The 72,089-nt window shown below is 36.1% G+C and overlaps 3 protein-coding genes and 1 long non-coding RNA gene across 9 annotated transcripts; 3 read left to right on the forward strand and 1 right to left on the reverse strand.

Annotated features, from left to right (window-relative positions):
- Positions 1-24,236: 24,236 nt before the first annotated feature.
- On the reverse strand, positions 24,237-32,201 carry LOC122052049. Of its 4 annotated transcripts, XR_006131743.1 has the most exons (5): positions 31,859-32,201; positions 28,228-28,361; positions 28,065-28,141; positions 27,828-27,958; positions 24,237-24,670 (listed from the first exon to the last, which is right to left on the reverse strand). It is a non-coding gene; the product is annotated as an uncharacterized LOC122052049 (long non-coding RNA). The 4 variants fall into 4 exon arrangements; XR_006131741.1 differs by having other exon boundaries at positions 27,828-28,141; XR_006131742.1 differs by having other exon boundaries at positions 24,237-24,505; positions 24,615-24,670; positions 27,828-28,361.
- Positions 25,172-29,725, forward strand: LOC122052047 (protein NEGATIVE GRAVITROPIC RESPONSE OF ROOTS-like). 3 transcript variants are annotated; one of them, XR_006131739.1, is made up of 4 exons: positions 25,172-25,430; positions 27,909-28,381; positions 28,456-28,615; positions 29,467-29,724. XR_006131739.1 is itself a non-coding variant. In XM_042613437.1 (3 exons), the coding sequence occupies exons 1-3, from the start codon at positions 27,884-27,886 to the stop codon at positions 29,502-29,504; spliced, it is 696 nt and encodes a 231-aa protein (XP_042469371.1). In that variant the 3' UTR covers positions 29,505-29,725. The 3 variants fall into 3 exon arrangements, 2 of the variants coding, with proteins under 2 accessions (XP_042469371.1, XP_042469370.1); XM_042613437.1 differs by lacking the exon at positions 25,172-25,430 and having other exon boundaries at positions 27,884-28,381; positions 29,467-29,725; XM_042613436.1 differs by lacking the exons at positions 25,172-25,430; positions 29,467-29,724 and having other exon boundaries at positions 27,884-28,381; positions 28,456-29,458.
- A 2,486-nt stretch (positions 32,202-34,687) lies between the features above and the next one.
- Positions 34,688-36,188, forward strand: LOC122053890 (probable anion transporter 7). The gene has a single exon (XM_042615803.1). The coding sequence runs from the start codon at positions 34,703-34,705 to the stop codon at positions 36,032-36,034; it is 1,332 nt and encodes a 443-aa protein (XP_042471737.1). The 5' UTR covers positions 34,688-34,702; the 3' UTR covers positions 36,035-36,188.
- Positions 36,189-40,146: 3,958 nt separating this feature from the next.
- LOC122050522 (pentatricopeptide repeat-containing protein At4g33170-like) lies at positions 40,147-41,868 on the forward strand. The gene has a single exon (XM_042611415.1). The coding sequence runs from the start codon at positions 40,147-40,149 to the stop codon at positions 41,866-41,868; it is 1,722 nt and encodes a 573-aa protein (XP_042467349.1).
- The last annotated feature ends 30,221 nt before the right edge of the window (positions 41,869-72,089 follow it).

A 72,089-nucleotide genomic window follows, 5' to 3' on the forward strand; every position in this document is an offset into this window, starting at 1 on the left:
GGAACTAGGAGCAAGATGGATGCGACAGCTAGACCCGGTGGCAGTGGCCAAATATGGCAGCAGCTTGGGATGACAACACACGGAGGACAATTAGAGATAAAAGCCATAATAGTTGAAAAATAGATTTTCTATTTATTGCTTTTATATTGTGTTGTGTGTGCATGTTAGTTTACATATTTAGTAGGCTAGCATAGTTAAAATTCCTCATTTATAAATAACTAAGTGGGAGAGGAATTTTTAAGTAAATCCCATGGTCTCCATTACTGGTTTGTAAGTGATGCAAACAAGCTTGCGCGTTGGTTCTGAGTGCCTTCCTCCATAACGGATGAGCTTGTTTGTGGATCACTAGAACAGACTTCCATTTTTGGATGACTATAGGAAGTTAATTAAGAGCGTGTGATCTTCCCCAACGGAAGGGACATAATCTTATTAATGGACTTAGTGTCAAGTAATGGTATACACTTAGACACATCTAACAGTATCCTCCCCATCGGAGTCACTGCTATTATTTGTGTGACCAAATGATACCAACTATTAATTTTATTTGTCAAAAAGTTAGGTTGACAAGATAATAAAATTAATGGGTTAAAACCCTCCTTTTACAAATGTTGAATTTGTATACGTCCACACTAACGTGGCATGCAAAATTCACGGTGTTTGAGGTGTTGGTGAATTTAAATAATATTGTTTGGGGAATCAATATTTTTTTAAAATTCAAAAGTTTTTGACCAAATATTTGATTAAAGACAGATCAACTATTAATTTTATTCGTCATAAAGTAAAGTTGACGAGATAATAAAATTAATGAATAAAATCTCCTCTTCGATTTTGTATACACAAAATTCATGGAAATTTTAAGGAGTTGATCTTGACCAAATATTTTTGTGATTCTTAGGATTTAAAATGTTTGTTAATCCATAATAGTCATACTATAGAAAAGACTTAGTAGTCCCAATTGTAATGATTGGAAATAAGACTTGGACATTAAGGTAGACTGTCTTCTTAGAACTAAGAACAATATAGGTGTATTTAATTCATTAGTTGAAACATGTTTAGTGGTGTTATCTACCAGAACCTGGAGTGTAGATACAGATGCCATCAATCATGTCCGCAATTCATTGCAGGGTTCCAGGAAACCCAGCAACTAAATGAAATTAAAACACCGTCCACATGGGCACTACTGTAAAAATGGTAGTTGTTGCAGTGGGAGATGTTTATCTTTTGATAAGAATAAAACATGGATTTTTGAGTAATTGTCTTTACGCACCAAGTTTAGAAAGAACTAGTTTTCAGTTTCTACACTATTCAAAGAACTTGATATTCTGCCTCTTTTAATAACAAAGTTGTTATTAAGAAAAAGAGGGAAGTTATCTATTCTGGTACGTTGGTTGGCAATTTATAAATCCAATAACTCTCATGATACAACAAATGAAAATTAGTAACACATCTTTTAATTTTAAGAGAAAGCAACCTTCGAAAATGAACCATTAATATCTTTGGCATCTAAGGCTAGGTTATATTAACTTGAGTAGGATTCATTGGTAGCTGATGAACTTTTGGGTTCATTAGTAGTGGAAATCTTTCGAACCTACGAGTCTTACTTGGAAGGAAAAATAACCAAGAAGCTTTTAAGTCTAAGGGGTATGGAGCCAAAGATATATTGGAATTGATTCATTCTGATTTGTGTGATCCTATGAGCATCCAAGCAAGAGGTTGTTTCAAATATTTCATCTATTTTATAGACAACTATTTGAGATACAGATATATTTACTTGATGTGCCGCAAGTCTAAGTGCTTTGATTAGTTCAAAGAGTACGAGGCTGATGTGGAGAAACGACAAAGTAAAAGTATCAAGACACTACGGTGGCAAGTACCTCTTGGGAGAATTTAGGAGTCATTTATCAGAAGTAGGGATTCAATCCCAACTAACTGCACCTGGTACACCCCAACAGAATGGTGTAGAAAAAGGAAGGTATAGGACTCTTATGGAAATAAGTAGATTGATGAGTTATTAAGAATATTACCAAAATCATTTTAAGGATATACTCTGGAAACGGGAGTGAATATAGTACCTTCCAAAGTCAGAACTCTCTACTCATATAGAATTGCTGAATAGGCGTAAGCCTATTTCGAAGCATATTCGGATTCGAGTAGTCCATCACATATGCAGAAGAGAGACAATGATAAGTTGGACAGGAATTCACTTGTTTGTGGGTTATCCTAGTGAAATGAAAGTAGGTTTATAGTCTTAAAAATCAGAAGGTCATTGTTAGCATCAATGACCGATTTTTAGAAAAGGACTATGTAATAAACCATGTGCCCATAAGAAAATTTGTTCTTAAGGAAATAATAAAAGACATGTCTAATCTAGTACCAACTGTACAAGATGAGATACCACAAGGAAACTGCAACACGTATCACAAATGATACACAATTGCAGAAAGTGCCTTGTCGTAGTGGGAGGGTTGTTAGGCAACCTAAAAAGATTCATGTTTTGGGAGAGTTTTTGGACTCGATCCCTGGAGGACATGAACCTGATCTCCAGAAATATGACGAAACACTCCAAGATAAAGATGCAACATCTTGGCAAAGAGTAATGAATAAAAGAATTAGAATATATGTATTCTAATAAAATCTGGAAGCTTGTAAAACCACCAAATGGTGTAAAAGCATTTGGGTATAAAAAGGTCTATAATAAGAAAAGAGGGATAGACAGGAAGGTAGAAACTTTCAAAGCAAGGCTAGATGAAAAAGGAAACTTTTTCACTGGTAGTCATGCTTAAGTCTATCCGGTTTCTTTTATCTATTTGGTAAGTGGATGTCAAGACAACATTCCTTAATGGAAGTCTTGAAGAAAGCATCCATATAAAGCAACCAGAAGGGTTCATTGCAAAGGGCTAAGAGCATCTTGTGTGCAAGCTCAATCAATCTATGGACTGATACAAAGCTTCAAGGTCTTGGAACATCCAGTTTATCAAAGTAATCCAGACCTATGGATTTATTGAGTAAACGGATAAGTCTTGTGTATACAAAAGATGTGATGGAAACATGGTGGTATTTCTTGTACTATACGTAGATAACATTTTTGGTAGTTGGAAACAATATCAAAATGTTGTCAGAAGTAAGGGTATGGTTGTCCAAATAATTCGATATAAAGGACTTGGGAGAATGTATATATTTTTAAGATCAAAGTAATAAGGGATCGCAAGAAAAAATATATTTTACTTATCCCAAGCTTGATACATCGGAAAAATCCTTGCTCGTTTTAAGCATACAAAACTCCAAGAAAGGTTTATTACCTTTTAAGGATGGAATAACTTTATCTAAAGATATGTCTCTGTAGACATCAAAGGAGATAAAGGAAGTTCTTTATACTACGGCTGTTGGAAGCCTAATGTATGCTATGCACGAGATCAGAAATCTGTTTTGTCAAGGGCATAGTTAGCAGATATCAAAGTAACCCTGGACAAGGACAGTGGACTGTAGTAAAGCATATATTGTAGTACCTTAGAGGCACTAGAGATTATATGCTAGCTTACAAGGCAGTTAATTTAGTCCTTGTGTGTTGCACGGATTTTGACTTCCAATCGGATAGGGACAATAATAAGTCAACCTCGGGGTTTTGTGTTTACTTTAGGAGGTAAAGTCATAACTATGGAAGAGTGATAAGCATAGGTGTTTTTCTGGACTCCACCATAGAAGCTTAGTATATGGCAAGCCTTTGAGGTAGCCATAAAAGCTGAATGACTTAATAACCTCAAGATAGACTTAGATATGATTTCTGGTTTGTCCAAAGATTATTACAATTTATTGTAATAATATTGGTGCAGTAGCAAACTCGAAGAAACCATAAGTCTATAAAGACAAGTAAACACAATAGAGCGCAAGTACTACCCAATACGAGAAATTGTATAACGAAGAGAAGTTGTTGCCGCCTAGATTGCATCAGATGATAACCTAAGGTCCTTAAGGCAAGAGCTTTTTGAAATGCATGGGAATCAGATGTATGGCAGCAGATATGGCAGCTTAGTCTTTTAGTATAAGTGGGAGATTGTTAGAATGTATATTAAAAGCCTAGTTTTTGGTATAAAACATTTATCTAGAAATAAGAATCACATTGGTCAAATGTCTAGATTTGTGATAAATGTAGTTGTTCAATTAATTTATATTGTAGATAACATGGTGTGTGGTGTCACACACAGAAGATCATGTTATCAGTACCTTATAAATTATAAACAGTAGCTCACGACCATGATGGAAAGGAACAAACCATTGGAAGGTCGTAGTGTAATTAGGTGTTAGTTTATCTTAACTATATAATTACACTAGTACACTAAGAGTGTATTGAGTAGGACCATTAGAGGTCATTTCTTTTATACTGACTTTATAAAGGAACCAAGACCACAGTTATTATGGAAGTGTGTGCTCTTAATCATAATATAATAACAAGCACATATATTTGATATTTATTTCTTTAATTTATCAATAGGTGAGATTTAGTTCGATGAATCAATAAGCCCGATAAGTTGGGAAATGATATCACTTATAGTGTGTGTTGTTGATTATAGAAGGAAACTGTGTCCTAGTAATCTAGGTTGAGAATGTCCCCAAGAGGAGCTCATAAGGATTGTCATGTTAAACCCTGCAGGTGGACTTAGTCCGACATGATGATGAAGTTGAGTGGTACTACTCTTGGAGCTAGATATTAATTAAGTGAGTTGTCAGTAACTTACTTAATTAGTGGACATTTGTTATCTTAAATACAGGGAGACTAACACACTCATAATAAAAAGGAGCCCAAAATGTAATTTGGGATTGGTGCGGTAGTTCAATAATAGTTCTTTAGTGGAATGAATTATTATTGATGAAATTAAGTTGTATGTTCGGGGCGAACACGGGATGCTTAATTTCATCGGGAGACCAAAACCAATTCCTCCTCTCGGTCCCTATCGTAGCCTCTAGTATATAGAGATTTATACTCACCGCATACCCACCTTCTTACCCATCCAATGGGGCCGGCCAAGCTAGCTTGGAACCCAAGCTAGGGCCGGCCAAGACCAAGTGGATGAGTCATGTAGGTGGCCGGCCAAAGCTTGGGTCCCAAGCTTAGGTGGCCGGCCACTAGAATATTAAAAAGGATTTTTATTAAAATTATTTCTTATGTGGATATCATGATTTTAAAAGAGAGTTTAAAAATTAAAAATTTCCTTTTATAACTTTCTACAAAAGATTAAGAGAAGAGATTAATCTCTTTCCTTATTTGTAGTTTAAAAAGATGTTTTTTAATTTTTTGTTAAAACTTTCCTTATTTGTAAATCATCTACATGTTTAAAAGAGAGTTTAAAATTTGAAATCTTTACTTATTTGTTGTTTAAAGGAGGATTTTAAATTTTAAGAAAACTTTCCTTTTTAACCATGTTCATGATTTAAAAGAGAGTTTAAAATTAAATATTCTCTTTTATAAGTTTCTACAAAAGATTAAGAAAAGATTTGATATCTTTCCTTATTTGTAGATTAAAAGAGATTTTAATTTTTAGAGATAACTTTCTTTTTATCCACATGTTAAAAGAAATATTTTAATTTATTAAATTTCGTTTTTATAAACCAATCATGAAGGGATAAAAATTATTGGAGAAATTCTATAAATTTCCGGAAGCAAATAAGAAAGTTTTAATTGGTGTTTAAAATTTTATTTGCTTGGAAGTTTATTGTTGTGGCCGGCCAAATAAAATTGAGAAAGAATTTTATTTTTAATTAAATAAATTTTCCTTTTCAATGGCAAAAGAATTAAGGAAGTTTTTATTAAAATTTCCTTATTTGCCAAGATCAAGGATTATAAAAGAGGGGGTAGAGGAGGCTTCAAGGTTAACGACTCTATTCTATTTTCTCCCTCTTTTCTTCCTTGGGTGTGGCCGGCCCTTTGTTTTCTCTCCTCTCCTTTGTGTGGCCGAAACTTTCTCATGGTGGAGATAGCTTTGGTGGCCGGATCTAAGAAGGAGAAGAAGGAGAGAAAAGAAGCCTTTTTTCTAGCATCCCTTGGAGCATGGTGGTGGTGGCCGAACCTCTTCATCCTAGAAGAAGTTTTGATGGCCGAAATTTGCAAGGAAGAAGAAGGTGCTTGGTGGTTCTCATCTCGGAAGATCGTTGCCCACACAACGTCTGAGGTTAGAAGAGGAATACGGTAGAATATCAAGAGGTTTTTTCTAAAAGGTATAACTAGTAATTTTTCTTTCCGCATCATGCTAGTTATTTATGGAAATAATACCAAATACAAGAGGCTTACGATTCTAGTGTTTCGAATATGTTTTTCGAAGTTGTGTTCTTTTATTTTATTTTTCCTTGTGATTTGATTGTTCTTTTCGGTTAACCTAAAGTTATTTTAGGAAATTAAATATTAGATTTCTATAAAAGGTTTTGTCTAGTCGGTGGTGGTTGCTCCCATATCCAAGAAGGTCATGTGCCTCGCCACGTCAGTACTGAGAACCAATTATGGAAATTAATATTTAATGGAATTAATAACTTAAGGTGATTTGAGTCGAACGTATTAAGTTCCGCAGGAGATCCAAGTCAAAACCTAAAAGAACAAATAGATTAAGTTTTGGATCAAACGTGTTAAGTTCCGCAGGCGATCCAAAATTTAATTTAAAAGAACACATGGTAGCTAGGAAAAGGTTCAGACCTTTGTACAAAATTTTTGTACAGTGGAACCTCTAGGTTTTCCGAGTAGCAACCAACATACGGTTCATCTTCATCCTTCTTCCACACTAAGAGAGATCACTGACTTGAGTGTCGGAGGGCCTAGCCAGGGATTCCCACCCCGATCTTAAGTCACTGACAATAGTGTTGGTTGGTCTCTTGTGCGCAGGAAGCTTTGGAAGCTCCAGATCTTGATTTTCTTCATTGAACCCTTCCTTTCGACTTTGGATCTTCGCACAAGGAGGGCATTCTATGACTCTTATTCTCCTAGATCTGTTTTGGGTTTCTCGGATCGATATTCTACAAGTATTATTTTTCATCAGCAGTAGGTTTTTTCCCAACTTTCCATTTTGGCAAGCTTCTCAGACAGGATCAATATATATTATCGTATTCATTATTTTTTAATATCTAGATCAATATTCAATATCTATCTTTATCTCGGAACCTCTTCTAAGACAGGGAAATAAATCATAGGAGCCTAGACTTTGCCCAATAAAATGGCCATAAAGAAAAGCAAATCACTAATATATGATATTTATATGGCAACACCCCATGCCCAATATATGATTTCTATGTACATAGATTAGATGCATATATAAACATTACATTAAAATTATAACCTATTTATAATTTATTTAATGTAATTATGTTTTTTTCCAACCATAATAATTAAATGTTTATCCCACTAAATAGAATTGATTATAATCCTCTATGTCTAAATTCAATCCTTTATTATATTTTTATTTATATTTAAATAAAAATTATTTTATTTTATTATTCCTAATTAAGGTTTTTTTTAATTTTCTTTTTTCATGCTCAACTAACGTATATATTATGATGATCTCATATCATCTGACTAATATATTGTTGGGATTTTCGGACCGTAAAAACCGCTTTATCGCGTTGCGGAAACCCTGAAACCTCGCCTCCGGATCCGCGCGAAGAATAAAAATTCGAAAAACTACAAGTACGAGTTTACCAACCTATAGATCTACACTAGAACTATATGTTAAAGAGTTTTACCCTCGTAGCGTGCCCTTCGCGAGTCCCGCTTATCCAAGGAGATGTCGGATCTCAAGTTGTAAAAGTAGACAACTCTCTATGCGTTTCCACACGAACTAATTAGGTGGAGAAGACCAAACAATGGGTGTGCTAGCACCTAGGTGGTTCGGCCAAGGAGAAGAGGGAGAGGAGAAGGAGAGCTTGAGGAAGAAGATGGAATGAATGAGAATAACTCACAAAATGAAAACCCCTCACCTAGCATTAGTGTGGTCGGCCACAATTGTAACTCATTCTCATTTAATGTGGCTCGCCACAATAAATGGAAGGAGACTTGTAACCTCCATGAGACGGCACACACATATGCTAGCTTTGATGATGTGACACTTCATTATTGGTTCTCCTAATGCCAACTCACAAATGATGTGGCATAAAGTCAAGTCAAACTTGATTTTTCCTCTTCCTCTTAAGTCAAGTCAAACTTGACTTAATCTCTCTCATGGTTGATCTAATCCAACTATTTAATTCAAGCCAATTTAATATAATGAATCTAATTCATTTAATTAAATTGATTCAATGAGTCATAATCTAAATTAGACTCATTGAACACATGAATCAACTTGAGTTCAACTCAATTAGCCCAATTAGGATTACTCTTAATCTAATTTGATTCATCACATGAATCTAATCCTCTTGGTTCATCATATGAACCTAATCTCCATCTAATTGTCCTTAGTGTGTGACCCTATAGATTCTTGTAACGTTGGCAATGCCCCTAAACTCATTTAGGAGCATAAGTAATGAGCGATATCTAGCAACACATCATTACTACCCAAGTTACAAGAATGTTGAGATCCAACATCACCTTGTGAATACTAATTGTGACTCCTCACAATATATGACAAGTGTCCTTCTATCCTAGACATCTAGATTGATCAATGTGAGGCATAGACCGTGTCATCCTCTGACCAATCTAAATCTTGAACTCCAAGTAGACTCACTAAATTAAATGAGCTCAATATCCAATATTGACTCATTTGGGCATGGCCATGCACTTCGTAGTCTCACTCTATCAAGAATATCGATGTCACTCCCGTCATATAGGAGGGATAGATCCCATCTACATCACTCACATCCCTCCGCATAATTTGTTACATACCCAGTAATCGCCTTTATAGTCCACCCAGTTACGGGTGACGTTTGACGAAACCAAAGTACATAACTCCTTATGTAGGGAACCATGGTGACTTCAGGTCTAAGGACTAGTAGTAATACTAATAGCCACATGAGAAAGTATATGACACTCATATAACGATCCATGATACTTTCTCATGGCGGGTCATTCAGTATACATTCTCTAATGCATACCCATGTGTTAGCTTGATATCTCTATATCCATGACTTGTGAGATCAAGTCATCGAGCTGACCTACATGCTAGTCTTATTGTATTAACATTGTCCCTGAATGTTAATACTCGACTAGGAATGATTTAGAGTAGTGTTCCCTATATCATCTCACTATCGATTCAACTAATCGATTGATATAGATATGAACCTTCTACTCAAGGACGCTATTATACTTAGTCTATTTGGCACTAATACAAATAAGTATAATAACCAAACAAATGCCTTTATTAATATACAAGAATATGATACAGCGAGTCCATACAATCATCAAATGATTGGCTCTAGGGCTCTAACTAATAGAAAGGTCATTAGGAAGGTATCTAGAGAAGTTATCCCTAGTGAATACCTTGCACATCCAAGGAGTACCAATAGGTGTTGGGTTCCTAGGAGCATATTCACTACACCCTAGAGGGTTAAAGAGTGTCAACTCAAATTGGAAGAGTAGTTAACCCAACCTTGATAAAGTTGACACTTGGAGAGCATTTTCAAGGTTAGTATTAACCTTTGAAAATATGGTAGATAAAAATGTTTACTCTTTAGAAGAGTAAAATATGTCAAACCTTGAGAAATTACACATAATTTAAATTGAAAAAATTAAGGAAAGGCAAAAGAAATGTCAAATTAAATTTTAACATTTTCTTAAAGAAAATAGGGGCAATCTAGATCTATTTTAGGTTTAGCTAAGGATTAAGGACATTTAGATAGAATATCAAGGTATATTTTATTTATGCTAAATTATCATGCTTTGTTTGTCCATCATATGCCATGACATCATAGTTTACATTCATGCTTATTATGAAAAACATAAAAATATCATGGCATGTCATACATACATCATGTAGCTATAGTATATTTTCTTTTGAAAATTATTTTTATTTTGATGTATGTCATAAAATCATCATGCATTATTTTAATTTCCTTGCAATTAAGGACAATGATATTTACTAGCAAGTGGCATTGTAGGTGGATGTTCATAATTCTTATAATGCCTAGATAGATATACATGATACCTAGTTTAGGGACAACCCAAAAACTACATCTCACAAGGACTATAAGGTGACTTGTATGTGTTTTAGTACACATTAGATACAAGTGAGATGTTAGGATGATGAACAAGACTTAAGATGTTGATTTAGTGCATCTTATTGAGTTTTGAATTCATCAAAACATATAGTTATATGACCTACAATCGTTGGGAAAGTTAATATACAAGTCATGTGCATTGAGCTCAAAGAACATGGTTAGAAATTGGTTTTAAAAAATATTTTAAATATATTTTGGAAAATCTTGGTGAAGATTATATTTTGATAGTAATCATCATTGTAAAATTGGACACAAACTAGAAGAAAATATTGAAGTTTTCAAGAGTTTTCAAGTTTGTGTCAATCTTTGAAAATAAGATGTATTTTCTTAGAAAACTATTTTTCCATGATAGTATATACCCTAAATAATGTCTACAAGAGTTTTCATGATTTTTAGAATTTTGTAAAAATTTTGGGGAGTTTATGAATTTCGGTTGAAATTCATTTTTCAGGAAATCAGACCTTCAATCGATCACCTGATCAATTGAGAGGGGTTTTCCATGAGCAGAAGCTCAATGAATCGATCAACTAATCGATTCACTCAAGCCTGGATCAATCAGTGGATCAATTCAAGTACTTTCTCTGCGAACAGAAGCTCGCGGAATCGATCAGGCGATCGATTGAAATGGTTTTAGTCTATTGAGTCCCAAATTCAATTGATTGAGAAGGTTGTTTTCGACTGTAAATGACTGATTTTAGTACTTTAAATTAGTTTTAGTCTAGGTAACCATTCCTAACCTTTTGAAGCACATTTGTATATATTTAGGGGGAGTTTTCATGATAAAAAGGATGGATTGGTTAAGGAATACTAAGTTGAAGTTTAGGTTGAGGTTTAATTTCATTATTGGATTTTTGAACCTCAAAACTTCTAATTTTGGATTTCCCAAAGGTTTAGGGATTCTAAGTCATTGTTGGTGCAATGACAGAAGTTTGAAGCATATTTTTAGGGGGATCTATTCTTTAAAAACATGAAAATATTTTTTTAAACCATTGAAGGTGGTAAATCCTTCGTTTGGAAAAATGTTCACGGTTGAGCATTGGGGAACAATGGAAGATTGGATATCTTCATTGTGGAAAAGGAGTATGCTCAAGGATGAGCATTAGACACAATGAAGGGTATGAGACCTTCATTGTAGTATTATGACCAACATGTGAGGTTGTGAATAACGTTGAGTAACTTTTCAGGGAGAGAGTTTTTTATATATGCTAATAGAGGGAGAATGTAAGGTTTAAGTTAGGTGTTTGCCCCTCTAGAAAAGTTTGGGGGAGAATGTAATGTCTATATTATGCCTTCATTATCCAAAGGGAGAGTTTGCCCTCTAGGAAGGCAAAGAATGAAGGAGACCCTCATTCATGCCTTGGCATGAAAAGAAGTTGAGGCTATAGGATTAGCCTAACTTAAAGGTATTGTCAAACATCAAAAAGGGGGAGATTGTTGGTGCAATATCCCCTGGGTCAGGTTGACCAGATTGACTAAGCTTGTGTTGAGTCAAGCTTTAGTCTTGATGTTTGAGTTTCGATGTTTGACAATATATGAAGATTGCAAGTGCAATCGTCCGATTGGGGAGATTGTTAGAGCAATTCCCTTCTAGTCAAGTTTTGACTAGTTAGATGTAAAGAAGAGTCAAGTAAGTCAAAGGGTTGACTAAATACTTGACATGAACGAGATATAGACGTTTCTTATCGCACCCGTTTGACAGCAATGTTGGAAGTTACGCGAATTTTTTTTTGAAGCAGGGACAGTCTTTTCGTGGACATGATGAGTCAAGTAGTTCTTTAAATAGAGAAAATTTTCTTGAATCACTTCAATGGTACAGCTAACGAAATGAAGAAGTTTCTAAGGTTGTTAATCAAAATGCTCCTTGAAACAACAATCAAATGATTTCTCCAGCAATTCAAAAAAATGTTACACGTGCTTGTGTCTCTTAAGATCACACTTTCCATAATCAAAGATATTGGAAACAAGGTTTTCTCCTTAATGGTTGATGAGTCTCGAGACATTTCAGTGAAGGAGCAAATGAGAATTGTTTTGAGATATGTGAACAAAAGAGGACAAGTGATTAAACGGTTCCTTGCAATTGTACATATATCTAACACTAGCTCTCATTTTTTTGAAGGATGCTATCAATGTTTTATTTGTGAAACATGGATTATCATTATTTAGACTAAGAGGTTAAGGATATGATGAAGCTTTAAATATGCGAAGTGAATTCAATGGGTTGAAATATCTCATTTTGAAAGAAAATCTCAATACAAGATATATTCATTGTTTTCTTACCAATTACAGTTAGTTATTGTTGCTATTGTCAAGAGTAATTTCAATGCGAGTGATTTTTTTAACTACAACTATGATTATGAATATGTCTAAAGCATCATGTAAAAAGAGATATCAACTTAGGCAAGTTGTCTTAGTTAGAGCCATAGAGCCAATCATTTGATGATTGTATAGACTCATTGTATCATATTCTTGTATATTAATAAAGGCATTTGTTTGGTTATTATACTTATTTGTATTAGCGTCAAATAGACTAAGTATAATAGCGTCCTTGAGTAGAAGGTTCATACCTATATCAATCGATTAGTTGAATCGATAGTAAGATGATATAGGGAACACTACTCTAAATCATTCCTAATCGTGTATTAACATTCAGGGACAATGTTAATGCAATAAGACTAGCATGTAGGTCAGCTCGATGACTTGATCTCACAAGTCATGGATATAGAGATATCAAGCTGACACATGGGTATACATTGGAGAATTTATACTGAATGACCCGCCATGAGAAAGTATCATGGATCGTTATATGAGTGTCATATACTTTCTCATGTGGCTATTAGTATGATTATTAGTCCTTAGACCTGAAGTCACCATGGATCCCTACATAAGGAGTTATGTACTTTGGTTTCGTCAAACGTCACCCGTAACTGGGTGGACTATAAAGGCGATTACTGGGTATATAACGAATTATGCAGAGGGATGTGAGTGATGTAGATGGGATCTATCCCTCCCATATGACGGGAGCGACATCGGTATTCTTGATAGAGTGAGACCACTAAGTGCATGGCCATGCCCAAATGAGTCAACATGAGATGTTGAGCTCATTTGATCGAGTGAGTCTACTTGGAGTTCAAATTTAGATTGATTAGATGATGACACGGTATATGCCTCACATTGATCAATCTAGATGTCTAGGATAGAAGGACAATGTCACATTTTGTGAGGAGTCACAATTAGTAGTCACAAGGTGATATCGGATCTCGACATTCTTGTAACTTAGGTAGTAATGATGTGTTGCTAGATACCGCTCATTACTTATGCACCTAAATGGGTTTAGGGCATTGCCAACGTTACAAGAACCTATAGGATCACGCACTTAGGACAATTGCACTTAGGACAATTAGATGGAGATTAGGTTCATATGATGAACCAAGAGGACTTGATTCATTTGATGGATCCAATTGGATTAGGAGTAATCCAAATTGGGCTAATTGAGTTAGACTCAAGTTGATTCATGTATTCAATGAGTCTAATTTAGATTATGACTCATTAAATCAACTTAATTTAATGAATTAGATTCATTATATTAAGTTGACTTGAATCAAATGGTTAGATTAGATCAACCATGGAAGAGATTTGGTCAAGTTTGACTTGACTTGAGAGGAAGATTAAAAGTCAAGTTTGACTTGACTTTATGCCACCTCATTGGTGAGTTGGCATTGATGTGGACCAATGATGATGCACCACATCATCATGGGTGCCACCTCATGGAAGTTACAAAGTCATTCTCTTTAATGGCTTCATATTAATTGCAATTAATGCAATTAATTTGGGAGTTTCACCATTGAGAGTGGCCGGCCACTTTTGGTTTGGATGGGAATTTCATTTTTCATTCAAGTGGGTATCTTCTTCCTTCTTCCTCTCAAGCTCTCCCTCTCCCTCTCCTCCTTGCTTGGCCGAATCTTCCCAAGGTGCTAGCACACCTTTGTGTAAGGTTTTCTCCACCTACGTGTCCGTGTGGATACTTCTAGAGGACCGACGCTTGACGGTCTTGAGATCCGGCAACTCCTTGGACGAGCGGGAACGCGAAAGGGCATGCTTCAAGGTATACTTCTCAACACATAGATCTAGGAGTAGATCTAAAGGTTTTTTTTGAAACTCGTACTCGTAATTTCCGTTCGGTTTTCCTTGCACGGATCTACGGCTTTGGGTGATTCGGGGTTTCCGCGACACGAAAAAGCGGTTTTCGCGGCCCGAAAAACCCAATAGTGGTATCAGAGCCACGTGCAAGGCTTGTACGAGTTTAATTTTTTGGTTTTATGAAAACTAAATTTTCTGTAATTTTCTGTAAAATTATGATTTTTGGGTTTTTATGAGTATTTTTCTCGAGTAATCGAAGCACAAGTGTTTAGACGCTTGTAGGCTTCGACTACCGGGAAGATTTTTCCAAAACGGTGATGTTTCGACCCAAATCCGTTTGGGACAGCGAGCGAAGGCGCTGTAGGATCACTTAGGAGAAACTCACGATGGTTAGGGGCACTCCCCCTAACCCCGCAAGGGGATTTGCTTCGCGATTGCGCCCGAAATCGCTAATCGGGACCGCCGGGAAAATTCTTCTCAAAGGTTTCGTCCCAAATTGTTTTGGGACAGCGGGCTAAGGCGCTGTAGGATCGCAAAGGAACCCTCGCGATGGTTAGATCGCGGGTAGGGGCGCTGCCCCTGGCCCCGCAAGGGGATCCGTTCCGCGATTGCGCCCGAAACCGCTAAACGGGACCGCCGGGAAATTTTACTCGTAAAAATTGTAAAAATTAATTTTAAAATTATAGAAAATTATGAAAATATATAATTTTGAATTATATATTAATTTTGTGATAGTCATGGCCCAAAAACCCAATATGATTGGATTGTGTTGTAATTCATAATACGGCCTGCGTGCCGTTATGTGTTTGCGCGTGTTGTATGTTTTTATTTTTCCGCGACCTGCGCGTCGTGCCTTTCTCATATATTCTGGTTGTAAATTAGATTTAGACTCGAATGTAACTCGAGTTTCAAATTGTAATGTACAAATTGGAGCGGTGGAGGGTCCACACGAGACGGAGTTCCGAAGCGGGCACGAGCAACACAAGGTGGTCAAAGGGAGGAGCTTGGAGAAGCTGTTGACCCTAGGTTGACCATTCGATCTTCTCATTGGCTTGAGAAGATCGTAGTAGGACCATGACTAAATCACAAATAGATTAATTAGTTAATTTCTTATGTATATGATGCATGTTTAATAAGTAATTAATTAATTAGTGCCTTACGATTAGATTAGATCTAAGTCGTGCACATGATGCACCCTTGCGATTAGATTAGATCTAAGTCGTGCACAAGATGCATCCTTTTCGATTAGATTAGATCTGGATCGAACCAACTCTAAATGCCTAACCGTGCCGTGATACCTATCACTACCTCGATCACATGTATTGTTGAATCTGCCAAAGCAGAGCAATACATATTATCTTGGTAGGGTACGGAGGGGCAATCTTTGTCCCGTCTATCAACGCATGGGTGAATACAAACTCAATTAGATTGAGTATTCATAGTTGCTCGGTTAGATCGAGTCAACTATAGGCATTCCTCCAACGGTTGGAAAAGATAGGTCAGAATCACATCTATATTAACTCTCGGGTGTATTAGTCAAAGCTAACTCGAGTTTTAATATAAATGTGGATATTGATTTTATAAACAAGAGTTGCATAGAGATGTAATTGGTAATCGTTACCTACCGATCATACTAAGCCTTGAGCGTATTAGCCAAAGCTAACTCAAGGGTTAGTATGATGTGGATCTTGTCCCACAAGAATTATAAAATTCAGTGGGAGCATCATTTAATTAAAGGCCTAATTAAATGATTTTAAAAGAATATGATATTTATTTCTGCAAATTTTCTGTTGTAGATGACCATGACGTCGAATACGAACTCTTTCTCCCTACGTTCTGTCCTTAAGAAGGACAAGCTCAACGGAGCAAATTTCCTGGACTGGTACAGGAACCTGAGAATAGTTCTCACTCAGAAACGTAAACTGTACGTTCTGGAGCAGCCCATTCCGGAGGCTCCTCCTGCCACTGCCACGCGAGCTAACCGGGATGCTTACAAGAAGCATCAAGATGACGCATTAGATGTGTCCTGTCTAATGCTCGCAACCATGAACTCTGATCTTCAGAAGCAACATGAGTTGATGTGTGCTTACGATATGGTTGAACATCTTCGTCAACTATATCAAGGACAAGCAGGGCACTGGAAGAGGAACTTCACAGGATACCTGGAAGATCTTAACAAGAAGAGAAATAAGATTTCTACTTCAGGTATAAATGTTATAGAAGTTAACCTCTCTATTTCTTCGTCGTGGGTATTAGATACCGGATGTGCTTCGCACATTTGTACTAATGTACAAGCACTGAGAAATAGCAGAGCATTGACAAAGGGCGAGATAGACCTACGAGTAGGCAATGGAGCACGGGTTGCTGTTGTTGCTGTAGGGACTTATTTTCTATCTCTGCCCTCTGGACTTATACTAGAGTTAGACGATTGTTGTTATGTGCCTGCATTGACTAAGAACATTATATCAGTTTCTTGTTTGGACAAGAAAGGATTCTCGTTTATAATAAAGAACAAATGTTGTTCTGTATATTTAAACGATATGTTCTATTGTAGTGCACCTCTAATGAACGGACTCTATATTCTAGACCTTGAGAGCTCTATCTATAACGTTAGTACCAAGAGGTTCAAATCGAACGATATGAACCACACCTATCTCTGGCACTGTCGCTTAGGTCATATAAATGACAAGTGCTTATCCCAGCTCCATAAGGATGGTTTGCTGGACTCATTTGATTTTGAATCATATGAGATATGTGAGTCATGCCTACGAGGCAAGATGACCAAGACTCCCTTTAGTGGGTACAGTGAGAGAGCGACTGATTTGTTAGGACTCATACATAGTGATGTATGTGACCCTTTCAATGTCGCTGCTAGAGGCGGTTATAGATACTTCATCACATTTACTGATGACTTCAGTAGATATGGTTATGTGTACTTGATGACACATAAGTCCGAATCCTTTGAAAAGTTCAAAGAATTCAAGAATGAAGTACAGAACCAGCTTGGCAAGAGTATTAAAATACTTCGATCAGATCGAGGTGGTGAATACTTAAGCCATGAGTTTCGTGACTATTTAGCTGAGTGTGGGATTCTATCTCAACTCACTCCTCCTGGAACACCACAGTGGAATGGTGTATCCGAAAGGAGGAATCGTACCTTATTAGATATGGTACGATCTATGATGAGTCACACAGATCTTCCGACATATCTATGGGGATATGCTCTAGACACGGCAGCTTTCATTCTCAACCGAGTTCCATCCAAGGCCGTGATAAAGACACCATATAGGATATGGACTAGGAGAGATGCCCAGGTGTCTTTCATGAGGATTTGGAGCTGTGAGGCTTACGTTCGACGTCAAGTCTCAGACAAGTTAGGACCCAAATCCGACAAGTGCTACTTTATTAGATATCCCAAGGAAACTAAGGGATATTATTTCTACATTCCCAGTCAGCACAAGGTAGTTGTGGCAAAGACTGGGGTCTTTCTAGAAAGGGACTTTGTTTCTAGAAAGACTAGTGAGAGCACGTTCGATCTTGAAGAAGTTCAAGATGCGAACAATAGCACTGATGCCTCGATGGAAATTGAACTGGAACCACAAAGTGTTGTGGATGATGTTGTTCCACAAGGAGTTGAGGAACAACAACCGGTTCAAGTAGACATACCTCTTCGCAGGTCTGATAGGGTACGTCGTCAGCCTGAGAGATACTCATTTCTCTTGTCTGACCATGATGACATTGTGCTCATAGAGGATGAGCCTACCACCTATCAGGAAGCTGTGATGAGACCAGATTCCGAGAAATGGCTAGAGGTTATGAGATTCGAGATGGAATCCATGTACACCAACCAAGTATGGACTTTGGTTGATCCACCTGAAGGGGTAAAACCCATTGGGTGTAAGTGGGTCTTTAAGAGAAAGACTGACATGGATGGACTTATCTATAAGGGTCGCTTGGTAGCTAAAGGTTTCAAGCAGATTCATGGTATTGACTATGATGAAACCTTTTCTCCAGTAGCGATGTTTAAGTCCATTCGGATCATGCTTGCTATTGCAGCATATCATGACTATGAGATATGGCAGATGGATGTCAAAACCGCGTTTCTGAATGGAAACCTGCTCGTGGATGTGTACATGACACAACCTGAGGTTTTTGTAGATCCACAGCATACTAGCAGAGTATGCAAGCTGCATAGGTCCATTTATGGACTAAAGCAAGCTTCTTGGAGCTGGAATCTTCGATTCGATGATGCAATCAAACAGTTTGGTTTCATCAAGAACGAAGATGAGCCTTGTGTCTACAAGAACGTTGTAGGGGATATAGTTGTCTTCCTCATATTGTATGTGGATGACATACTACTCATTGAGAAGGGCATCCCTATGCTTCTGTCAAGACCTGGCTAGGAGTTGCTTCTCAATGAAGGACTTAGGTGAGGCATCTCGCATTCTAGGGATACAGATCTATAGAGATAGATCTAAGAGATTGCTTGGCCTAAGTCAGAGTACATACATTGACAAGGTACTCCTTCGGTTTGCCATGCAGAACTCCAAGAAGGGATTTCTGCCGATGTCACATGGCGTGAGTCTTTCGAAGACTCAAGGTCCCTCTTCTAGAGAGGAGAGAGACCGCATGGATCAGATCCCTTATGCCTCAGCCATAGGATCGATCATATACGCCATGCTATGTACTCGACCTGATGTCTCGTATGCTTTGAGCATGACGAGCAGATACCAGTCAGATCCAGGTGAAAGTCACTGGATAGCGGTCAAGAATATTCTTAAGTACTTAAGAAGGACTAAAGAATATTTCTTGATATATGGAGACAATGATGAGCTAGCTGTAAAGGGTTACAGTGATGCTAGCTTCCAGACCAACCAGGATGACTATAGATCGCAGTCAGGGTTCGTGTTTTGCATTAATGGTGGTGCTGTGAGCTAGAAGAGTTCGAAGCAGGACACAGTAGCTGATTCTACGACAGAGGCCGAGTATATTGCTGCATCAGAGGCAGCAAAGGAGGCAGTTTGGATTCGCAAGTTTATCACTGAACTTGGGGTGGTTCCTAGCATTGCTGACCCTATTGAGCTCTATTGTGACAACAATGGAGCTATAGCACAGGCGAAGGAACCTCGCTCACACCAGTGGACCAAGCATATACTACGGTGCTTCCATCTCATTCGAGAGATTATCGATAGAGGAGATGTGAAGATTTGCAGAGTACCTACAGAGGCTAACATCACAGATCCCTTGACCAAGGCTTTGGCACAGAGGAAGCATGATGGTCACACTAGGTCATTGGGGCTTAGAGCCTACACTGATTGGCACTAGTGCTAGTGGGAGATTGTTAGTTAGAGCCCTAGAGCCAATCATTTGATGATTGTATGGACTCATTGTATCATATTCTTGTATATTAATAAAGGCATTTGTTTGGTTATTATACTTATTTGTATTAGTGCCAAATAGACTAAGTATAATAGCGTCCTTGAGTAGAAGGTTCATACCTATATCAATCGATTAGTTGAATCGATAGTGAGATGATATAGGGAACACTACTCTAAATCATTCCTAGTCGTGTATTAACATTCAGAGACAATGTTAATGCAATAAGACTAGCATGTAGGTCAGCTCGATGACTTGATCTCACAAGTCATGGATATAGAGATATCAAGCTGACACATGGATATACATTGGAGAATATATACTGAATGACCCGCCATGAGAAAGTATCATGGATCGTTATATGAGTGTCATATACTTTCTCATGTGGCTATTAGTATGACTATTAGTCCTTAGACCTGAAGTTACCATGGATCCCTACATAAGGAGTTATGTACTTTGGTTTCGTCAAACGTCACCCGTAACTGGGTGGACTATAAAGGCGGGTATATAACGAATTATACAGAGGGATGTGAATGATGTAGATAGGATCTATCCCTCCCATATGACGGGAGCGACATCGGTATTCTTGATAGAGTGAGACCACTAAGTGCATGGCCATGCCCAAATGAGTCAACATGAGATGTTGAGCTCATTTGATCGAGTGAGTCTACTTGGAGTTCAAGATTTAGATTGATTAGAGGATGACACGGTCTATGCCTCACATTGATCAATCTAGATGTCTAGGATAGAAGGACAATGTCACATTTTGTGAGGAGTCACAATTAGTAGTCACAAGGTGATATCGGATCTCGACATTCTTGTAACTTGGGTAGTAATGATGTGTTGCTAGATACCGCTCATTACTTATGCACCTAAATGGGTTTAGGGCATTGCCAACGTTACAAGAACCTATAGGGTCACGCACTTAGGACAATTAGATGGAGATTAGGTTCATATGATGAACCAAGAGGACTTGATTCATTTGATGGATCCAATTGGATTCGGAGTAATCCAAATTGGGCTAATTGAGTTAGACTCAAGTTGATTCATGTATTCAATGAGTCTAATTTAGATTATGACTCATTAAATCAACTTAATTTAATGAATTAGATTCATTATATTAAGTTGACTTGAATCAAATGGTTAGATTAGATCAACCATGGAAGAGATTTGGTCAAGTTTGACTTGACTTGAGAGAAAGATTAAAAGTCAAGTTTGACTTGACTTTATGCCACCTCATTGGTGAGTTGGCATTGATGTGGACCAATGATGATGCACCACATCATCATGGGTGCCACCTCATGAAAGTTACAAAGTCATTTTCTTTAATGGCTTCATATTAATTGCAATTAATGCAATTAATTTGGGAGTTTCACCATTGAGAGTGGCCGGCCACTTTTGGTTTGGATGGGAATTTCATTTTTCATTCAAGTGGGTATCTTCTTCCTCTCAAGCTCTCCCTCTCCCTCTCCTCCTTGCTTGGCCGAATCTTACCAAGGTGCTAGCACACCTTTGTGTAAGGTTTTCTCCACCTACGTGTTCGTGTGGATACTTCTAGAGGACCGACGCTTGACGGTCTTGAGATCCGGCAACTCCTTGGACGAGCGGGAACGCGAAAGGGCACGCTTCAAGGTATACTTCTCAACACATAGATCTAGGAGTAGATCTAAAGGTTTTTTTTGAAACTCGTACTCGTAATTTCCGTTCGGTTTTCCTTGCACGAATCTACGGCTTTGGGTGATTCGGGGTTTCCGCGACGCGAAAAAGCGGTTTCCGCGACGCGAAAACCCAACAAGTTGAACATAATAGAATTGTTGCAATGTTAGAGGATGGAGAGATTAGTACAGGCAATGGTAAAAATCAAGAAATTAATTTAGTAAAGTCGGAGATACTCGTTGGGGATCACACTACTTGACATTAGCTCGTCTATTATCTATGTGGCCTTCAATGATACAAGTGTTGGAGAATATTTATGATGATTCTAATTCTTTTGTTAGTAGAAGGGTTGTCAAAAGTTTGATTCAGAAAATGAAAATTTATAAGTTTATTTTCATGTTGCACGTGATGAAGATGATATTGCGAATTAATGATACATGAGTTGTCCCTTGTCTTACAACAAAATAAGCAAAATATTGTTCAAGCCATAAGTTTGATTGATAGTGTGATAGATCAATTTCAAATATTTAGGAAGAATGATGGTATACAATTACAGATAAAGTCAATACATTTTGTGAGTTGAATGAAATCCTAGTGCTGAATATGAAAGACAATTGTTTGATTGGTGGTCATAGTAGGCATAGAAGGCAAATCATCACCAATTTGTATTATTATCGTGTAAACATTTTCTATCCGGTAGTATTTTAAAAAAATTATTTTATTATTATTATATTCATCAATAAGATTTTCTTTACTTATTAATTATTAATGTTGTAATGAGAATGTTAGGTTGTTGATTTAGTTATACAAGAGATGAATACTCGTTTTGCAGAAATTAACACAGAATTACTTAGTTGTATAACATGTCTTCATCCAAGAAATTCTCTTTCTGAATTTAATATTCAAAAACTAATTTGATTTTGTGATTTATATTTTGAGGATTCCTCAACAAATGATTATATAGTTATTGAGCAACAACTTCAGATTTCATTCATAATATACGACATGATCTAAATTTTTCTAAAATTGAAGATTTGGGAAGTCCTGCTCATAAAATTGTTGAAACTCTAAAAAAATCAAGTTTATCGATTGGTTTATCGTCTGATTGAGATGATATTAATTTTATCAGTTGCAACTGCGGTTGAAAGAGTATTTCTGTGATGAAGACGATAAAGATTGATTTACATAATAAAATGGGAGACATGTGAATGAATGACAGTTTAGTCATATATATCGAGAATGATATCTTTTTAATAATTGAAAATGAGCAAATATTGTAGTGTTTTCAAAAAATAAAAAGTCGCAGGATGCAATTACCTCCTCTTTCTTATTCGACGGCCACCTAATATGTCACCAAGTGTTAACTAATACTTTAATAAGCAATAGTCTAATAGTAATTTTATAATTTAGTATTTTATCCTTGTTATGATATCGAATTGAATTTTTTGTTATTAAATATATTTATTGTTGCAAAAAAAAATCTGTTAACCCTCGTTAAAAATTATCTTGAGATCTGTGTCTCTTAACATATTCATTTTAATATCATCATTCTCGTCTCATGACTCCCATCTTTTACTTATGTACTACTAACTACTACTATATCTTGTCCTAAATATAATAAATTATAATTTAGACGAAACGAACTTTAAAATTCACATATGAATCCATTTTAAAATTCTATATAAAAAATCTATTTTATTTTTATCTAGCCCCAAACATGGCAGGTTTGAAGTGTTACCTTATAAAATTATATCTTTATCTAATCAAATTTCTCTTTCTATAACATGATCTAGATGTTGCCATCAAGAGGGCATCATGTCCCCTCGGGGTGGTGCGATGGTTAAGACATGAGGTGTTGTCATATGAGATCTTGGGGTCGAAACTCGACATAGGACGAATTAACGGGGGCGCTGAATCACCTTTTACCACACCAAGAGGAAATCATAAAAGGTAAATGCATTGGAATAAGAGATAAAGTCATCATCTTAACAACTCCTCCATTAAAAAGAAAATAAATCATGAGGAACATTTACCTTAATATAACAATTCTTAGATGGGAAAGATGACACCCAATAAAATATTTTTTATCCATTAAAAATTAATCATAAGACCTAAAAATAACCACCTAAATACATATCAGCTGCACTAAACCAGGAGCGGATAAAAAGTAAATGCATTGCATCTATGAGAAGATGTTAGACTTTAATTTATTTTTCCTTGTTTTTGACCCATCATCGAAATCCCTTGTCTTCTACTCAACTTGGGTAAGTTTAATGGCAAATATTTATAAATAATTAGAGTCAACATATTGGTTTTGCACCCCTCTTATCGATCTCGAGAAAGCTTGATCATTAGAGTTAGATAATAGTCCTCTCATTCTCGGTAGGAGGTGAAGTAAAGATTTAAATTCATATAATAATATTATTTAAGGATATCAATTTCTTAACTCACTTCCAATATGATACGAAGATGCTAAAAAAAATATTTTTTTAAAAAAATAATCTAATGGATAAGAAGAAATTAGAATTGTCTTAAAAAAAAACTTCATCAAGGTCAGTGTTATCGTGTCAAAATTCTATATTTAAAATAATAACACTTTAATCCTTAAGCTTAATCCTGACTGTAATAGTTTTTAATTAAGCAAATCTTACATCTCACCAGATTATTTTTAAATTTGGATCCAAAAATATATGTAGAAGAAATCTGTATAAATTTCCCTCAAAGGGTGTGTTACCTTGGGCATACCACAGCTAGCTAGCTAAAAAATAATAAACCAAAGATATTATTTCTTATAATTAAGGTACCTAAATTTTAGACTAATTGTTCATTGCTCCTCCAAATGGTTTACAATTGTAACTCAAATGACACAATTAACTTAGAGATGATGGGGTGTCTTTTTATTCTCAATTTAATCTGAATAAATTATCATCATCATCATCATCAGGAAAAAAAATTAACTGTGAATTTTTCTTTAATAAAAATCATATATTAGTTTACCCATATGAACAAAAGGAAAGAAAATGATACTCACGACAGGCTTGAGAGTAGGCGACGAGCTAGCAGCCACAATGAGCTCGTGAGCAAGGCGTGAGCTTGCGTTAGGCTCACGACAAATAACAAAAGGTGTTCTCGAGACAATCAAGTCGAAATTCTATAGAGAAAGAAAATATTATTCCGCCCAATTTTGTGTAAATCAAAATCTGACCAAAAATCAATTCACAAATAGATTGTGCATCTATACATACTTCTGTTGATTTTACCTCTAATAAATAAAGGAAAGTGTCTCAGCTTTAGTAGAGTCCACTCTTTTAGTGATCTGTCATCAATAATATTCAAACATAATATATTATTAAAAATTAGAGATATCATGTTAATAATTTCCCAAAAAAAAGAAATATTTCTGATTTTTGCCAATAGATTACAACTGCAAAATTACTGTAGATAGACGGATGTGAAAAGGAAGAGAAAACGAATTAAAATGACTGTCAATTGGAATGTCAAAAATCCCAATGAACTTGGATATATTTTTTTAACACCTATGATTCTATAAAACCACTATGAACTCTGTGTCACTTAACACACACCACTATATTTAATTCCACCAATCCATCTTCAAACCTCTCCATCTTTCCCCCATCTCTCCCCCATTTTTTTTGGGGGGGGTTTTTTATGTTGTTTTGAGCCACAACACAAAGCTTCCAAGTTCATCTAGAAATAATGGGGGTAAGGACCACCAATGTTCCATGAAAATACAATACTTTTTCATCTTCTTCAGTCTTTTATTTTGGCTTTGTCTTCACCTTAAAAATGATTGGTCTAATAAAATAAAGGAGAAGGACCACAACAAGCAGCCTTTGGTAGATTTCTCTCTAGCTAATGATGGGATGAGTGTCTTTAGCAAATCTATACTCCATGATTTTCCTTGAGAACCTTGGTTTAGTCTGGTGAAATTTCTTATTTTTTGTGCTCAGATTGTTTGAGAGTTGTTTTATGTTCTCAGATCTTGAGCTGGTTGCAGAGCAAGTTCAGGGGAAAACAAGCACAGAGAGATGATGTGGGGTCAAGCACCATTCCTAGTAAGATTCAGTTACTAGTATGAGAATCTAAATAAGCTTTCTATCCATGACAACCATTTTTATGATAAATAGTTTTTGGTCTGCTCTTAGAGGAAGATGTTAAATTCTCATTGCATTTTATGTAAACACTCAGCAAATAAACTAATGCTCTATGTCAAATTAGGGCCAAATTTTTAGGTTAGCTCCAACTTATAAATCTTTGATTTTTTTTTAAAAAGCTCTTATATATATATATATATATATATAGTTTTTAAGCAATGAGTAAGGAAACAGACACTTTAGTTGGTCTGTTACAAAAGATCTAAATCTCCTTTGTGGATTTTTTTTTTTTTCTGATTTAACTCTAAGTTGAGGAAACAACTTAGAATGTAGTTGTTTAGTGGATCTAACGAGAGTTGGCTTTTTCTCAGGCTAATGTTGAGTATATATCATAAATTTGTGTACTGTTGAAGATAAGTTGCATCAATGGTTTGACCCTTTCCTGTCTTTATATTTTGATGTTTCATATTTGGATTTAGAAAGTCTAAAAATATTATTTAAAGGTAATTTTTTGACAGTATCGTAACCGAGTTTAATTGGTCTGTCCTCTTGTTCATTATTTTTTTAAATATTTCCATAGATTGCAATATTTTCCTGACCAATTTAGCAAACCATTCTAGCCCGTCATAATATTTTCTCAACTGTTAACATTTCTTAACCGTAGGTAAATTACCAAAATGCCCCTCGTAATATTTTTTTAACCAAAATAAGCTTTGACCTTTGTTTTGAAAAATAAACTTAAAACACTATTTAAGTTGGGTTGGATTTGGTTTGATTATAGCTCTAGTTCATGGTTCATGAAATACAAATTTATGTCCCCTCGGATGGGTCTAGTGGCTAGCGCATGAAGTGTTGCCATCATGAGGTCTGAAGTTCGAATCTCGACAAAGTCGAGGTAAATGTCTCCCTTATGTGCTAGTCACTATTCCAAAGGCTAGTAGTCGCCCGTGATTTACCTCCTCCGTGTTGGCCCTGGGACGAGTTGGCGGAGGCGCAGTTCATTGAAGATGTCTATGTATATTAATTATTATGATAGATTTTTAAAATTTAAAGATGTATTTATTCTATCAAAATAATATTACTACATTTATCATTACAAAATTAAATATTATATATGTTATTCTAAACCTATAAATCTTTCATACATACTATTCATTTTCCAATAATACCCTTGGATGAAATTTTTTCCTCAAAACTCTTCTATGCCATTTTAACATTATAAACCCATTTATAAATTTACTTGAACGATAAAACTACAAATTTATCTCATATTTAATCAGGACATATTCCAAATTGAGCATTGTAAGTGTCTTGGTCTTAAAAAATAGGGCAAACATCAAAAGGACGTGTCATTTTTTTGAATCATCAAAAGGACGCTGCACTTTCATTTTTATCAAAAGGATGCCCCTTCCCACCGTTTAGTCATGTACATTTACCCTCTTGCCCTCCGATGCTATTCCTATTATTATCTCCCGCCTAAATTCTAAATTAGTTGGACGCGTTATAACAACTACGATTGGTAACTACTACATATGTTGAAGCAGTTACAGTTCCAAGTTGAGCATTGTAAGCATCTTAGTCTTAAAAAAAAGGGCAAAAATCAAAAAAGACACGTCATTTTTTTCAGATCATCAAAAGGACGCCCTAATTTCATTTTTATCAAAAGGGCACCCCTTCCCACCACTTAGTCATGTACATTTACCCTCTTGCCCTCTGATATTGTTCCTATTATTATCCCCCGCCTAAATTAATTCTGAATCAGTTGGACACGGTCCAACAGTTACGATTCGTAGCTGCTACATATGTTGTAGCAACTGTAGTTCGTAGCTGCTACACATGAATAATGTAAGATGAGCAGGTTGAATACACATGAATGTTAGATAAGCAGGTTGAATCTGCAGTTGTAGTAGCTACAAAACCGTAACTGCTATAATGTGTTCAAATTTAGGCGAGGTTTAGATGGGAGATAATAATGAGACAGTATCGGAGGGTAGAGGATAAATGTACATGGGACACCCTTTTGCTAAAAAATAAAAGTGGGGCGCCCAATTGGAAAAAATGGGGGCACCCATTTGACTTTTGCCCTAAAATATATGTTTTTTTAGTCCTAAATTTTGACACAAGCTAATTTGCAAATCAACTTGCAATACCTTCATAGAATTTGCAAATCAAGTTGCGACATGAAAAATAAAAAGAAAATTCCCACACAATTTAAATTGAACATTTTAGGCACCCTGATGTTATCGCAAGGTAAATATGGTGAAATGCTGATTATGAATGGTAAAATGTTATATTCTTCCAAAAAAAATATATAAATATAAAATAAGAAGTTTCCTTTCAGTTTATGTAGAGACATACCTTGTTATCCTTGTTGTTGATTGAGCACGACAATGCACATATTGTCTCAACATTGCATGCTTATTCATCCTGCTGCTTCAGATCCCAGTCAACAGGAATTCGACAGAGAATTCATCAACTCACTTCCATCACTACTCACGATTGGGACATTGGGTTCAGATGAGTTCACTCAAGACGACCAGAGAATTGATTCATTCAAGAATAAATCTTTCTTGCAAAATCTAATAGATGTTACACCTGAAGAGGAGGTCCAACTGAGGGACCTAACTCAACTGTCATCCAAAACCAATGGCGATGGATCACAAACAGTGGTGCTGCAGAATGACATTGACCCTAAGTTATACAATGATCTAAATGACGAAGACATCGACGCTGATATGTTGCCGTATAAGAAGCTCACCTTAAACAGAACAAAACACATGTTATCAGAGAATTGTAACCTGATCAAGCAAAAGCCGATCTCATTGATTGTAAAAAACATATTCATCTGCAGGAGTGGCTTTACCCTGGCTTCAAAGTTGACGGATCCCGTGCCTGAATCAAAAATGGAGAAGGTATTAATTACTTCAAGAATATGTGATGTTAAACCTTTTCATGGTGTTCCAGTTTTAAATAAATTTTATTGCAGTTTTACAAGGCGATACTTCACAAGAAAGTGTACCCACAACATTCATCACAACAAACAAAGAAGTGTTTGGAGAAACGAAGGAAGGAGACAGCATGGGATGATGATGAGATGCATAAAAAAGGAGAAAAAGGAGGCCAGTGGGTCAGAACAGATTCAGAATGTAAGTTGTCTATGAACAATTGTTATCCTGCAATTTGTTGGTTCTGAATTGGATTTCAACTAAATGTTTGGCTTTTTTTTTTCCATGAGTCCCACCTCCAAAAGTAGATTTTAAAGGCTTTATAAACAACCAATTACATTACCCACTTTCGCATAGTGCACGGATGTAGATATGCATGGATGTGGCTTGGCTTTACTAACAACACATGTACATGTTCCTGCTGGACTCTGCTTGAGCACTGGGATGAGTTCATTATAAAAAAAGTCCTATATTTTATCTTTACAACAGTCTCTTTCGTAGTTGTTTATTTGGGTTGGACTAGTATTTTAGTTCAGTTAACCTTGTCGGGCAAATTCGCCGCTTGGTTAGACTGACCATATTGACAAATTGAATCAATTTTGTTACCGAGGTTTATAAAAATGAGTTTTGAGTCTTGGAAGAATAATAATCTTCTATCCGTCCCTAACACCAGAAACCCCAATTCTTTCTCACTTTCTTCTAGATGTTCTCTTGCCATCAGAAGCCCATTTTGTTTGACATCTTGGAATACACTTATATAAAACTGGTTTGTTAATGTATCATAGGGGAGGTTTGCCGCACTCTATGCAATGTGAGTGACAACATTCTATGTAAAGAGAGTCTGCTCCCTGACACTTCCACCGGAGTTTTTTTTTCTCACTCTGTTTTATTTTGTCAATATTTGTAGTTCTCCTTTCCTATTGCATTGATTGGTTTTTGTTTGGATTTTGGAATTTTTAATTAAAATTATCTCCTGTTAAGTTTTGCTAAGTTTTATTCATAACACTCTTTTAGTAGTTTCCATGGAATAGACCTATTTTTCCCCTCTTCAGATATTGTACTAGAAATGAAGACAAGTGAGGAAGTTTGATTGATCCTGGTAAGGAAACAAACTTCAGGATTCTGTTTCCAAAAAGCGAATGGTACCGAGAGGTTGTTTTATGCAGCTACTTCAAAGCCTGTTATGATTCAGAATGCAAGTCCAAAAAATGTTATTTAAGATGTAAACCTATATATGTATGCAATTTTTCTGAAATAAAACACAATTACTAAGGTTTCGACTAGGAAACAATCTTAAGAAACTATATTAACAAAGAATATGTAAAATAACTCCGTGAGTGAAATTGTGAGCTAATAAAAAGCTTTATAATCTATTAACTTGAGCATAAACATTTTAGGCAAGTAGTTGATTCTCATAAGTTAAGAGGTTAGTTTTCTCATCTAATATTAGAGTTGACCTTTCTAGGAATGTGAGTTGTTGAAAAAAGTCGCATGTGTGATGGTATAACCACCACTTAACCTCACACACTGCTGACAAGAATGATTTGGATTTTTAAGCTAGACTTTGGGTCTTGACAGAGTTCTGCAACCATGTATACACAAATACCCATGTATATATAGATACCCATGTGCACATACACACACATAAAAATTTAAGTGACAACCCATGGCTTGTAAGTGTACTAACTCATGTTTCAGAATTACATTTCAAATTCAAAGAAAAAACAAATCTATTCCAGTTACACATGCTGCCTAAAAGAACACACCAGGGTTGAACTCAGATTTCAGTATACAACATACCTCAGGAAATAGCAATAGGCTGTAATCTCCTTTGAAAAGCTACTCTAACCTAATAGATAATAGCATCAAAACACAGATATATGGATTATCTAATGGAATAAATTCAGAATGGATAATATTGTTTCCTGAAGGGTGAGATATTAAATGATTCTCTACAGACTTAAATCATGAATAATGCAATAGCAATCAGAGTGAAAATGTCTGAACAAATTCACACCCAAAAGCTCAAATAACATTAAATCAATATTTCAAAGTGGTTAGCCACTAATTTTTTTTTTGTATGACCAAGGTTTAAAATTTTGACCCGTGTCGAGGTTTCGATGCTGGACCAGAACGATACAGTTTTGGTACCATATCGTATCGTGCCGATATAATTTCAATATTTTTAAAATATAAAATATATTAATTAAAAAAATAAAACATTTAATATAAATATTTAAAAATAAACAATATAAAAAATATTCTTTAAAAAAGGAAAAAGATATGAAAATAGATAAATAAATAAATAAAAATTTTATTATAATTTTTAAATTAAAATAAATGAAATATAAAATTAATTAGATAATTTTATTAGGGTTTAATAAAGTCTTTTAGATTATCTTTATCATAGATAGGAGTTGATTAAAATAATTAACCTAAGTTTAATTAAAAGAAATTCGAAATCCGACACCATTCGCAAGCTTGTGTGACTTTGGCGTTGTCGGAGTTGCGCACCCCCCTCAATCATAGCCGCGGGGATCGTGTGACTCCTCCGGCACGACTACAATGATCGTGCGACCCCTCTACAACGGTTGCAGGGCCGCACGATGTTTTTGCGGTGGCAGCGGAAGGGTTATGCGACCCCTCCGCTGCTGTTGTGGGATCGAGCAACCCCTCCGCTGTGGTCATAGGGTCACGCAACACGTCACAGCTATCATGGGTCTGGTGCTGGGGTCGTGCCGGTCACTGAGTGGAACGAGATGTTTCGCCCGTTTCAACCGTCTCGGCACGACACTTTAAACCATGGATATGACACAATTAGTTAGAATTCTTATGATAGGGAAATTTAGATACCTTTGTGTTCCATTGGTTTCCTAACACATTCTCAACCTATTGATATGACAAAAAATTAAGAGCATAATGCCTTTGCTTTTGCACATTGAAACTATCGAATCTACTACTGATGCATTTTCATTTGGAAGCGTAGAAACTCGCTAATATGCTGATATCCTTAGTTGATGGTTCAAATAATAATAATAATACTAATAATAATAATAATAATAATAATAATATTATTATTATTATTATTATTATTATTATTATTATTCTAAGATGTATAGACTATGATAGAGACAGAGATGTTTAATTGCAGCAAGCTCAAAATTCCCTCTCATGAACAAAAGTGCATATCCCAGAACCAACTGATAAGAAACCTCAGTCATCACAGTTATTCATTGTGAGACTTTCACAAGTGACAAACCGTATTAAAGTTCTTTGAGCCAAAAAAAAAAAAAAGGATATTGAAGGAGCACTATGATAAAATTTTTTCTTGATTTGCAAGCATTTTAAGAGGAATCTGAATTTTTTTAAGAAAAAAAATGGAAATAAAATATAGAAATTGAATCAAAATTGTAACGCCATCTAAAATTACTTAACAAATGTCACCTTACAGCGTCTGGAAGGCGCTGCTCCCAGTCATTGGATTACGAATCGAAGAAAAAAGATCTCCTCTCAAACTCCCGTCGGTGCCGCCCTCGGCATCGGGAAGATCGCCGATCCATTCCTCTCTACAGAGGCTGAGCAGATTGCGAGCGAGATCAACAAACCCTGCCACCTCGAGGAGGAACTCGTCCTCGATGTCGTTGCCGCTCTCGACATCTGGAAGATCGCCGATCCCCTCCACCGAGGCGAGCAGATCAGTGACGCATCCACCTCGAGACGTACGAGACGAGGACGACCGCCTCAGCTGGCCCGGGACTTCTCTCCCGCGATGGTCGACATTTTACCGTTCGATCTGCTTCATCAAACGTTACCGGATCCGAGAGATCGACATTTAACCATTGGATCCGCTTCATCAAGCCTGCCACATCATAAATTCGATCCGAAAGGTAATGTCGGGTCGGGCTGCGCCTGTCCAGTAAACGGAAGTCAACTTCCCTTCAACCGCTGTGCATTGCCATCGGCTGATGGCATGTTCTTATTTACCCCTACAAAAATGACATATTTACTGTTATGCCATCGCGCCCGTCTTTCTCTTTCTTCTTCCCTGACCTGTTCACGGCTTTCCTTTCGCTCTCGACCCTCGCTATTCTATGGTATATTTCTGGGCAACTTTTCCCCTAAATTAATTGATCTTAATGTAACAAATTGTGTGCGGAGAGAGTAAGAAGAAGAGAGATATCAAACCTAAGATGACTAAGGCGAGACCACAAACTTTTCCAAGTGAGTATTTGTCTTGGAAAACTACTGACATAAGAACTCTCTGTCCCTGTCTCTGCATATTGTTGCTAGTCGGTGATCTTTTCCAGTTTACTATAATCAACTCAGACCCATACTATTTGAAGAGTTATTCAATTTTCTTGATGATAGTTCTCTCTCATTATTCTGGTTCAAGGAGAAGTGCCATGAAAATACTTGAACTTCAAAACCTAACAATATAAAACTTTGTAATACAAATTCCTGAATTATGTAACATTCCTTTGGATAATGCTTTGTTGAATGTATTTCAAACCATGGGAATTAGTTTTCATTAAAAATGTGTTGCAATAAGCACATATGGCTTCATCCGCCAAGTGATAGGTTCTACTTTAGTTGAAAAAATCTGAGTGAGAATCTCTGCAAGCATATGACCCTCCTTTCACTTTGGTTTAATTCAAATATGCGCACTTAAATATAAATAGCATGACTCTGCAACATAGGTTCTACAAGAGCATTTAAGATTCATCATCATCTTTCTTAATTAGTGATCCTTTTCGATTGGACTTGGTTTTCTTTCCGGTCACAATTTGTGTTTTTAGTTTCGGTTAGAATATTTTTGGTAGCATGCAATACATAGTGATTTAATAGCCTGCATGTCTTAATGCACTATCGACTGCCCAAAACCATCACATCAATCTTAAACACACATAAATACATACACTACCAAGACAAAAAATCTCAACAAATTAGTCCTCTTCCAATGGCTTGGCTGTCCTAGTAGAGAGCCCTTCATTTTGTTTGCATTGACTCAATCAGAATGATGATCAGTTTCATCTGTATACTTTTTATCCAGTGGTGTGTTTTCCAATTGATTGTCAATTGTCAGCTTTTTGTTGCTTCAGCAAGATAATTATCTTCTGTAATATGGCCATGGCTTCATATTTTTGAATTTTGTTTATGAAGATTGCTTCAAGTCCTATAGTTGCTTCTTTAACATGCCAATATTCCCAAATCATGCAGAGTGAGAGAAGAGTGCAGGATTAGCTTTATTGAAGAACAATAACTGACACAAGGAGTGAAATTTGGATACATGAGTGATCCTGTCCAATAGTCGAGACGACGGAAGCTGGGGATGTGGTGTTCCGACTGATCGTCTGTTGACTCCACGCGACCTTGCAATCACAACTACGTCAGTGCCGAGCTGGGGAAGGGGTCCCTGGCGTTGACCTTTCGATGTTCAAGTCAATCACCGACGATGTATGGAAGCAAAGCAAAGTAACGAACAGTAGCAACAACAGTGGATTATCTCATATCTCTGTTGAAGCTTGAACCCTCCCTTTATATAGGGCTCCTGTAGCGCACGTACACGCTTCCCAAGGCGTATGCGCTTCTCCATGATTTCCATGAAAATATGTGTCAGGAAAGTATCTCTGACACAATACCTTAACGAGTCGAGCATATCTCTGACATGACAGTCAAAGCTTCTGTCGTACGATCCTCTACCTGACCACGCCATCTGTCAGCAACACTGGCTCCCAAAAGGATATCGATAAATACTCCTTTTGTCTATTATTGGGCCGAGCGGAAGAGCCGCTCGGTCGACCTTCATCTTGTCCGAACATTGTCTACCCCTGGGCCGAGCGGGATAGACGCTCGGCCAGCACTCCACTATCCTTTGTTCCACTGATGTGCCGAACGGGATTAGTGCTTGGCTGACGGATCTGCTCCTTGGCCAAATCGGGAAGCTGCTTGGTCATAATATTGATGTGTCTGAATGTAATCTGCTCGGTCGTCATTCCGCTCCGCTGATTTCTAGGATTGATGTAAGGCCGAACGAGGTTGCCGCTCAGCGCGCCTTTGCGGATACTTGATACTTGTTTTTCTGAGCGTTGGATGCTCGGTGTGTTACCGAGCCGTGCTGATGTTGGATCGGGTCTTCTTTATGCCAGCCGGGCGAGTGAGCTGCCCGAACGGCCGAGGCTATAGGGGCGTTGGTCAGCCTTGACTCTGACCTACACTGTGGTTGTGATCCTCCGCGGGATGGGCCCCTCATCACCGCATCAATGGGTATACACTCCATGATATAAACTAATGGAACTGTTGAAGAAGATGAGACTTCCAAAGCGGTACATTATCATTTTATTAACCTTTATCTGCACTAGTGTGTGCTATATAGAGCGAATAGGATTCTCAATTGCGTACACAGCGGCTGCTGGTAGCATTGGTGTGAATCAATCAAGCAAGGGCCTAATACTTTTGATATTCTATTATGGATATGTTGTGTCACAAGTGTCTCGGGGTTGGGTTGCACAATATGTTGGAGGACGACGAGTTCTGCTGTTTTCGTTTTTGCTGTGGTCGCTAACATGTGCATTGGCTCCACTAGATGCAAGCAAAGTGAATATAATGGTTTATGCCCGCTTCCTTGTAGGTGTGGCACAAGGCTTTATATTCCCCTCCATTCACACAATTCTAGCACAATGGGTCCCTCCCCATGAGCGCTCGCGTTCTGTTTCTCTTACGACATCCGGGATGTACCTAGGAGCAGCTGGTGGTATGCTTGTGTTGCCAAGTCTGGTAAAATACAAGGGACCTCAGTCAGTTTTCATGGTTGAATCAGCTCTGGGTATCATGTGGTCATTTCTCTGGTTTAGGTTTTCTAGTGATCCAGTTCGTTCCGAACATCCCAAAGCTGCTGCTGCAGGTTTCGGAGAGCACAACTTGCCTGTTTCAAGAGAAAAGAAAATCCCAAGTGCTGGAAACCTGAGGCGCTTCACTAAAATTCCTTGGAAGAAGATAATTTTCAACTTACCGATTTGGGCAATCGTGGTAAACAACTTCACCTTTCACTACGCACTGTACGTACTAATGAACTGGTTGCCAACGTACTTTGAACTCGGCCTTCAGCTCAGTCTTCAGGACATGGGATCTTCTAAGATGATTCCTTACTTCAACATGTTCATCTTCTCAAACACAGGAGGGATTTTAGCTGATCACTTAATCACAAGAAGGTTCTTATCAGTGACCAAGACTCGGAAGCTTCTCAACACCATCGGCTTTGTCATTGCAGCTCTTGCTCTAATGGCCATTCCACTATTCAGGAATCCCTCCTGGACTGTCATATGCTCTTCGATTTCTCTTGGATTCTTAGCACTTGGAAGAGCCGGGTTCGCTGTAAATCACATGGATGTGGCTCCGCGATATGCAGGAATTGTTATGGGAGTTTCGAATACCGCCGGGACCTTAGCTGGTATCGTTGGCGTCGGGCTCACCGGAAGGATCTTGGAGGCCGCAAAGTCAGCTGATATGGATCTTACAAGCATAGAATGTTGGAAAAATGTCTTCTTGATCCCAGCCTATCTCTGCGTATTTAGTTCTTTCTTTTTTTTACTATTCGCAACAGGTGAAAAGATTTTTGAATAACTAACCTTCCCTCGGCATGTTTGTTGGTCCATGGACACTCACACTCTTATTACCATTTGATATGGTAGCAAAAATAAAGTGTACAAGTATATTGTTAGCCAAAGCAGTACAAGAGGGTAAATCGTAAATGCATGTGATACCAAATTTGTATTACTGATTGGAAAAAATATAAGTTTTGAGATACCAAATTTATATTATCCTCTGAAAAATTTAAAGTTTTTCTTTTATTATGGTTATTGTTAGTGACAAAAAGGGGAGTTTTACTGATCTTATGGTCACACATTTAAGTTGTGGAAATAGTCTTTATTATGTAGACTAGTAGATTTAATGTGGTTCTATTCTTCTTTGGGACCATGAGCTTCGAGCTCTATGATGTTGTATTATCAGTTTGGGTATTCTATCTATACTCATTGCCAATTAGGCTTTGGTCTAAAGTTGCTGTCATGTTTGATATAATCGCGTGAAGTTTCATTAATAGATTTCAAATGGAATTTGAGATAGTTGGAAGTATTCAAACTTGGTTATGGTCAGGTACCAAAATAAAGGAAAGAACAGATTAAAATAGTTTTCTAAAATCTCATCTTCATTTTTTTTTAAAGAAGCCAAGTTAAGAATAATAAAATATGGAAATTAAATTAATTCTCATATTTTTTTATTTCTATTGGTAATTAAATTTTATTAAGTAAAAAAAAATGCTCTCACTATTGATAGCTTTTTTTCTTATTAATAGGGTGTCGTATCCCTCAAATTAAGTACTTCAAATTAAGTCAAGTGCCTAACTTGACCTTGAGCTTCCGTCATGCTCAACTCTATACGAACGCAGGTTAAGCTTGGATGCACGTATTGTCGAGTAATCTAATTAAGTAGGATGTCTCAAGATCAATAGGGTTTAACACAAGCCATTGTAAATTGAACTGATAAAACTTTTTAAGTTTGTAGTTTACCCTCTAATTTGTTATCATTTTTATTTATTTAATTATTTTTTAGATAATTAGAATACTCTTTGAATTAAGTTGTGCAAATTATTAATTTTTAAAATTTGTTAGATTTTTTTTTAAAAGAATTGCTTTAGGTTTTATATTTTAGAAAGGGCAAACATCAAAAGAATGTCTCATTTCTTCTAAATAATTAAAAAGACATCCTTTTTTAATTTTTAATTAAAAGGGTACCTCATACCATCAATTTTCTTTGTAAAATGACCATGCTGATCTCAGTATCTATGTCACAAGCATTAAATACAATGCTAAATAGATTTGACCTGCTCATTAATATTTATATTGTAGTAATTATGATTTTATATTTATTATTCATGTTATAGCAGTTAGATTTCATAATTGTTACAATGCATACTTAACATGATTAAAAATATTCACATTGACATAGTTATAATTTTATAATTGTTACAACATAAATTTAACTTTGTTCATATACACATGTACATTATAACAACTACGACGTAAATGTTATAATAATTATAACAATTATGATTTATAATTGTTACAATGCTAATTCAAATTACTCATTTAATATTTACGTTATAATAATTATGAATTATAACTGTTAGAACATGTTCGATTGATTTATGATTTAATGCATGTAGCGGGATCTTGAAAGTAGCTGTGCCATTTTAAAGAGAGAGAGAGAGAGACGGGTGGCATATAACATGATTAAAAAAATCAAGAGGGTACCTTTTAATGATTCAAATCAAAAGTACGTTTGTTGATTTTTGCCTTTTAAAATGGTGGGGTGAGGCATATTGTTGTTTTTTTTTTAAGACAAAAGTCAAAGGGTGACTTCTTTTATTGGAAATCATCAAGATAGCACCCCTTTTCATTTATCATCAAAATAACATCGACGCATTTTATTTTCTAAAACTATTAGTTATGATTCAATAGCTATTACAACTACATATTTATAATAGCTATAATCTTATAAATACTATAAGATAATATTGATCATTAGAGTAAAAAGATGATAATACTCATCTCTAACAACCTAGAATTGTCAACCCCCGACTAAATATAGACATGAAAATTACGAGGAATATTTTATCTTAGCACAATGACTCTTTGCATGATAATATAATCCTAACTAGCAACTATGAATAGTAGCTAATATAATGTAGTATCATTAGTATTTATCATAATGAAAGTGTTATTATAATATAATATTAACTAGTATAGACTAGAAATGAAGTGTTCATATTATAATAGTTATGAACTATAACTGCTATAATAAAATATTATGTGTTGATCAGAATTAAAGTATTCATATTATAATAATTATGAACTTATAGCTATTATGACAACCAAGGGCGGAGCCACGTTAACATTTACTTGAGCTGTAGATGGGGGCCCAACGGTGTTGAGAAAGAGATAAGTTTAGATTTATAGCGTGACAAAGGAAAAATATGAAAGAAAAAGGAAAGCAACATGGGGTGACAAAGTCATTGCTCGTGACCATTGTTTTAAAAAGTGCGACGAAGCGCCGAGTCCAAGCGTCAAGCTTTATAAGCTTAAGCGAGCTTAGGACAATTTTAAGCATAAAAAAGTATTTTTTATTTTTAAATAAAATTTAATTATTTTAAACAAATAAATAGATCAAATAATACTTAAACATGATAATTTTAACGTTCATGCATAAATTTCTCACATGTTTAGAAAGACAAAAGTCACAAAGTTTATAATATCCATTAGTTTTCAATTTTCACAATAAAAGAACATAAAAAATTAGATATTATCTAATTCCTTGTCTGATTCTAATTCGATCTCCTCATCTTCATTTATCTCATCTTCCGTATTATCCGATACAAACTCGTTTTCATCGGGCTCCCCTATAATATTAGCATTAATGTCTCTTATTGGTTGTAAAGTGTCAATCTCCACCTCAACTTTATCATCACAACCCTCAACTATCCAAGATTGTGCCTTGCTACCATCACGTGCAAGTAAAGTCTCTAATTTATCCTTGCCCTTCTTCTTGTTCATCAATCTTGCAAAAATTTGTCCTAATAGGACAGAAACCGTCGCCCCTGTCGCTGTCGCCGCCGCCACCGCCCCACCGCCGATTTGTTTGCAAAATTTGAAGTCAGTGACAAGTTGTAATACTTTCCGATCACTTTTTCTAGGTTTTCTTGATAGCAGATAGATAGAAGGTTTATGGCAGATTATGACTTTTCTCTCAAGAGTTGAGAGATGTTGTATCTCTTCGTTTTCTCTAATTTTTTTTTTCCTTATGTTCTTTAAAAATTTACAAATCAATTAAAATTATAAATAAAAAATCGCGCTTAGGCGCTATTAAGCGCGCTTAATCATGCTTAATTTGGTCAAACATACTTTGACCGCTTTTTCCCCCGCTTTCACCTAAAGCGAAGTTTTTCTTCCTCGTTTCGCGCTTAAGCACGCTTAAGCGCGTTTAGGCGGTGCTTAATGACGCTTTTTAGAACACGGCTCGTGACCCATAGCTCGAGTTCAGCCCGAGTAGATCACTCAAGATCAACTTGAGTAAATTACCTAAACTTAGTAAATCACCCGGACTAACTCCGCTATTGACGATGACACATAAAATAGGAATAAGTTAGAAAATAAAAATATATCGATAATAAATAAAAAATGTTATGATTCCAATAAAAATAAAGTGTTCTTTTCATTTTTATTCTAATTTTTAATATAAAAAAGGGTTAGTATCCAATGTATTAGACCACCCCCCAATCAGATCTCTGTCCACAAAAAAGTTGATCAAGGGATGAATCACTCGTAATTATGGCTAGATCGTGGATGCGATTCAATCGCAATTGGTTGCGATCTCTCTCTAGGATCATCGTCCCTACTAGATTATAGTTTAGGTCGAAGCGGGCGCCCGCGACAAGTGTCCAAGTTGTCGGGCGCTGAGCGGGGGGCGACCTCCGGCCGTCCGCTCCGATCCAAATTATAACCTGATAGAGACGATGAATTCAAGGAAAAATCATAACCAATTATGATTGAATCATGATTATAATCCGATCATAATTAATTATAAATAGTCCACCTCCTGATAATTTTTGTACGATCAGAAGATCTGCTCCCCCACGAATTAAATGTTCTGAAGGTGTTTGAAATTTGTCCACTGAAATTATGTTATTGCTTAGACGTCCCCAACACCGCCACTTCTCTCGCGCTCTAAACCTCGTCGCCTCCGCCACCGTATCCTTCGACGCCCACAGCCTCCTCGACGCGTGCGTCGCCTCCGCAGCTGGCGTCCCTCGCTTTGCCTCCGCCGCCCATGCCTTCCTCATCAAGCTCCGCGACCCTCCATGGAATAAACTCCTCCGCATCTACTGCAGAGTCGGCCTCCTTCACCACGCGCACCAACTGTTCGACGAAATGCCCTGCAGGGACGTCGTCTCCTACAACACGCTCGTCACTTCCTATGCTCGCGTGGATCGTGATTCCGGCGAGACCCTACGGCTCTACGGCCGGATGCTGCGGGAGAAACTCCAACCGGACCACATCACCCTCACGGCCTTGCTCGACGTCTCGACCGATTTGGTGGAGCAAATCCACTCCCATTCGGTGAAGCTGCGCCTCAACTCGAATCCTTTCGTCGGCAGCGCCATGGTTAACCAATACGAGCGATACAGAGGGCTGGAGGATGCGCTACAGGTGTTCGACGAAATAGAGGATGTGGACTTGGTGTCTTGGAACATTGCTATCGATGTGTGCGCTCGTAGAGGGAGCAAGAAGCATGCCGCAGAGATATTCTCTAGAATGCAAAAGGAAAGCCTGTTTGGCTTCGACTGCTTCACCCTGACCAGTGTGTTGAAGACATGCTCTGTGGCAGAGGATTTGAGTTTCGGCATGCAGCTGCACGGCTGCTCCTTGAAGGTCGGCTTGGTGTTCGACGCGCCGATAGGGAATGCTCTTGTAACTATGTACTCGAAATGCGGAGGAGAAATGGATTCAGCAGTTGATGTGTTCAACGGAATTTCAAACTCGAACATCATCTCGTGGACTTCGATGATCGCAGGATTAGTTCAGAATGGTTTGGCAACAGAGGCAGTGAGTTATTACTACAAAATGGTTCGTGTAGGATTGTTGGAGAATGGAGTTTGCTTTGCTAGTGTGTTACCTGCATTCAGCAAATTGTCGAGCCTCGATCTCGGGAGAATGGTTCACTCGAGGATCGTCAAGTTGGATGTCTTCCACGACGCAATGGTGGCAAATGCGCTCGTGGACATGTACTTCAAGTGTGGCAGTGTGAAAGATGCTGAATTGGCATTCGCAGCGATGCAAAGAAGGGATACCGTGTCGTGGACTATAATGATCAACGGTTTCGGGCAACATGGGAAGGGGGGAGAAGCCCTTCGAATCTTCAGACGATTGGAAAGATCAGGAGGAGCTAACCTTGACACTGTCACTTTTCTTGCAGCTCTATCTACATGTAGCCACGGAGGTCTCATTGATGAAGGAATCGGGATATTTCACTCGATGGTTAAGGATCGCAACATCAAGCCAACGACCGAGCACTATGCCTGCGTGATTGATATGTTGGGCCGTGCTGGAAGACTAGACAAAGCAGAGAGGTTTATCAAGGATATGGGTTTAGAAAAAGATCCATTGGCATGGGAAGCTCTTCTCGGAACTTGCGGAATCCATGGAGCTATCGAAATGGGGGAGAAGTCAGCCAAAAAGGTCATGGAGTTGGAACCACACAAAGACAGTCCATACATCTTGCTATCGAACATATACGCGCAACAAAAGATGTGGGTAGAAAAGGAGAGATTGAGGAAAGTATTGGATGCTAGTGTGTCGGTAAAGGAGGTCGGATATAGCTGGTCTTCAGGACTTAAATTATGAGTCTATCGTGATACTTGCAGCATCAAGCCACGTTTATGATTCTACTTTAAACGAATAGTTTACAGTAATGTATCAAGAGATCATTGCAGCCAAATACGACTACACTGACTCTAAGCTTGATGGTGGCCGATCGGTCAATGGTGCCTTCTGATATAGCCTGTCGAAGAACTTTCAGTAGGGTACAAATATGCAAATGCACCATTTGGATTGCAGATATGCCGGCCACGAGAAGGAATTCCTTGGGCATTGATTTGTGGTCCTTGAGATTGTGTATGCAATGGTGAAAACTGACAACTTTGGTTCGAGTTTTCAGAATCAGGAGCAAGGCACTGTGCCAAGTTAATCGATCGTTCTTCGTTGACGAATGAATGAACGAAGGCGAGTCGCTTAAGCCGATCTTGGTTTGGCCTGGCTAGGGACACAGATAATGCAAAGAGAAAGCACATATGGCTTGGAGCTATGCTCTCTTGTTTCCTCATTCTGTTCAATTTAAGCATGTGGAGAAACAGTTTGATATGTTATTTGTTGTTTTTGTCTACCATTCGAATTCTCTTTGGAGGAGTGATCTTAAAAGAGAGATTTGTTTTTTTTTTTTAATTTTTGATTGATGTAGTGCATCTTGGAATACAAATGATCTATTGCAAGAGATTTTAAGGAGACTTAGTTAAATTTAAAAATGACACAGAATTTAAATTCAACTTACAGTTGAGCTGACTTGAGCAGATGATCTCAGGCTGTCAGCAGGGGTTGATTTTTATCGAAGTGTTAACCTCAGAGTGACTGAGTGAGCAGAGCGTCTGAGCAAAGAGGTCGGTCGGACGAGGCATATAGGCAGAGCAAAAGAGGTCGGTCGGGTCGAGCAGACAGACCGGGTGGTAGACATGTTGGGCTGTTAGAGAGGTCAACCGGGTCGAGTAGACAGACCGGTCGAAGCAGACAGGTCGGGCTGTCAGAGAGGTCGACTGGGTCGAGCAAACAGGCCGAGTGAAGTGAACAGGTCGGGCTGTCAGAAAGACTGGCCGACTGGACGAGCTGACAGGCCAGGCGAAGATCTCGAGCGGGCAGAGAAGTCTGTCGGTCTGACAAAGAGACCGACCGGGCGAGCTGACCGAGGCCTGCGAGTTGTAGTTTCCTTAAAACAGATTCGTCCACCTCCGGCTATGCTTCGAGGCTTACAAGGGTCGTCTGTTTCCCAGGATACAACGACCGACTGTGAATCTGACCAAGCATTGGTGGTCACGACGAGCTGAGTGGTACCCGAATGCCTTTTCTTTGCTTACTGTGTGTCCTCTGCCTATGATCGCAGCCTCCTTATATAGGAGCTCAGATTAATAGCATCGTTTCATTCATTATTACTTGACCGGTTTTATTCTGCATTCTCGAATTTAATGCATCCGACAAAATGTTGATTGTTCCACTTGGGCAAATTTTTGTCCCGATCGACCCGACATTCGTGTGCGCAGGTCGCGCTCGCACACGAGTCAACAGGTTGTGCTCACAGAACCCATACTTGATATCCTTCCCCCTTTGACTCTCCCAAACGCCTCTAGCCATTAGAGTTGTCAAATGGGCCAACCCGTGGCGGGGTGGGTCGGCCCGTGGTGGGCTAACTATTTGGCAAGGAGGGGCGGGCCGACCCGTCAACTTGGCGGGTTGAGAAATTTCCAACCCAATCTAATCCAATGCGGGTTGCGGGTTTGGCGGGTCAACCCGCGGGCCCATCAAAATTTTTTAAAAAAATTTAAAAAATATTTTATATCTTCAATATTTTACTTCAGAAAGATTTCATTAATCAAATGTATTCATAAATGTATATTTTAAATATAAATAGACACAAACAAGTACTTATGTTGGATGAAAAGTAATATTCTTATTTTAAATTTATAATAAAGAAAGATAATAAATTGACATAAAATTTAGTTTATATGTATTTCTCAACCCGCGGGCCAACCCAAGCCTGTCGCGGGCTGACCCGCGTGGGTCATAGGCCTAGGCAGGTCGGCCCACGACGGGCTTGGGTTGATAAAATTCCAATCCAACCAGCTTAAATTGTTTGACGGGGCAGACCAACCCGACGGACCCAACCCAAATTGACGGCTCTACTAGCCATAACTCTAAATTATTAGTAACTGCTCAGATAGGGCATTGTCATTGCCATCACCTGAACTTCTCTATGATAACGATAGTTGATCATATCTCTCCTATGAAAAATTAAAATTTTAATTATAGCAGTTACAAAATTAAGAAAATCTAAATTATAAATTAAGATTAAAGATTAACTCAAACCTTAATGATTCTAGCTCTATCTCCACTCCAAGCTTTATCTTTTTTTTTTAAAAAAAAAATTTGGACGAAATTCATCTTTATTCCTTCTGAAATTATGAATTAGTGGTAAAAATTATTTATGACAATTAAAATAACTTAGTTTCTTCCCATGTTTCAATCTGATCGACTTTGATCTCTCCATACATATTGGGCATCATAAGATTCTAGCAGTACTCCAATCAAACAACATACCATAAGCCAGAAAGTCATTTATGGTCCGAAGAAGAGCAGCCTTCATTACAAATATATGATTAGTATGAATGTCGTATGTAGGAAAACCTTCATCCCATTATTGTTTTAGCTCTACAATTAGTGGTTGCATATAAACATCTATTAACTTTTTCGGATTTTTTGGGCCAAGCACAACCAATGTTAAAAACATATACGATGTTTTCATATACATTCCAGGCAAAAGATTATACGGAGTTAATATAACTGACCAACAAGAATATTGTCTCCCTGATTTACCAAATGGAGCAAATCCGTTAGCACAGAGACCTAACCTAATGTTTCCAGTCTCCTTCACAAATTCAGGATATGTTATATCAAATTTTTTCCACGCCTCTGCATCTAATGGATGACACATTAGCCCATCTTTTGTTCGATGATTTGCATACCAAGTCATGTGTTCAACAGTGATCTTTGATGCATAAAGTCTTTGTAACCTATGAGTTAAAGGCAAATAAAATAACTGTCTGTATGATTTACGTCACTGTTGACTACTTCTGGTGCTCTTGTACCTATCTTGATTACAGAATTTACAAACATTTGCATATGCATCATCTCCCCAATATAGCATACACCTAGCTCTGCAAACATCAATTCTTTCCACCAAAAGGCCTAATTCTTTCGTAAGCTTTTTCATACTGTAAAAATCATTAGGCAGTATATTATCACAGGGCAATGCCTCTTCAAAAGTTTGAACAAAAGTATTAAAATAATCTTCTAACACATTAAACTCTGCCTTGACATTTATAGTCTTGCGGTGAATGATAATTTAGTCTGATTGTCACAATCAGTCTATAATGGTTCATCTGTAGCACTCAATACTTCCTAGAATTTGAGATATATTTCATTATTCACAATTTCATCAACACCTGATACTTGTACCTGTTAGACCCCGTGGTTGTTTTGATGTGATCAACTAAGTTGGTTAGGTCCTGCTTTGTGTTTGATCCCTGTGTCTGAGTGTGCAGGAGAGCAGGAAGTCGAGCGGAAGACGCAGCTAGCGAGAAGGACGGTACGGGAAGGGAGCCGACGGGCTCGGTGCGTCAGAAGGACGAGAGAGCTGCGGAAGAGTACACCGGTGGGCAAGAAGAACGTGCACGGCGTTCGAGGGACATTAAGCTGGGTCGGAAGACTGCTCGAGGAGAAGGCCAGAAACTGGGTTCGGGTGAACCCTATTTCGGTTGGCCGAAATCACCCAAAAGGACAAAATTTCGGAAGTTGAAGCAAAGAAGAAAATGAGTTGGAAAGGCAGCTCAAGGCGCCTTCATCATGGCTTGAAGACGCCTTCACCTTAAAGGCGCCTTCAAGGCTTGATGAAGGCGCCTTCACCTTGAAGGCGCCTTCAAGGCTTGATGAAGGCGCCTTCATCTGGTCAAAATGACCGCTTGCGCTGCGGATAGAGTTCTATCCGCTCACTCCCTTAGAGGCGCCTTGGACCTCTATTGGAGGCGCCTTGGACCTCCGAGATAGAATTTCTAGAGGCTATATAAAGGCCCCTGGAGCTAGGAATTATAAATCAATTGTTCTTTCAACTCTGTAGTCATTCCTAGCAACTTGTCTGAGCTTTCCATTGTGTAAAAGGCTTCTCCGCCTTCAGAGAAGGAGATCTTTTCAGAGCGCTTTTCTTCTGCCTTGTATTAACAACCGTCTTGGTTGTAACCAAGTAAATCGCTGAGTCCGTTTCTTTGTTTATTTTACTGTTGCTTATTATTTTAAGTTGAAAGTCTTGAGGAGGGTATTTTTTATTTTCAGAAGCAATTCACCCCCCTCTTGCCGACCTCCGCTGCACCTACAATTGGTATCAGAGTAAGACCGCCTCAGAAGGACTAACCGCCGACTGAAGCATGAAGATCAACACGATGGCCGGAACAAGCATTCATCCCTCGAAGTTCGACGGAGACTTTGACATGGAAATGTCGGATGGAGGTATTTTTTTAAAACCAACTTCGATATTTTACTAACTATGAAATATGGTTTTGAAGTTCCGAAAGACAAAGAAGAGCATCAGTGGAGTAAGAAGGAGCAAGTCGATTTTGTCGCCAACGGAAAAGCAGAGTTCCACCTACTCAGTGTTTTGCCGCCCCAGGAGGTAAGTCGGATCAGGAGCTACGATTCCGCTAAAGACCTCTGGGGTAAATCCCTATAGCTTCACTAATGTACCTCGGAAGCTAAGCTAGCGAGGCGCGACATCCTCCGGACCCATTTAATGAACCTTCGGATGAACAACGACGAGAAGGTAGCGCAACTCCAAGCAAGGATTAGGGAGCTAATAATTTAACTAAGCAATCTTGGAGAAGAAGTAATGAACCGAGACTCAATCCGGTACGCGCTCAACGCCTTCCCCAGAACTCCAGAATGGGCGTCCTTAGTAGATGCATACTACATCTCTAAGGACTTCGAGGTAAGTACTTTAGAAAATTTATTTTCAACTTTTGAACTTCACGAATCTCGGATTGCAGAGCCCAATGAAGTGGAGAAAACTAATCAGAACGTTGTCTTAAAGGCAAGAACAAACGATTCTGACTTCGAAGCCTCGATCGACCAATCAGAAGCGGCACTACTGATAAAGTGTTTCAATAAGTTTTTTAATTCTAATAAATTTAGATTGCAAACAAAGAGGCATGAGCGAAAGAGAAGAACGGTTTGTTGCTACAACTGTAACGAAGAAGGGCACATCAAAGATGACTGCCCAAAATTGAAGAAAAAGGGAAGAGTAAAGGAAAAGAGACAATCTTCCTCCAAACAGAAGAGTCTGAAGGTCACTTGGTCAGATTCGTCTTCTTCCGAATCAGAGGTCGAAGCCTTCTCGGGGTTAGCGCTAATGGCTAACCATCAGTTGGAAGAAGAGTCAAGCTCAGAGATGAGCATAGATGAAGGAGGAGGAACATCAGAGGAAGAAAGCTACAGTGAAGGGGGAGCATCACCAATTCAGGTAAGTAAGGTACGTAATCTAACCCCGACTCAGTCCTTTCAATTTATTAAGTCTCTTTCTAAAGATCTATTTAAGTTAGGAAAAGAGAATGCTGAATTAAATAGTATCTTAGATAAATTGAACTCTGAAAATGATGATTTGAAAATACAAATTAAAAAATTGAAATGTGCCACATGTTCAAATGTTTTTCAAAAATCCAAATTAAGAATCTTTGGGAAATTGAATTGGTATGTTAAACATCATCAAGGTCAACTTAGGAAAATTCCCAAGAATTATATACCCCTAAGTTTCTGATTAATCCAGTAGGAAGGAACCTCTATTGGGTTCCAAAAGCTTTATTAGACTAAATTTCTTTTATTATTAAAGCTTCCAGCAAGAAAATTAAATGTTAAAATTTCTCTATGAGGTTTTGTCTAAGGAAGTAGTTGTTGCTCCAATAACCAAGAAGGCATAGTGCCTCGCCACGACCTGGAAGCTGAAATATTTAAATAAAATATTTAATTAACTTTCTGAAAAAGCATTAAATAAGAATTAAATAATGATTTGAAAGTTTTGCAAATATTGTCTTTAAAAATCTTCAAAATTTTTACTTAGAATGTTTTTATGGTCATTTTTAGAAATTGTTTTCAAAATTCTAAAAATTCATTTTGCTCAGAAATATTTTTAACTTAAGAATTTACTAAATATTTTTCAAATAAATATCATATTCTCTTATTATTATCCCGTTTTTGCTGTGATCAAAGGGGGGAGAGAAACGTACAAGTCTAGGGGGAGAGAATATTTTCAAAATTTTGAGTTTTAAATTTTCTTTTTAACTCTAAATTAAATAGTTGCAATTTTATTTATTACAAATTTATGCTTAACATGTTAGTTTAGTAATTTTCTTTAAAATTACTGTTTATCTATTTTTACCCTAACTTGAACTTGGGTTTGATGCACATCAAAAAGGAGGAGATTGTTAGACCTCGTGGTTGTTTTGATGTGATCAACCAAGTTGGTTAGGTCATGCTTTGTGTTTGATCCCTGTGTCTGAGTGTGCAGGAGCTTAGGAGCGCAGGAAGTCGACCGAAAGACGCAGCTAGCAAGAAGGACGACACAGGAAGGGAGCCGACGAGCTCGGTGCGTCTGAAGGACGAGAGAGCTGCGGAAGAGTACACCGGTAGGCGAGAAGAACGTGCGCGACGTTCGAGGGATGTTAAGCCGGGTCGGAAGACTGCTCGAGGAGAAGGCTGGAAACTGGGTTCGGGCGAGCTCTATTTCGGTTGGCCGGAATCACCCAAAAGGACGGAACTTCAGAAGTTGAAGCAAAGAAGAAAATGAGCTGGAAAGGCAGCTCAAGGCGCCTTCATCATGGCTTGAAGGTGCCTTCACCTTAAAGGCACCTTCAAGGCTTGATGAAGGCGCCTTCATCTGGTCAAAATGATCATTTGCGCTGCGGATAGAGTTCTATCCGCTCACTCCCTTGGAGGCACCTTGGACCTCTATTGGAGGCACCTTGGACCTCCGAGATAGAATTTCCAGAAACTATATAAAGGCCCCTGGAGCTAGGAATTATAAATCAATTGTTCTTTCAACTCTGTAGTCATTCCTAGCAACTTGTCTGAGCTTTCCATTGTGTAAAAGGTTTCTCCGCCTTCAGAGAAGGAGATCTTTTCATAGCATTTTTCTTCTGCCTTGGATTAACAAACGTCTTGGTTGTAACCAAGTAAATCGCCAAGTCTGTTTCTTTGTTTATTTTACTGTTGCTTATTATTTTAAGTTGAAAGTCTTGAGGAGGGTATTTTTTATTTTCAGAAGCAATTCACCCCCCTCTTGCCAGCCTCCGCTGCACTTACAGTACCTATTCTAACGGTGATGCATATGTATTAAACATTTGATCAACTATTGGAGGGCAACTAGAACTGGCACCATGTAGTTCAGGAATTAAATTCGAACCTGTTGCATCAAATATCATTCTCTGATATGGATTTAATTGATCATAATAACTTTGATCCCTAGAGACTTGTATGTTGTGTCCATAATAATCCTCATCAGATATGAATGGTTCACCATGACATGTTCAATTATAGTAATTCAGAGTAAAGTCAAATTTACAAAGATGCTCTGAAACTTTAGTAGATGGTAAAAATTTATCATTATGACACCGTATCTGGTTACCATCGATAAACTCAACATTACTAGATGTAAAATTTAAAAACTGTCTCAACCCAGTGATAAACTCATTAGTTAAACCGCAACGTTCAAGTAAATTTCTATTATACATCCAACTTCTTTCATTCTACATTTTACTTGTTTCCAATAAATTATATTAATAAAACTCCTAGACAACACACTAATGGTCAATACATAATTAGTTCATGTACAAATGAAATTAAAATATAATAAAGAAAAATATATTAATCCTATACTATTCGAATATCACTATCAAAATATATTAATCCAACACTAATGCTATCATTATCAAAATATATCATTACTACACTAATGCTATCATTATTAAAATAACATGTGTAAATAAATATACCTAACAAAGGTGAATAAAAATGAGTCTCTCCAAGTAACGTCAAATACAAACCTGCACAAATAATAATATAAAGTTTATAATCAAATATAATAGTCCACAAATTAACAAATATAATCTTGCCAGCCTACAGCAGCTAAGGTCAACACCGACTCCCCGCAGCCAAGCAAGACCAGCACAAGACCCGTAGCAAAGCAAGCCCGGCAAGGCTGCCAGTGGCCAAGACAATCCCGACCATGCCACTAGGGGACTGCCAAGCCCACAAAGGGACCGCCCCGGTCGGTGGAGGCCGCTAGCTGCAAAGCCAACCCCGACCAAGGCCGGCGGGGGCGGCCAAGGCCCCTGGAGGCCTCCAGAAGCCAAGCCAACCCCGACCAAGGCCAGCAGTGGTCGGTCCTGGTCGCTAGCAGCCACTGGAGGAAGGTAAAGGACCACAACAACCGCTGATGGCCGCTGGTGGCCAGCAAAAACCACAAGTGATCGCTAGTTGCCTCAAGAGGCCGCTAGCAACAGTATGAGGCCGCCAACGACCGCGTGAGGCCGCCAGCGGCCGCGCGGCCGCATGAGGCCAGTAACAGCCACGTGAGGCAATAATTTTGTTCCGTTCTTAGCTCTCTGCATTAATTTGTAACTCTAATACGTTCAACTACTTCAATTTTCTTTTCAACTCTAACATATTTAACTTTATTTAAAATCCATCTATTTGACTTGGTATGAAAAAAATATATATTCAGTCAAAATTATTTGAGGACATTTACATAATCATGAGAATGAAACGAATACATAGGAACTTGTTTCATCTCATTCCAAGCTCCTTAGGTCCATTAACCAGCCTCAGAGTTTTTTTTTATTACCAAGCTTTGCAACGAATTTTAGAATTCATTGCAAATGTTTGCAATGAATCCAGAAATCCATTGCAGATTTGCAACGAATTCTAAATTAGTCGCAGATTTGCAATGAATTCTAAATTCATTACAAACTTTGATTTTATATGTCCGAAGCCAGTTCATAGACCTAGATAGCTCAAAATCAGATGAAATTAATTTCTATGTGTTAGTCTATTTTCCCTGATTATATAAATATTCTCAAATAATTTTTTAGCTAATATATTTTTTTCAATAATTTTTTGATCGCCTATGTGTCCGAAAAATATAATTCAGGTTTAAAAATTCACACATTCTAATCTCTTGGGTCAAACTGATGTTTAAAGACATGGATCTAATCAGAAGAACTATACGGACACATAGAAACTAATTTTGTTCCATTCTGAGTTCTCTGACATTAATTTGTAACTCTAACCAGTTCAACTAATTCAAATTTTTTTTTCTAACTTTAACATTTTCAACTTTGTTTAACATTTATCTATTTGACTTAGCTATATATATATATATACCCTAAACCCATAATCATTAGAATGAGACGAACACATAGGAACTTGTTTTATCTCATTCCGAGCTCCCTAGGTCTATTAACCTGCCTCAGAATTTTTTTTTCATTACCAAGCTTTGCAACAAATTTCAAAATTCATTGCAAATTTACAACGAATCTAGAAATTCATTGCAAATGTTTGCAACGAATCTAGAAATTCATTGCAAATCTGCAATGAATTTTGAAATTCATTGTAGATTTGCAATCAATTCTAAATTTGTTGCAAACTTTGATTCTATATGTCCGAAGATGGTTGATAGACTTAGAGAGCTTGAAATTGGATGAAATCAATTCCTTTGTGTTTGTCTATTTGTCTTGATTATATAAATATCCTCAAATAATTTTTTTATCTAATATATTTTTTCAATGATTTTTTTATCACCTATGTGCCTGAAAAATATAATTCAGGTTTAAAAATTCAGACATCCAAATCTATTGGGTCAAATTGATGTTTGAAGACATGAATATAATCAATAGAATTATACAGACATATAAAAACTAATTTTGTTCTATTCTGAGCTATTTGACATTAATTTGTAACTCTCACAAGTTCAACTAATTCAATTTCTTTTCTAACTCTAACATTGTTCAACTTCATTTAAAATTCATCGATTTGACTTAGCTATGAAAAAAATATATATTCAATAAAAAAATTAATGAGGACATTTATATAATCATGAGATTGATACAAACACATAGGAACTTATTTCATCTCATTCTGAGCTCCCTAGTTCCATTAACCAACCTCAGAGGATTTTTTTTTCATTCACTAGCTTTGCAATGAATTTTAAAATTAGCTATAAATTTGTAATGAATCCAAAAATTCATTGCAAATGTTTTCAATGAATCTTGAAATTCGTTGCAATCTGCAACGAATTCTAAAATTCGTTGCAAATCTGCAATGAATTCTGAAATTCGTTGCAGAGTTGCAATGAATTCTGAAATTCGTTGCAGAGTTGCAATGAATTCTAAATTCGTTGCAAACTTTGACTCTATATGTCCGAAATCGGTTGATAAACATAGAGAGCTCAAAATATGATAAAATCAATTCCTGTGCGTTCGACTATTTTTCATAATTATATAAATGTCCTCAAATATTTTTTTTAGCTAACATATTTTTTTCAGTGATTTTTTGATCATCTATATGTCCGAAAAATATAATTCGGGTTTAAAAATTCACACATCCAAATTTGTTGGATCAAATTGATTTTTGAAGACATGGATATAATCAAGAGAACTATACAGACACATAGAAACTATTTTGTTCCATTCTGAGTTCTCTCTGGCATCAATTTGTAACTCTAACTAGTTCAACTAATTCAATTTCCTTTCTAACTTTAACATGTTCAACTTTATTTAAAATTTATCTATTTGACTTAGATATGAAATATATATATATATATATATATATATATATATATATATATATATGGTTAAAAACTTATTTGAGGATATTTACATAATCATTAGAATGAGACGAACACATAGGAACTTGTTTTATCTCATTCCGAGCTCCCTAGGTCTATCAACCCGCCTCAGATTTTTTTTTTCATTACCAAACTTTGTAACGAATTTCAAAATTCATTGCAAATTTACAACGAATCCAAAAATTCATTGCAAATGTTTGCAACGAATCCAGAAATTCATTGCAAATATGCAATGAATTTTGAAATTCATTGCATATTTGCAATCAATTCTAAATTAGTTGCAAACTTTGATTCTATGTGTCCGAAGCTGGTTGATAGACTTAGAGAGCTCAAAATTGGATGAAATCAATTCTTTTGTGTTTCTTTATTTGTCTTGATTATATAAATATCCTCAAATATTTTTTCGATAATATATTTTTCAATGATTTTCTGATCAACTATGTGCTCGAAAAATATAATTCAGGTTTAAAAATTCATATATTCAAATCTATTGGGTCAAATTGATGTTTGAAGATATGTATATAATCGATAGAATTATACAGACATATAGAAACTAATTTTGTTCTGTTATGAGCTATTTGACTTTAATTTGTAACTCTCACAAGTTCAACTAATTCAGTTTCTTTTCTAACTCAAACATTGTTCAACATCATTTAAAATTCATCGATTTGACTTAGCTATGAAAAAAAAATACATATTCAATCAAAAAATTAATTGAGGACATTTACATAATTATGAGATTGATACAAACACATAGGAACTTGTTCATCTCATTCCGAGCTCCCTAGGTCCATTAACCAACCTCAGAGGTTTTTTTTCATTAACAAGCTTTGCAACGAATTTCAAAATTAGTTATAAATTTGCAACGAATCCAGAAATTTATTACAAATGTTTACAAGGAATCCAGAAATTCATTGCAAATCTGCAACGATTTCTGAAATTTGTTGCAGATTTGCAATGAATTCTAAATTCGTTGCAAACTTTGATTCTATATGTTCGAAACCGGTTGATAAACATAGAGAGCTCAGAATATGATGAAATCAATTCCTGTGTGTTCGACTATTTGTCGTAATGATATAAATGCCCTCAAATAATTTTTTTAGCTAATATATTTCTTCAATGATTCTTTGATCACCTATGTGTCCAAAAAATATAATTCAGGTTTAAAAATTCACACAACAAAATCTATTGGATCAAATTCAAAAAAACATAATCTATTGGATCAAATTGATTTTTGAAGATATGGATATAATCAGGAGAACTATAGGGGCGCATAAAAATTAATTTTGTTTCGTTCTGAGCTATCTGGCATTAATTTGTAACTCTAACAAGTTCAACTAATTCAATTTCCTTTTTAACTCTAACATGTTCAACTTCATTTAAAATTTATCTATCTAACTTAGCTATGAAAAATATATATATTCGGTTGAAAAATTATTTGAGGACATTTACATAATCATGAGAATGAGATGAACGCATAGGAGCTTGTTTCATCTCATTCCGAGCTCCGTAGATCTATTAACCAGTCTCGGAGTTTTTTCATTACCAAGCTTTACAACGAATTTTAGAATTTGTTGTAAATTTACAATGAATCCAGAAATTCATTGCAAATGTACAATGAATTCTAAATTTTTTTTATAGATTTGCAACAAATTATGAAATTTGTTGCAGATTTGTAACAAATTCTGAAATTCGTTGCAGATTTGAAACAAATTCTAAAATTAGTTGTAGATTTGCAACAAATTCTAAATTCATTGCAAACTTTGATTCTATACGTCCAAAGTCGGTTGATAGAACTAGAGAGCTCAGAATCGAATGAAATCAATTCCTATGTGTTCTTCTATTTGTGTTGATTATATAAATGTCCTCAAATAATTTTTTTTAGCTAATATATTTTTTTCAGTGATTTTTGATCACCTATATGTTTGAAAAATATAATTCAAGTTTAAAAATTCACACATCCAAATCTATTAGGTCAAATTGATGTTTGAAAATATGGATATAATTAGGAGAACTATACAAATATATAGAAACTAATTTTGTTCCGTTTTGAGCTCCCTGACATTAATTTGTAACTCTAACAAGTTCAATTAATTCAATTTTCTTTTAAACTCTAACATGTTCAACTTCATTTAAAATCAATATATTTGACTTAGCTATGAAAAAAATATATATTCGGTCAAAAAATTAATTGAGGGCATTTACATAATCATAAGAATAAGACGAATACATAAAAACTTGTTTCATCTCATTCCGAGCTCCCTAGGTCCATTAACTAGCCTCGAGTTTTTTTTTTCATTACCAAGCTTTGCAACGAATTTCAGAATTTGTTGCAAATTTGCAATGAATCTAGAAATTCGTTGCAGATTTGTAACGAATTCTAAATTCGTTACAAACTTTGATTCTATATGTCCGAATTCAGTTGATAGACCTAGATATCTTAGAATCAGTTGAAATTGTTAGAGTCGAAATGTGCTAGGGGGGGGGGGGAGGGGGTGAATAGCTCGTCGTGCGCTTGTTGTCTTGTCATGCGCTTGTTGTCTTGTCGTCGCTTGTTTCTTGGTGATGATATGCAGCAGAAAAATACAAGAAACACAGATACAACGCTAACACAAAGGATTTACTTGGTATCTACGTCAAGAAGAGGTGACTAATCTAAGGATCCACACACGACACACACTCTCCACTATGAAAACACTCCTTTACGGTAACTACCAAAGGCAGAGAAGCCTGTACAGGGCTCACACACAAAGATACACAAGAAGAACAAACTACAAGCTGATAAAACAGTAAACCTTACAAGATTTACACGGTAGAAACCCTAGCTTGCTTTTCTCTTCTTGTTTGGAATGCCTCTTGACCTTGGAAGTGCAAGAACACCTTGCTCCAAGAAGCTTCAAGAACTAGCGGTGAGCTCTGTGGAGAAATCGCTGTGTCCGAGAAGAATCGCGTGAAGATCTGCTGAAGAAAGCGCTCGCAACGACTTTATCCAGCGCCAACGGTCGGATCCCAATCTATTGGATTGCTCCATATCAATTGGGGAGGCTTTGGATCGATCAGTCAATCAATCCAAAGCGCCTCTGTGCTCTCTGGAAGTCGCTTAAATCGATTCACTATGTCCCATAATTTTCCCGCACTCCAATCGATCGTCTGATCAATTGGAGGCTCCTAATCGATTGGACGATCGATTGGGAGGCGTTCTGTGCGCCAGCAATTCTTCCCCAATTGATCCATCGATCGACTGGGAGAAGAATTTATCACGACACCTCACCCAATCGATCAACCGATCGATTGGGCATGAGTCAATCGATCGGTTGATCGATTGGTCCAACTTGATTTTCCCTAATCAAGTTCCAAGCCTCCAAAATCCAACTTCTGGTTAACCATGACCTCTTGGGACATCATGCCTAGTGATGAGTTGTTAGATTGGCATTATACTTTGATTCGAATTGATGGGTTTTTGGGTTGGTTTAGTTCAAGTAATTAACTTTGGAACTAAATTTTGTTCTTCAAGCTACATTTTGAGCTAATTCAATTAGATATTTTTTATAAATGATTTGTGCCTTATACATTTGAATTTTGGTTGTAGGTGAAGATTTGGGACTCATAGACCACATTGGATGCACTCAAGTAGTGAGCTTGAACATGGAGTTGACCTGCACCAATTTACTGTAGAACTTGGTGGACTGAATCAACTGCTATTGTGTCTGAACTGGACCATGAAGTGAACCCGGTCTGAAGCTGAGATCAAAAATGCAAGAATGGCATGGTGAACAGTGGCTTGCGCTACTGTTCATCGTCCCAATCCTTCCTCCATCGCGATCGGCAGCGACGCAGGTCCCGTTCGCATCTCAGATTGAGAATCTTGTGCTCATCTTCAACCGACAATTGTGTCTCCCGGCGTTCAACTTGCGACGAACAGTTGCGATCGAGGGTGTTTCCCAGGTCACGATTTTTCCCCTTCCGTGATCCGTGAGAAGCTAAAAATCGAGGGTGTTCCCCAGATCTGTGGATTCCGTTCATTCGCGGCGACTTGAAGGAGTTTTCCTGAAGTTATTGCGTCCATTTCATAGCCAATTTCTCGAGCTGCTGTTGAATCAATTCGATCACTCGATATCAGCATCGCCGCTCGTCTCTGCCTCTGTTCTTTGCGAATCTAGGTCTCAAGCTTGAAGGGCGATCCTAGGAGCTTCATGAACCTTGGTAACACACGGGAAAAATTGATAGAACCGGTGGAGAGCTCGAAGGGTGTTCCCAACAGCTCCTCTGCTTGCAACAGAGAGAAAAGTGCACGGATTTGTGATTTGGAGTTTGTGAACATTTATTTTAACTTAGATCTTAGATTAACGGTTGCAGATCTTGTGTTTGCTTGTTTATCTTCTTACCCGAACAAATCCCATGCTTGTTTAACGCTTAGATTGGTTCTATAGTTTGGTTATTTGTAGTTGGCTATTATGGTTTTGCTATGTAGACTGCACAGTCTTGGTTCCTATTATTGAATCTTCGATTTGCACTTGAATAAGTAGTTTAGATTGAGATCTGATTTACTGAAATTTGAAAATATTGTTTGGCATCAATTGATAGGTTAACATAGAGTTAGATGCTGCAGTGAAGTTGAATTTTAGTAGTGATAAAGTAGTTGAATTATCTTGTTAGCTTAAGGTTTCATTTCGAGTTGAACCTTTTGGTAATCAGCATGGATAAATCTAGTTTTAGTAGTTGGAGTTGCTAGAATAAGTTGATAGTGAACACTTAGTTAAATTGTACTTTGTTTTGAATTCCTTATCTGGATTGGAAACTTGATACAGTGGTTATTGAGCAAAAATTCGTTTGCTAGACCTTTTTGTTGAGTTGAACATTAATAAAAACAGAACTTAGATTATAATTCGGTTGAAGTTTCACATTTGATTGTAAACTAGACTTTAGGTACAATTAATAAATTTCTTTTACAATTCGGTTACCCAATAAGAGTTTTACAATCTAATTCAAGCTCATTTGTTAGTTATACTTGGAAAACATGACCTGGGGCTCCTTACTACACGTATTGTCTTTAGTTCAAATGGGTTCCTATTTATATAATTTTGTGTGCCAAGTGACATGCTAAATGGTTGACACCAAAATTTTAGTGCTGTTGCCGAGGAACATAACTAGTAGAATGTGTTTGATTTTAGATTGTGCACCTTTTTAGTTTCTTTGTGTACATCATCTTTGTTTTCATAGAATATTTACTTGAATGCTTAGTTGAATTTTTCTTATGACCAGGTCTTAGATAGACAAATTATTTGAGTTAGATCCAGAGATTGAGAGGACTTTCAGAGCTTTGAAAATTCAAGAAAAAATTCCAGAGGATTCAAAAAGTTCCTTGTCATCTTCAGACACCCCCATGGCTGATCATAGTAGAACAATGAAGGAGCTTGCAGCTCTTGATGAGGCTTTCAAGTATTCATGCATCACTTATCCAACTTTGGCAGGAGACTTTGAGCTGAGATCAGTGTTGATTCATCTGCTTCTAAAATATCAGGGATTATCTGGAGAAGACCCAAATAGACATTTGCATGAATTCCATGTGGTGTGTTCAACCATGAAGCCACAAGGAATTTCAGAAGAGGATATCAAGCTAAGGGTTTTTCCATTTTCACTTACTGGAGCAACGAAAGATTGATTGTATTATTTTGCCACAAAGATTCATCACTTCTTGGATTGATATGAAGAAGGCTTTCTTGGAGAAATTCTTTCTAGCCTCAAGGATTGCAACTATTAGGAAAAGCATATGTGGGATTCAACAAGTGGTGGGAAAGACACTTTATGATTACTGGGAGAGATTCAAGAAACTATGTTCAAGTTGTCCTCAACACCAAATCAGTGAGCAGTTGCTAGTCCAATACTTCTATGAGGGTTTGTTACCTATGGACAGAAGTATGATAGATGCAGCGGCTGGAGGAGCTTTAGTGAACAAAACTCCAGAGCAAGCAAGGGAATTGATTTCGAGCATAACTGAAAATTCACAGCAGTTTGGAAGTAGATCACTCACTACTAGGGGAGTTGGTGAAGTTCAATTGGTTTCCAATGAACAAAAGGAGATTAAGAATTCATTGATGGAATTAACCTCATTGGTGAAACAATTAGCCTTGAATAATGCTACTCAATCTTCTGTTGTTCCAAATATGCAATTTCCATTCAAACAAAGTGTAGTTTGTAGCATTTGTTCGAGTCAAGATCACCTTTCAGAACTTTGTCCGAATCTCCATCAAGATGAATTTTTGGCAGCCTTCTCTAGAGCTCAATTCTAACAAAAATATGACCCTCATTCTTCTACATACAACCCGGGTTGGAGAGATCATCCAAATTTGAAATACGACAATTCATTCTATCAACAACCATATTCAAATCAACAATTTCAGCATACTCAAAATTTCTAGCAGAATCAACCTTTTCAGCAGGGATTCCAGCAACAGAATCAGAATTTCCAACATCATTATCAACCTGCAAATCAATTCCATCAATCATTTTAGCCTTATCAGCAGTTCTAAAATCAAAATCAGCATGGTCAATTTCAAAACCATAATGTTCAGCAAGGGCAGAATTTTGGACAGCAAGCACTTCTAGCACCTTCAAGGCTGAGTTTAACTCAAGGGAACTCTAGTAATACTTCTAATGTTGATGCACAACAAACTAGATTGGAGGAATTAATGCAACACATCCTTCAACAACAACAAAATCAGCAAAGAACAGATTCTGCACTTCAAAATATAGAAAGACAGAATGGGCAATTAGCTTCCAGCATAAATCAGATTCAAGCTCAAGGATCAAGTCAATTGCCATCACAAACAACTCCTAATCCAAAAGGAAATGTTAGTGCATTAACTTTGAGAAGTGGTAAAAGAATTTCAGAGTGTACAAGTGAAGGAAAGGTTGCTGATAAAGAATTTCAGAGTTCCAGCAGATCAGCAATTCTGTCTAGCAGATCCGCAAATAATTCCCAGCAGAAATGAAATTCCGGAGGTTAGAAATGTGCCAACTTTGAGTTTTGTTCCAATTCACATTGATCCATTGGATTTGGAGGATACACAAAGAAGTAAAAGCCTGATTCCAGAAATTTCCAGCAGCTTCTGTCTAGCTGAGAAAATTCCAGCAGCAAGCCCAGATTTCAGCAAATCTGGAAATTCAGGGTGTCAAAATTCATCTCAGAAAGCTACCGAGCCGAGCATTCCTTTGCCTTTTCCTCAACGAAAAATTCAACCAAGGAGGGATGTAGAAGAGGAGAAGGCTAAAGAATTTCAAGAGCTTATGAATCTATTTAGCAAGGTGGAGGTGAATGTTCCTTTACTCACAATGATTAAGCAAATTCCAAAATATGCTAAATTTTTGAAGGATCTTTGTGTGCATAAAAAGAAGTTGAAAGGAAATGAGTTGATTAGTATGGGAAAGAATGTATCTGCTTTGACTCAACCAGTTCCCCAAAATTGTGAAGATCCAGGAGTGTTTACAGTACCTTGCGAGATTGGGAGCAATCTTTTTAAGGATGCTATGTTAGATTTGGGGGCTTCAATTAATGTGATGCCGAGATCAGTTTTTCAGACTTTAGGGATTGGACCGTTATTACCTACAGGGGTTGTGATTCAGTTAGCAGATCGCAGTCAGACTCATCCAGCTGGAGTTATTGAAGATGTATTGGTTAAGGTAAGAGAACTTATCTTTCCTGCAGATTTTTATATCCTTGATATGGAAGGAGACTATCTGGCTAGTAGATCTCCACTCGTTCTAGAACGACCATTTTTGAAGACTGCAAGGACCAAGATTGATGTTCATGCGGACACACTTTCCATGGAGATAGGAGATACAGTGATTCAATTCAGTATTTTTGATGCTATGAAGCATCCTAGAGAGGATCACTCTATTCTTAGTTTGGACATTTCAGAGGAGCTGGATAGCATGGATTTCTTTTCAGAGATTGATTCAGATTCAGATTCTGCAAAGGGAGCTATAGGTGATGTTGTATTTTCAAATATGGAGGATATTTCAGTCTTGGGAGTGGATGATGAGTCTTGTGGAGTATTTACAAGTGAGAGAGAAGATGTATGCGTAGGGGATTGCTTAGGAGAAGCTCTATCCCTAGGATCACCCAGAGAAGAAGAAGTATGTGTAGGGGATTGCTCAGCAACATTACCCCAAGGATCACCATCTATTGATCAGACTCAGGATGAGTTGAAGCCATTACCTGCACACTTGAAGTATGCTTACTTGGGTGAGAATCAGCAGTTACCAGTCATCATAGCCTGGAATTTAGAATTAGAACAAGAAAGCAGATTATTGAAGATTCTGAGGCAGCACAGGAAGGCCATTGGATGAACTCTAGCAGATATACCTGGTATCAGTCCTTCTATTTGCATACACAGGATTTACTTGGAGGAGGATGTGAAACCAGTGAGGCAGCCCGAAAGGAGACTTAACCCACTAATCTTAGATATGGTGAAGAAAGAGGTGACTAGACTTCTGTTGGACCATGATCGTTCGATAGAGGGGGGGGGGTAAATATCGATTACGAAAATTCGTTGAGTAAATGCAGCGGAAAAAGAATAAGAAAAGAGGACACAGCTAACATAGTCGATTTACTTGGTTCGGAGCCTGTGTCGACTCCTACTCCAAGGCCCGCACACAAGGGTACTTTCGTTGGACAATTACTAATAATTCGGAATCAGAATTACAATGAAAGTACAGGAAATATTAGTAAAGAAAATACCGACAATTATGAAACAATAAGAAAGGAACTGAGCTTTGTCGGAGTAGCGTTGCAACGTCGCAAGAGCGTAGGAGAGCAGATCGTCAATTCAGAGTTGTTGTGTTGTGCTCCGCCTTTGACCCTCCTTATATAGGAAGCTCAGGGCGCCCCGGATCCCTTCCGGGCGCCTTGGTGTGACGTAGCAGTCTCAACCAGCGAGCTCCATGTGTCGACGCCGCGACTTGGATAGAATTCGCCTCTGGGCGCCCGGATCCCCTCCGAGCGCCCGGACCACCTTTCTCCAGAAAGGTCTTTCTCCTGCAAGACAAGGTTAGTCCGAGGCAAATATAATGAATTTCCTGCAAAACAACGTATTAGCACAGTTTATAAGTTCAGCATAAAAAGTATGACTTAGATTCCGTCTCAACGAGACCGAAATCTAGTCAAGATCTTGACTTAGAGTTCTGAAATGGTTCTAAGTCGGATCGGCGCCTAAGGTCCCTTCTCGGGAACGCGTCCTCACAGTCACTCCCCTCCAGTGACTTACCTCCACTTACCTGTCAGACGTCCGGTCAACCCTTCGACCCGTCTGGACTTCTCGCCAGCTATACGGTCAGCCCGTCGACCTAGCTGGACTTCGTGCCAAGCGTCCGGTCAGCCCGTCGACCCGCTTGGACTTCTCGCCAGTTATTCGGTTGGCCCGTTGACCTAGCTGGACTTCGTGCTAAGCGTCCGGTAAGCCCGTCGACCCGCTTGGACTTTGCCTGCACATTCGATCAGAGTGTTGGACAACAACAAACCTAACTTAACCTAATTTGTCATTCATCAAAACCTGAGTTAGACCGTTAGTGCTAATCGCACCAACAATCTCCCCATTTTTGATGAAATGACAACCTAGTTAAGTTAGTGAAGAAAATATGCAAGTAAAAAAAACAAGCATGGTTTTTAAGGTTTAAGTTAGTTCTTTAATTTGACATTTTGTTGCTCTAACTTAACCACCTATCCCTCCCCCTTTGGCATTCATCAAATCAGGACATAAGTTAAGTAACAAATACAGAATTCAGACAGAGTAAAAGTTGTAAGAAACGATGTCAAGATAACTTGGGGGAGTTTTAAATTTTAACATATAGTAATTTAACTTTTGTAACATAACTAAGTTTTGAAAAATAACTAATTTAGCAACATAACTTAGTATATTTTGAGTAATTTTTTAAAGATAATTTTTGCAAAATTAAATGAATTTGCAAAAAGTTTTTAAAAGCTAATTTTCAAGTATAAGTTTAGGGAAGTTAAGTTTAGATAGTTTAATTTTCAAACATAAGTGTTTAAGTTCCAAGTTTCAAGAAATTAAATTTTCAAAATAAGTTTCAACTTGGAACACTTTACAAACATGAGTTTTTCAAGATCAAAGTTTCAAGATCAAAGTGTAAATTTTTCAAACCAAGTTTCAACTTTGAAACGCTTTTCAAACCTAAGTTTTCAAAACCAAAATTTCAAAATCAAGGTTTAAATTTTCAGAATGAGTTTCAACTTTGAAATACTTTTCTAACATGAGTTTTCAAAATCAAAATTTCAAAACTAAGTTTGTAAAATTTACTTTTCAAAACTAATTAAAACTAAGTTTACAAAAGATTCAATTGTTAAAAACTTAGTTTATAAGATCCAATTTTAAAAGCTTAGTTTTATAAAAGCTAGTTTTCAAAAATGGATATATTAGATACTCAAAGAGAAAATAATTTTGGTGCTAAGTGTGAAAATAAGTTGACTTAATTCTCCCCCTAAACCTGACATTTAAAATAGAATTTTTAAAAATATTCACAGAAAAGTATTTAAAGTGAGATTTTTAATGTATAATTTTTTTTAAAAAAAAATTGAGGTAGGATTTTCTAAAGAGATTTAAATAGAAATTTGATAAAAATAAAAAATTGAAACTCCCCCTGAATTTGTTACTCCCCTTAATTTAATATCTCCCTCTTAAGTTAATACTAAGGTTTGGTTATATTAAATTTTACAGCCTCAATATATTTTTGTACGTAAGTGTTTTTGGTAGATGCAGTGTTAGTAACACTTATGTTTATCGAGTATATTAATGAGAATATGATTATTGAAATTAATCAAGTATGATTATTGAAATTAATCAAGTATGTTTATCGAGTAACACTTTTTGTATCAAGTATTTTCATATACTTGTATAGTTTTTTTTTATAAGAATATGATTATTGAAATTAATGAGTAATCAATTATATTTAATAATAAGGAATAAGTAATTTATTACAAACTTAATAATAGTTAATCATTATCAATAGTTTATTGATTAACTTTTATTTTACTTGACTTATCTGATTAAATTTCATATTAATTGTCTTAATATCAATGGATAATAGTTATAATTTATCTTTTGTTTTTCATTTACTTAATCTTTCAGTTTTGATTAAGTAACCTAAGTTACCTTCAATTAGGATTACCTAAGTTACGTTTATTTTGACTAATGTCAAAATTAAGATTGATTGAGTTAAATTAAGGTTTAATTAGTTTTTTTTAATATAAGGTCATATCTAATTTAAAGTACAATTGACTATCGTTAATGTTTGAAGTTTTTACTTTAATTATTTGTTAAAATTTCAATTTTAAATTTAATTTTTAATTTAAGCTTTAAATTTTATTTTAAGTTAATTTAAGTTTTAAGTTTACGTTTTAAAGTTTTAATTAATTGCATAACCCGGTCCTTTTTTCTAGTATATCTAGAGTAAGAGATACTTTTTATTTTTCTATAATTTTTATTCTACTTATTAATTCATTACTAAAGTTGTAGAATGAATTTTAATATCTTTTAATTTTTAAATAAATTTAAAAAAATTTTAAAAAGTTTTTAAAATGATTTTTAAAAGAGTTTTTTAAAAGAATTTTTAAATAGTTATTAAAAGTATTTTTTAAAAGCTTTTTAAAATAAGTTTTTAAAAGATTTTTAAAATGTATTTTAAAAGAAAATAAATTTTTAAAAGAATTTTAAGATGTATTTTTAAAAGATTTTAAAATAAAATTTTTAAAAGATTTTTAAAACGTATTTTTAAAATAAATTTATAAAGAATTTTTAAATGATTTTTAAAGTTTAAAAGTAATTTTTAAAATGATTTTTAAAAGTTTTGAAAATAATTTTTAAAGTGATTTTTAAAAGTTTTCAAAATAATTTTTAAAAGAATTTTTAAAATGATTTTTAAAAGTTTTTAAAATAATTTTTAAAAGAATTTTTAAAAGAATTTTTAAAATAATTTTAAATAGAATTTTTAAAATGATTTTTAAAAGTTTTAAAAGTAATTTTTAAAAGAATTTTTAAAATGGTTTTTAAAAGTTTATAAAATAATTTTTAAAAAAATTTAAAAATGATTTTTAAAAGTTTTTTAAAATAATTTTTAAAGATTTTTTAAAATGAGTTTTAAAAGAATTTTTAAAGAATTTTTAAAATGAGTTTTAAAAGTTTTTAAAATAATTTTTAAAAGAATTTTTAAAATGAGTTTTAAAAGTTTTTAAGATAATTTTTGAAAGAATTTTTAAAATAGGTTTTAAAAGTTTTTAAAATAATTTTTAAAATGATTTTTAAAAGTTTTTAAAATGATTTTTAAAGGAATTTTTAAAATGATTTTTAAAAGTTTTTAAAATAGTTTTTAAAACAACTTTTAAAATGATTTTTAAAAGTTTTTAAAATAATTTTTAATTGAATTTTTAAAAGTTTTTAAAATAATTTTAAAAAGAATTTTTGAAATTATTTTTAAAAGTTTTTAAAATAATTTTTAAAATGATTTTTAAAAGTTTTAAAAGTTTTAAAAGTAATTTTTAAAAGAATTTTTAAAATGGTTTTTAAAAGTTTTTAAAATAATTTTTATAAGAATTTTTAAAAAGATTTTTAAAAGTTTTAAAAGTAAATTTTAAAAGAATTTTTAAAATGATTTTTAAAAGTTTTTAAAATAATTTTTAATGAATTTTTAAAATGATTTTTAAAAGTTTTTAAAAATAATTTTTAAAGAATTTTTAAAATGAGTTTTAAAAGTTTTAAAATAATTTTTAAAATGATTTTTAAAGGTTTTTAATATAATTTTTAAAATAATTTTAAAGGTTTTTAAAAAAATTTTTAAAAGAATTTTTAAAATGATTTTTAAAAATTTTTAAAATAATTTTTTAAATGATTTTTAAAGGTTTTTAAAATAATTTTTCAAATTTTTAAAGTAATTTTTAAAATAATTTTTATAGTGATTTTTAAAGGTTTTTAAAATAATTTTTAAAAGTTTTTAAAGTAATTTTTATAGTGATTTTGAAAGGTATTTAAAATAATTTTTAAAAGAATTTTAATGTAACAACCCAAATTTCCTCATTATGAGTCATAATAGTGCTTAAAAATATTTAGAAGTGCTTTAGAAATATTCTAGAGATTTTTAGGAATTGTTTGAGTATTTTTTTGTAATTTTCGAAATTCGTTTGGTATTTTTACCAAAAGAAAACAAGTTGCAAAAATAAAGAGGTTCGGCCGAGGTTCGAACCCGCAACCTCCGACCCGATCCAAGACTTAAGCAAAGTGCGATAGCCAAGCGCCCAAGCGGGCCGTGTTGATTAATAAAAGAGCGGAAATAATTTAAGTAGTTGTTGATACCGGAAATATTTAGGTATTAAAGGGAGATAAGAGAGGAACCTAGGTATTTTTCCCGTGCCCTAAATCTTTGCCTCTCTTCTCTCTTGCGTGCGACGGCGGCTCGGGCGAAAACGCAAGGAGGGAGCTAGGTTTTGTCTCCGGCGGCCGGCCAAAGACCAAATCGGAGAGTCTTCTACACCATCGTGATCCTCTCGTCGAGGAGAACCTGTTGGCACAAAGAAGGGGTCGAGATTTCAAGTTATCCGAAACCCTAGAAGCCTTCTTCTTCCCGGTTGTGAGTCCAAGAATTCAAGGTAAGTGCTACTCACCTGCGGTAAGGGTAGTTTCGAGCTTCGATTTAGAGTTTCTTTTGGTTTTCGGAATATGCCGTGAGAAATTTTGGATTGCTAGGGATTTAGTTTCTTCTTGTTTTCGAATTTTGCTGTAAAGAGTATTGTTTAGGGCTTGCTACCGTGAGACTCAAAGAAAGAACATGAAAGGGTTAAGTATGTTGAGCATTTTGTCCCTTTTGGTTTCCTTACCGTGGCACTGAACAGGGGGAATAGTTGTGGTTTCGGTTTGTTTTTTTGAAGTTTGCTGCCATGAAACTTAATTCAGAATTTGTTAGATTTAGATATGAACAAATTATTTAGTTTTGAATGGCTATGTGTAGCATGTTGGTTTCTTTTGTTTCCTTACCGTAGCACTGAACAGAAGGATGGTTGGCTTTCGGTTTGTGTTGCAATGGGTATGAATAAGTTTAGTTGTGGAAAGATCCAGTTAGATCATTAGAAGCATAATTAGATGTGCAGCTCAGATTTTTGGTTAAGCTAGTATGCAGAATTTTGTTAGTATAGTATGCAGAATTTTGATTAGCATAGTATGCAGAATTTTGTTAGTATAGTATGCAGAATTTTGATTAGCATAGTATGCAGAATTTTGTTAGCATGGTATGCAGAATTTTGATTAGCATAGTATGCAGATTTTTGTTAAGTTATTGTATGCAGATTTTTGTTAAAGCTCTGTATGCAGATTTCTGTTTAAGCATTTCAATGTTAGAATTTGTTTAAACATTTCAGTTTTTAAAGAAGCATTCTTTTATTAGAAGTATTAACAAGTATAAGCATTTTACTTGAGAAGGCTAGTACCCGACTTTCGAGGTTGTCGTCAAACAAATCCAGGTGACCGTTTCCGAGGTCTCGGCCCTGGCAAGACCAAGGTCTTTACCCTCGTAGGACTGGTGGCTCGCTACCCCAGTTTCTATTAGGGAGCGCGCAATGGTACTAAGCCTGAGCCCAAGAAATTATTATTTTGAAGTATAAAAGTATAAGTTTTGAACAAGTGAAATAAGTTTCACATAAGTTTAAGGATCAACAAATTTAGTTTTCTTTTATGATACCATATTGTTTAGATCTTCATACTGTTGTTAGATGAGCATGAACAGCTTTACATGTTTAGCATTTCAGTATGTTTGATTCCTTTGCTATTAGATGAGCATGAGTAGTATTTTCTTTTAAGCATTTAGTTTTTAGATTTCTTCCTATTCACATGCATATTCGAGTTTTGTAAGTTAGATAGCGCTTACTAAGCATTTTGCTTATAGTTGCATTTACTCTTACTGCAGACAAAGGAAAGGAAAAACTATAGTGAAGGAAGGCGACAAGGAGGTGCGGATGGATGTGTGATGTCTGGACTATGGAAGCCTTGGGACTTAGCTTAAAAATTTATTAAGAATTTTGTATTCAGAATGTTAGAACTATTCTTCCATGTGGTTAGATTTGCTCAATGGATATGTTATGTTTAGAACTCTTCCTTTTAATTGTTGAGCACATTAGTTCCATAAATTGAGTTATTTATGTTTTCCGCTGTTACATATTATTTGATTTGAGTTTTGAGAGTTTTAAGTATAGATATTTACATGCGAGCAATATTAGTTAAGATAAGTTAATAGTCCAGTAACACTCCACCCTCACAGACTAGTAGGGAGGAGGGTGGGGTGTTACATTTAAAGGTTTTTAAAAGAATTTTTAAAATGATTTTGAAAGTTTTTTTAAATAATTTTTTAAAATAATTTTTAAGATATTTTTTAAGTTTAAAGTTAGTTTTAATTATAATTTTTAAGTTTAAAGTTAATTTTAAAACAATTTTTAAGTTTAAAGTTACTTTTAATTAATTTTAATTTTAATTTTACTTTAATTTAATTTTAATTTTAATTTTAATTCGAAATTCAATTTTAATTTTAATTTGAAATTCAATTTTAATTTTAATTTTAAAATTAATTCTTAGTCATCTCACCCGATCTAAATTTTCAATCAGAGAATTCTACAATTTTGTGAGATGAATTAGGTTCAATTTTAGGGTTTAGTTTAACTTTGTGTTAGATTCAGGTTTAGCTTTGGGTGCAACAAACAGACATTCTCTGGATAAACTTCTGGGCTATGGTGAGTCACCTGGACATCATTAGAGTAACCATGTCTTCGAGGTTTTCCAAATAGTCCTATCCACTGAACTTAATACAAAACCTTGGTCTAACTGGTTAGGATCCGTAAGGGGTAGCTTTGGCTAGTTCCACTTAGCCAAATGCACCAAGTCGAAGCCATATCTTCCTAGATATGCATAGACTAAGCTTCCCTAACGAACTATCATCCAAAACTTCACCAGTACCATAGGTCAAGTTAAACTTTATCCCTTTTTAACTAGTCCTAATTGCCCTATTGGGTAGATTTGTTTGGGGTTACCCTTTCGGGTAGGTTAGTTTCGGAGGTGCCAATTATTCTGGAGCCTCCCCCTGAATTATTGGCCTTTTATTTTAAGATTTTTGTATAATTAGAGTTGGTTTTAGTTAAGTTTTAATGTTTAATTTGTAATTTAAATTTAAGTTTTAAATTTTGAGTTAATTAAATTGGTTAAATTATCTTTCTTTAAAAGAGTATATTTAATATTTAAATTTTCTTTCCATTTCAATTTTATTAAGTTAATTGAACTATCATTATTTAATAGCTTATTTTTAAAGTTTAAGCTTTTATTAATTTTTAAATTTGAATTAATTAACTTATTTGAATTATATTTCTCTAAAGTTTTATCTTTTAGCCTTTTATTAATTGTTAATTTTAAATTTTCTGGATTATCTTTGTTTAATATGTTATCTTTAACATTCAATTTTAAGTTTGTTAAAGTGTTTGATTTTACCCTTATATTTTCTTTGCCTTTTAAATTGAAATGATTAATTGAATTTATTAGATTAGTTTTATCTTTAAAAGTTAATTTTTTGTTAATTATATTATCTTAGTTTTGGATAGCATTTTCTAGACTGATTTTACCTTGATTATTAAATACTTTATTAAGATAATTATTGATTTTATCCATTTTTTCATTTTTAACTTCTAAATTCAAATTTATTTTAATGTTTGACTTATTTATGTCTAAATGCTCACTTAATTTTAAATTTTCTGAATTAATTAAATTATTTGAATTGATTTGGTCATTGTTCTGTTTGACCAAGTCAAGGTTGATGCCAAATTGATCAGAGTCTTGATTGACTTGATCAGAGTCTAGATTGTTTTGTGAATCATTTATATCTAGATTATCATGCACCATACTTGGAATAATTTCATACTTATTTGAATCATCATGCTGATTATTTAAACTACTATTAGCAAGGGTATTTTAGTAAATATTACTAACCTTGAGCGCAACCCCTAATTCAGTAGGCTTTTCTGTTGGATCTGACTCAAGTTTGGATTTGATTTCAACTTGATCCTCTAACTCCAACGGCTCCTTGTGAATTTTGATTAACTGGGTCTGAAGCTCATATGCATTCTTGTACTTTCCTAGTCTGCATAAAATATTGTTAGGTAAAACACTACAAATAAGTTTACTTACATTTTCGTTCAATTCTGATTCATGAGAAGGTTTTCTCAAAATTAGCACATTGTCGAAATCTAAGCTTCCTAAGAAACATTCCATTCTTCTCCTCCAGTAGTTGAAATCTTCTTGATCGTTTGGTAGTGGTTCGTGGGGGTTCCATCCTTCTTGAAGAGACATTATTCTTGCACACAGAGAAACAGACAAGAAATCCCAAGACTTGGTCTTGGATTAGCAGTGCTGGAAAAAATAATATTTCACTATTTTCGAAAAAAATAATAAAATATTATTAAAATATTAATAAAATATTTGAAAAAATATTATTTCAAAATTTTGAAAATATAATATTTTGTCAATACTAAACAATGGTGAAGAGATGACAATGTATTTTTCAAAAACAGTTTTGGAGGGGAAAAAATGAAAGACGAAAGGTTTATTTTAAAGACGAACGATATCTAATTTTCTTTAAAAAACACCCCCTTTGCCTGATTGGTGGTTGCACCAAATCAGAGCGGTACCCGCTCTGATACCACTTGTTGGACCGTGATCGTTCGATAGAGGGGGGGGGGTGAATATCGATTACGAAAATTCGTCGAGTAAACGCAGCGGAGAAAGAATAAGAAAAGAGGACACAGCTAACACAATCGATTTACTTGGTTCGGAGCCTGTGTCGACTCCTACTCCAAGGCCCGCACACAAGGGTGCTTTCGTTGGGCAATTACTAATAATTCGGAATCAGAATTACAATGAAAGTACAGGAAATATTAGTAAAGAAAATACCGACAATTATGAAATAATAAACAAGGAACTGAGCTTTGTCGGAGTAGCGTCGCAACGTCGCAAGAGCGTAGGAGAGCAGATCGTCAATTCAGAGTTGTTGTGTTGTGTTCCGCCTTTGACCCTCCTTATATAGGAAGCTCGGGGCGCCCCGGATCCCTTCCGAGCGCCCTGGTGTGATGTAGCAGTCTCAACCAGCGAGCTCCACGTGTCGACGCCGTGACTTGGATAGAATTCGCCTCCGGGCGCCCGTACCACATTTCTCCAGAAAGGTCCTTCTCCTGCAAGACAAGGTTAGTCCGAGGCAAATATAATGAATTTCCTGCAAAACAACGTATTAGCACAGATCGGCGCCTAAGTTCAACATAGAGAGTATAACTTAGATTCCGTCTCTCCGAGACCGGAATTGTAACGTCCCACCTCCTACTAACTAGGCTGCGAGGCCGGACCGTCACATTATGCTGTGCTAACTATAAGGTGCGGAAAACTATGCTAATTAAATTCTTACTCTGCTAATGACCCTTACGGTCTATAAGACTAGGTTCAAAGACCTTTCCATTGACATGCATACACTAGGGAAGGAACCCAAACTTTCGATTTGATCAAAAGACTGAAATGAGACCCTTCCAGCTGAAATCAGACACTCCAATCGATCGGCTGATCGATTGGAGTAATTTGATCGATCCATTGATCGATTCAGCGTGCTACTGTGCACGGACAAAATTCTGGATCGATCCGGCCTGACTAATCGATCCATTGATCGATTCAGCATGCTACTGTGCGCGGGGTGATATTCTAGATTGATCGACTGATCGATCCAGACTTTCCAATTGATCCAGTGATCGATTCCAGGGCTTTCTGTTCGCGATAAAATGCGTCCGGATCGATCGGCGGATCGATCCCGGAGCTTACTGTTCGCGGTACAAACTCCTCAATCGATCAGCTGATCGATCGAGAAGCCTCCAATCGATCGGCTGATCGATTGGGGTTTCTGATTTCATACCAGGAATCTGATTTCAGCACTGTTTCATGCCCAAATCACATGTATCAACTCTATAAGCATAAAACCAAACTACTAGGCATAACATTACCCATAAGGTGCTATCTAATATCAAACTTAATGCATACTACACAATTCATGCTACCCAAACATTCTACAATGTAGGAAAGTAACTAGAATCAGAAATACTAAGTGCAGGTTTGCTAGATCCCAAACATCTTTATTCCAAGTTCTCATCCACACACATCTTCACTGCATTGACCTTCAGACTCCGCTAGTCCATCTTTCCTTTACCTTTATCTGCAGTATAAGGGAAAGAAGTATCTGTAAGCTTACGCTTAGTAAGAAACCATCTACCTCACAAAACCATGCATACGAT

This window comes from Zingiber officinale, chromosome 3A (assembly GCF_018446385.1).
Source record: "Zingiber officinale cultivar Zhangliang chromosome 3A, Zo_v1.1, whole genome shotgun sequence".
Lineage (NCBI taxonomy): Eukaryota > Viridiplantae > Streptophyta > Magnoliopsida > Zingiberales > Zingiberaceae > Zingiber > Zingiber officinale.

Bases quoted from the DNA above. Each gene is read 5' to 3' on its own strand.
- LOC122052047 (XM_042613436.1), top strand. From the start codon at position 27,884: ATGCTTATTCATCCTGCTGCTTCAGATCCCAGTCAACAGGAATTCGAC. The intron at 28,382-28,455 runs GTATTAATTACT...ATTTTATTGCAG, and splicing joins CTGAATCAAAAATGGAGAAG to TTTTACAAGGCGATACTTCA.
- LOC122053890 (XM_042615803.1), top strand. From the start codon at position 34,703: ATGGAACTGTTGAAGAAGATGAGACTTCCAAAGCGGTACATTATCATT.
- LOC122050522 (XM_042611415.1), top strand. From the start codon at position 40,147: ATGTTATTGCTTAGACGTCCCCAACACCGCCACTTCTCTCGCGCTCTA.